The 71,188-nt window shown below is 31.8% G+C and overlaps 7 protein-coding genes across 12 annotated transcripts; 5 read left to right on the plus strand and 2 right to left on the minus strand.

Moving 5' to 3' along the window:
- Positions 1 to 1,893: 1,893 nt before the first annotated feature.
- On the plus strand, positions 1,894 to 5,468 carry LOC7494227 (protein THYLAKOID FORMATION1, chloroplastic). Of its 2 annotated transcripts, none has more exons than XM_024590810.2 (5): positions 1,894 to 2,265; positions 2,920 to 3,190; positions 3,995 to 4,208; positions 4,868 to 4,983; positions 5,088 to 5,468. In XM_024590810.2, exons 1-5 carry the CDS (start codon positions 2,103 to 2,105, stop codon positions 5,179 to 5,181), a joined length of 858 nt encoding a protein of 285 aa, XP_024446578.1. In that variant the 5' UTR covers positions 1,894 to 2,102; the 3' UTR covers positions 5,182 to 5,468. The 2 variants fall into 2 exon arrangements, with proteins under 2 accessions (XP_024446578.1, XP_002326111.1); XM_002326075.4 differs by having other exon boundaries at positions 1,897 to 2,298.
- Positions 5,469 to 12,291: 6,823 nt separating this feature from the next.
- Positions 12,292 to 17,486, plus strand: LOC7494226 (coumaroyl-CoA:anthocyanidin 3-O-glucoside-6''-O-coumaroyltransferase 1-like). Of its 3 annotated transcripts, none has more exons than XM_052449288.1 (2): positions 12,292 to 12,388; positions 16,063 to 17,486. In XM_052449288.1, exons 1-2 carry the CDS (start codon positions 12,307 to 12,309, stop codon positions 17,382 to 17,384), a joined length of 1,404 nt encoding a protein of 467 aa, XP_052305248.1. In that variant the 5' UTR covers positions 12,292 to 12,306; the 3' UTR covers positions 17,385 to 17,486. The 3 variants fall into 3 exon arrangements, with proteins under 3 accessions (XP_052305248.1, XP_052305249.1, XP_002326110.4); XM_052449289.1 differs by lacking the exon at positions 12,292 to 12,388 and adding an exon at positions 12,430 to 12,875 and having other exon boundaries at positions 16,553 to 17,486; XM_002326074.4 differs by lacking the exon at positions 12,292 to 12,388 and having other exon boundaries at positions 15,839 to 17,486.
- Positions 17,487 to 24,926: 7,440 nt separating this feature from the next.
- On the plus strand, positions 24,927 to 26,582 carry LOC18108637 (transcription factor MYB41). The gene is made up of 3 exons (XM_006371582.3): positions 24,927 to 25,184; positions 25,308 to 25,437; positions 25,601 to 26,582. Exons 1-3 carry the CDS (start codon positions 25,052 to 25,054, stop codon positions 26,430 to 26,432), a joined length of 1,095 nt encoding a protein of 364 aa, XP_006371644.1. The 5' UTR covers positions 24,927 to 25,051; the 3' UTR covers positions 26,433 to 26,582.
- Positions 26,583 to 34,605: 8,023 nt separating this feature from the next.
- On the plus strand, positions 34,606 to 37,480 carry LOC7458857 (uncharacterized GPI-anchored protein At4g28100). Its single transcript, XM_002326071.4, has 2 exons — positions 34,606 to 35,954; positions 36,922 to 37,480. The coding sequence occupies exons 1-2, from the start codon at positions 35,340 to 35,342 to the stop codon at positions 37,273 to 37,275; spliced, it is 969 nt and encodes a 322-aa protein (XP_002326107.1). The 5' UTR covers positions 34,606 to 35,339; the 3' UTR covers positions 37,276 to 37,480.
- Positions 37,481 to 40,594: 3,114 nt separating this feature from the next.
- LOC7458856 (equilibrative nucleotide transporter 3) lies at positions 40,595 to 45,035 on the minus strand. Of its 3 annotated transcripts, none has more exons than XM_006371583.3 (10): positions 44,847 to 45,035; positions 44,197 to 44,261; positions 43,988 to 44,092; positions 43,077 to 43,232; positions 42,824 to 42,967; positions 42,607 to 42,712; positions 41,704 to 41,879; positions 41,460 to 41,620; positions 41,093 to 41,351; positions 40,595 to 40,991 (listed from the first exon to the last, which is right to left on the minus strand). In XM_006371583.3, exons 2-10 carry the CDS (start codon positions 44,236 to 44,238, stop codon positions 40,884 to 40,886), a joined length of 1,257 nt encoding a protein of 418 aa, XP_006371645.2. In that variant the 5' UTR covers positions 44,239 to 44,261; positions 44,847 to 45,035; the 3' UTR covers positions 40,595 to 40,883. The 3 variants fall into 3 exon arrangements, with proteins under 3 accessions (XP_006371645.2, XP_024446656.2, XP_024446655.2); XM_024590888.2 differs by lacking the exon at positions 44,847 to 45,035 and adding an exon at positions 44,724 to 44,745; XM_024590887.2 differs by lacking the exon at positions 44,847 to 45,035 and adding an exon at positions 44,345 to 44,514.
- A 6,154-nt stretch (positions 45,036 to 51,189) lies between these two features.
- On the minus strand, positions 51,190 to 53,535 carry LOC7498162 (cytochrome b6-f complex iron-sulfur subunit, chloroplastic). Its single transcript, XM_002325648.4, has 5 exons — positions 53,367 to 53,535; positions 53,015 to 53,259; positions 52,510 to 52,627; positions 51,672 to 51,854; positions 51,190 to 51,502 (listed from the first exon to the last, which is right to left on the minus strand). Exons 1-5 carry the CDS (start codon positions 53,403 to 53,405, stop codon positions 51,401 to 51,403), a joined length of 687 nt encoding a protein of 228 aa, XP_002325684.1. The 5' UTR covers positions 53,406 to 53,535; the 3' UTR covers positions 51,190 to 51,400.
- Positions 53,536 to 63,683: 10,148 nt separating this feature from the next.
- LOC7458854 (putative cyclin-D6-1) lies at positions 63,684 to 66,211 on the plus strand. Its single transcript, XM_002326070.4, has 6 exons — positions 63,684 to 64,193; positions 64,298 to 64,378; positions 64,502 to 64,597; positions 64,736 to 64,937; positions 65,067 to 65,197; positions 65,674 to 66,211. Exons 1-6 carry the CDS (start codon positions 64,017 to 64,019, stop codon positions 65,959 to 65,961), a joined length of 975 nt encoding a protein of 324 aa, XP_002326106.3. The 5' UTR covers positions 63,684 to 64,016; the 3' UTR covers positions 65,962 to 66,211.
- The last annotated feature ends 4,977 nt before the right edge of the window (positions 66,212 to 71,188 follow it).

The raw sequence follows: 71,188 nt of genomic DNA on the forward strand, positions 1-71,188 counted from the left end.
TTGAAAATACTACTTAATCATAACACAAACCACGAATCATCTTGACTAAATCAATTTCCAATATTTTCTTTTTTTTAATTAATCGTAATTCTACCATCAAAATTACTTCTTATCTCAATTATATGGCGAAATTATTTTGCCTTTTATCTAAATTTCTAAATACGACTAAAACAATATACATCAAATCAAAACAACAAGTGAGCTCACTTAAACTGGTAGATCAGCTGATAATATTCAAATATTTTTTTTAAAAAAAAATATACTTGATTTGAATCCTACCACTTATATTTCTTAACTAAATATAAATATGAGTTTGATCATTGTCTTCCATGTAACTTAAGCAAGGCGCATTTGCTTCTGTACAAACACCCATGCAGTTCCTGCCAAGATGCATCCACTCAAAGAAAATGGCATCAATGGAAACGATGCATGTACCTCTCAGTTTTGGCATTATGAGTGAAAAGACTCACGAGAAAAAAGGCTGCTTGTCTAACTCACAGACAGCAATTCAATGTTCCATGACATCAGCTCAACAATGTCTCTCTCTCTCTCTCTCTCTCTCTCTGTCTCTCTGTAAGAACAAAATACTCTCCCCGGCATAAGGAAGCATGGTGCCCAAGTACAGAAAAGTAGCCGAACAGATGAAGCCTCGGAGACAAGAAAGGGCTAGAAGCCCAGAGATAATAGAGCGAACCCACTAGAGCTGTTCACGGACAATACTTCGGCCGATGTCCGGTCCAAATTATAGAAAATTCTTTAGGACCCAACAACATAGAAATTGGATACGTGGTAGTAGCTACTAGATATATTGCCTGTGTTTCGGCTGAATATTATTTTTATGTATAAAAGTAATAGTAAAAAAAAAATTCAAGTCTCAAGTAAAGTGACAATTTAAATAATAAAAAAAACAATAATAATAAATAAACCAATAAGAAAACAACAACAAAAATAAATCATATTTGAACTTATTTGGATTATCAAACAACCCAATACTACCCTAATTGAAGGAAAGCCATAAAAAAACAGAGTCAAAGTTCAAAAAACAAAAAATATTAGCTTAATAAAAGGGGGAAATAACCAAGCAAACCAAAACGAAACTCCTAAACATAGTCTAATCTAAAAAACTTGTTTCTTGTTAAATTATGAACTCGAGTTCAATTAAAAAACTTAAATGTCATCCAATTTAACTTTGAATGTTGAAATCGTTGAAAAAACTATTAATAAAAAAACTTGAAAAAAAAACAACAACAAAAAAAAAGAATGAGGCTAAAATTTGGCAAGAAAAAACCCAATAAAAATGAAATTTGAGAAAAAAATATTGCAAACCAAAAAAATTATAATTAAAAAAATTAGGACAAAACTTGAAAGATTAAAAAATTATAAGAATAAAATTTAAAATTATTTGTAATATGAAAAATAATTTATAGATTAAAAAATAATAGAAAATGAAATAAAATAAATAAATTATTAAGGGTTAATCTAATAGAATTAAACTAAAAAAATAAAAAATAAAAATTTTAAATTAATCAATATCTACTTTTATTGAAGGAAAAAAAAAACTTTAGCTAAATTCAGACAAATCATTAAATTGATTTATCAAATCAAATCAAGTTTAATGTACTTATAAATGAGATCTTAGTTTTAAGTTTTATCCCTATATAAACCCTTTAAAATTATATATTTACATGTTGATTTAAATAAATTAAATTGAAAAAAATATATAAAAAGAATAGAAAATCCAAATTTCCATCGACTATCTTTTCTTATTTCTACTACCCCATCAAACCACAACCACGAATTCTTAACAAAACGTACCAAAATCCCAATCACCCATAACAACTTACGTGTCAAAACCTCACCGGTTCCCTCTAAAAATCAAAATAATCCAATTTGTTCTTACAAAAAATAACGGATAATCCTCTCTTTCAATTTCCAACCTCTCACTTTCTCTACTTTCCCCTCGATCCAAACACACCAAAAAGAAAAAGAAAATAAAAATGCAAATCAATTTTCTCTCTTCCTTCCCTATGACTTAAAAAAAGAGAAGAAATATCAAAATTTTCCCGGAAAATTCACTCTCATTTTCTCTCCATCCAACCACAATGGCTGCCGTTACTCCAGTATCATTCTCTGCGATTTCCCAATCTTCGAGCGACAGAAGGGCTTTCTGTACAGTAGCGCGTAATTTAGGTTTTGAAGGCTTCCGGTTTCGATCCAGTTTTTCGTGTCATTATGTCGGCGTTAGAGCTTCGAATTCGACTTCCCGTATGGTTATCCATTGCATGTCCACTTCTACTGGTAGAAGAAAAAATCTTTGTTGATTTTTTTAGATATTCGTCTTTCTTTTTTGTGTCTGGTTGTTGAGAAAGTGAGAGAAAATAGAAATAAAAGTCTTAGAAAGTTAGTGTAATTAAGAGGTTTAGGGTTTTATTATTTAATTTTTTTATTATAGAATGATTTTTGCGATTCCTTTTTTTTTGTTGAACTTTGTTGAGGAATTAGTGTGATTTATTTATTTTATGAATAATTACAGTGAAAATTTCTATTTAGATTTTGAAAATAACTAATTTTGCTATTTGCTTAATCACAAAATTAATGATGAAGTAAGCTTTAGTATTTTTTTCTTCAAAAATTAATGCTTCATTTGGAACTATTAATAAAGTTTTTTTTTTTTTTTTTTTTATGGAAAGGAATATCATCGAGACAGTTTGTGCGTCAGTCATTCAAGACTAAAACTTTTATTATATTTTTTTAAGTAATAAAGCTGAAGTTTAGCATCTGAATTTTGCAATGCTGGCCGGTAGTACGGTAGAATTTGAGGTCATAGATTTTTTTTTTTTCGTATTCATTATTTTGTTTATGGTTTTAATCGTGTAAAGTAGTGTGTGGATTTGTTTGATGAATTGGGTTAATTTTCAGATGTGCCACCAACGGTAGCTGATACCAAGTTGAATTTCTTGAAGGCTTATAAGAGACCGATCCCGAGTATCTATAACACGGTTCTGCAGGAGTTGATAGTGCAACAACATTTGATGAAGTATAAGAAGACTTTCCGTTATGATCCTGTGTTTGGTCTTGGTTTTGTTACTGTGTATGATCAACTCATGGAAGGGTATCCGAGTGATGAGGATCGAGAGGCCATTTTTCAGGCTTACATTAAGGCATTGGAGGAGGATCCGGAGCAATACAGGTTTGTCTTTTGAGTTTTTCTGTCTTTTTGCAGGAAATCTTTTTGTTATTTCAATTTCGTGATTTATATTTAGTTTTTGTAGAGGAATTGATGGAAGTAGCGGTTGTTAATGCTTTATGACAGTTTTTCTTTACCAAGTGAATTGCATCTGAATCTGACATTTGATATTGCGTTGCATGAGGAATAAGAAAGCATCAGTTATCATTGAATATTGGTTTTTGTTCTGTATACCAAAAATCATAACAAAAAAAAATCTGTTTATTTAGACTGAGAGACTATAGTAATTGCTGGATGTTTGGAAGAATAATGTTTAGGTGGTTGTCATTGATGGTTATGAAGAAAAAAAGAAGAAGAAAAACCCTTCTATTCTATGCACAATTTACAAGTAGTTTTCCCAAGAAAAATGCGTTATCGTCATTGTTACTTTTATATATAGATCATTTGAGTTTCTTTGACTAAGTGAAATGAAAAGGAAATATTTGCAACCATAAAGATTGATAAATAGTAGAAACTGAAACATTCGAAAAGTGTATGTAGCCAGATGCTCAGAAAAATTGGAGATTCTTAGTTCTGTTAAGATTTTCATATATTAGTGGTCAACTTTTTCTCCCTTTTTCCTTCATTACCATGCATAAAAAAAAATTGAAAGAATATAATTGTTACTCCATATTTCTGCAAAATTTGAATTGCACAATTATTTTCATTGGCGCTTGATAGTTTCATTGAACAGGATCTAAAAATGCCTTTTCTATTTGACTTTAATCACCATTTGGGTTGATTAATTCTGTATGTTATGGCCTGCAGAATAGATGCAAAAAAGCTTGAAGAATGGGCTCGGGCTCAGACTCCTAGTTCATTAGTTGACTTTTCATCCAGGGAAGGAGAAATTGAGGGGACATTAAAGGACATTGCAGAAAGAGTTGCGAGTGGGAATTTCAGCTACAGCCGTTTCTTTGCTGTTGGGTTATTTCGCCTTCTTGAGCTGTCAAATGCTAGTGAACCGACAGTACTAGAAAAGGTAGGTTTTTGCATTCCTTCTCTATTGCAATCTATGTAATGTAAAGAGTGCCTTACAAAGTTTTAAAATCTTTTTTTCTAGTGATTTTCATTGTTTTGAATGTGTTTTAGTTCATCAAATCCAGAAAATTTTCTGTTCCTAATAACCTGGTCCATTTTACCCTCAAATCCAAGACCAAGGATTTTCCTCTAGAGTATCTAGTTGTGGCAAGAACTTTGGGGAAGATGGATATATATCTGAGATTGCTAACGTAAGGTTAATTTTTCCTTCCACGAGCTCAGGAACTCCATATGCTTCCTTAGTGCATAGATACAACAACCATGACATCTCACTTATGAAAGTGGAAGAATACCTATTTCTTCACAGGAGATCTTCAATCCTGTTCCAATTCTCTTGGCAGATGGACAATTGTATCCAAAATTCATATCCTTCCATCACTTGTCCATTGGTAGCTTTTTTCTTCTTATTTTTTTTAATTGAAGATTCAGTTCCTTGAACAAGATATGATGTATGCAGGATTTCTAATTCAAAGAGACCTCAATGAATTTTAAGTGTTTAAGATTTCTAATTTGGCTAACTTCAAGACCTCAATGATTACTTTATGTATCAAAGATTTTTGCTCGATAGTTTGACATTTCTCTTTAATTTTCATGCAAAAGCTTTGTTCAGCACTAAACATCAATAAAAGAAGTGTGGATCGGGACCTTGATGTATACCGGGGCCTTCTTTCTAAATTGGTTCAAGCAAGAGAGTTGCTGAAGGAGTATGTAGATAGGTAAAGATCTATCTCCCGGATAGATTTTGGCGTTCTGCTTTTGTTTTTTTTGTCTGTTCCATCACGCGTGTGATGTATTTTTCTAAAATGATTTTGAATTTCAGGGAAAAGAAGAAACAAGAGGAACGTGCAGAATCACAGAAGGCTAGTGAGACTGTAACAAAATGTTTGGGAGAGCCTCAATTTGTAGGACAGTAGTTCAATCAGCACAGCAGCTCTCACCTCACAGATCAAATTATATGAGGCTCCACTATCGTCGCTCCTCTCTCTTTTAAGGTACACTTGAAAGACTTCACTGTTTCAGCAAACCATATGACAGCTTATGGATTTGCATTCTTAAGTCTGCTGTTTTGGATTTGGTGATCAAGATACGTTTCCCCTTTGTTTCCCATGTTTATATACTTGTTTCTTCTATTTCAAACAATTTTATTTTTTATTTTTTGTACCACAAATGTTTCCTGCTATTAAATACTCCATTGCAAATATATCTGTGTGCATCACCATATTGTCTTTGGATTGCTGTTCATCTATTAAACTTCCCTTTTGCATTAAAAGGGGGAAAAATCCACCATTTCTTGGAGATTGATGCCATCATCAACTGTTTGAGTAATGTTACAAGAACAAATTATTCAAAATTTTTATTTAAACACATATAGCTTATTATTTTAGAGACTCACCAAAGATGGTATGGGATATTAATTTGTTCCACTGGTGATTAAAACACAATACAGGAACAAAACGATAACTATGCATTAGTCTGAACTGCATCTGTTAGCTGCCAGTAGGCACCCTCTTAAAATGAGAGTTATCTGGAAATAAGATGTACTGATTGTGAATCATTTTCCAAGTTTGATTTGCTAAAATGTTTTCAAGGTACTGCAATGGAAAGTAAACTCTTACTGTTATTATTTATTAATCGGTGAAAGATTTTTTGGTTGCAATTACAAATTTGCACATACAATTGGAACTCAATTCACGGGTTAATTTGAAATCGGAAAATCAGATAAACTTTGGTTTGATTCTTAACAAGCCGGCCGAGAATTGACCTAATTAGATGAGACTGAATTAAACGTGATGAGATACAAGATGAACATGGAATCATGACCCAATTTTAACTGTAATTGCCTAATTGGGATGTTGATTCAAAGTATCAGCTGCAGCAAATAGTCTCCGCTCCACTCCAATGTACAAAAACTTTCTCATTAATAACTTTGTCCTTTCTGTCAATTATGATGATTTAGAGGGTGTTTAGGATTGATAGTCCTAGATTTCAACCTGTATGGGAGCGGTTTATCATGTATTTTAGAAAAAAATAAATTTTTATAATTTTAAATTATTTTTTAAATATATTTTTATTGTATTAATATATTGATATGAAAGATAAATTTTTTAAAAATATTATTTTAAAATATTTTCAAATAATAAAAAGCAATATGTTCTTTCCTTCCAAACATTTCTTATGAGTTGAAACGCAACCTTTATGGCCACAATCTTGATCAAAATCCATAAAGGAAAAACATAAAAATTTTAAATTTTATTCAAACCACACCATTTAAAAAACAAGATGGTGGGATTTGAATTGGGATTTGTGGGTAAACCGTAAAAATTGAATCGATGCATCAGTCCTCTCATTAAAATAGTATTTTAAACAAAAAGGACATCAATCATTACTGGCGGCTAGTATGAGCAACCATTTCAGAGACAAAATAATGAGATCAAATGAATTAAAGAGTATCAAATTTGAATGCAATTCCAATTTGTCTACCAATTTAAGTTTTATATTTTATTTTAAAGTGAAAACATTGGAAGTGATGATCACTCAAATCCATGAGAATCCTACCAAACCATGATATAATACTGCTGGCCAAAAGTCACGATAGTTAGTTCACACATGAGAATGTTTATTTGCGTCAAGCATGTTGTACAATATATCTAAATTTTGTTTTTCTTACTTACATTCTTTTTTTTTTTTTGCTTCCGTCTACCTTACTATCCATCATAATATATATTTTTTTTAATCTTGTTGTATTGTTTTAAATCTGATTATAAGAGAAGAAACATATTTTATTATTTAATAATATGTATTTTCTTTATATGTTCTTTAACTTATAAATATTTTAAAAAAAAAAAACTAAAAGAGACTAGTGTTTCACGATAGAGGTAGACTCATTGCACTATAGATTGAAACAATACAATGATGATTTTTTCCTTCACAGCAAAAACCAATGAATTGGGATTTGTGGAAAAAATAGTCTTTTCACGATATTCATTTGTCATTATAAATTGATCGAAGTTAAAATGATCACTTCACATTTTTAATGCATAATAAAATGATTAACTTATCCTTAAAAACAAAATTTATTTAACTTGGATTTATGGGCTTTTTTAGATATTTATTTTTTAAAGTATTGCAAAATGACTAAATTAATAATCACCTTGACTTAGAGGCAATTTGATATTTTAATAAATATAAAATATTATTTAAAAGACAAAACACATTGACACGTGCAATGCATGCACCATTATGTAGGGGATGTCTAGTGGCAAGACCGTGGCTTCCAAGGCAGTGTTAGAATAGTCTCAACGGCGCTTCCATCCCTAGGCAGTGCGTATGGGCAACGAACCTCCAGTTTGGTGCTAGTGCTCTTTTCATTGTTTTTTGTTTTTTTGTTTTTCTTCTTGATTTCTATGCCTGACCTTTAAAATTTTCAAAATAATTTATTTATTTTCATATTTGGTTCATGTTCTTTTAATTACTATTTGTTTTATTTGAAATAATTAATAAAATTGATTATTTTTTTAATTTAATCCCCTTTTATTTTTTTTTCATTTGTCAAATTTGATCCTAATTTTGTTATTGCAATTTGATTTTATTGAGATAACTTTTAAAATTGATTTTTTTTTATGATTTCGACCCTTCTTCAGTTTCGTTTTCCTATTAGATTTGATTTTCATGCTTTTGATTACTATTTTTTTATTTTGTCAAATTTTTAAATTGTTTTTTTTTCGATTTCATTCTTCAACATTAAATTAATTGGAAATCAAGCTTCTTGGTTAAGTCTGCGTCTAAGATTTCATTGGTTACGACTTTGAGAGATTAACCCAGGTTTAGAAGTTTCGCCCATGTTTACTTGTTTTATTTTTTTCTTTTTTTAAGCTCATGTTTTTTTAGTTTTATCCTTCAACATTTATTTAATAGAGATTATACTCTATTATTTTTTTATAAATTTTCTTTCTCTAGGATTTTTAACTAATTTTAAAAATAACCCGAGTTATCTTGAGTCATTTTATTTCTTGTTTTTTTGTTAAATTTAGATTTTTCACAAGAAATTTTCATTTTAAATTAAATTAAATTTATTAATTAAATATAAGAATTAAATGTTCATTTCATGATATTTTATTTAATTTGCTTTCCTAGTTGTTGATTTGACAGTGAGTACGATGTCTTTTGGTATCATCGTGCAACCTTTCGTGGTGACATTTGAACCATTTCAGTGAACTCTTCCTAATGCTAAGATAGTGTTCACGATAATGATTCTCCAACTAGATTTTCTTTGTTCTTCTTCAAAATATGATATTGATAATTTATTTTTTATAGTTAATTATTATCTTCTTTTTGCTTTATTTATTATCGATGTTTTTATTAATTATATTATTATATTAACTGGGATTATTAACTCAATCAAGTCAATGACCATATCTTGAATTTGTCTTGCTTTTATAAAAACATTAATGATGCCTAAACATAATTTTTTATATTATAAAAAATTTAACCCAATCCATACGAGATAATGTGAATCACCTATCTATTATATATACATAGCAACACCAAATCAACCTTTTTGCAAGTCACGAGGAATTCATTTTTTCAGAGTTAACGAGGAATTCATTGTTTTCATTGGGCTTCATCCCGGGATTATAAATTTGGGATCATACCACGATGATCAACTTAGAGACAAGGTTATGGTCACATCTACGATAGGCCAAACCCACATTGAGAGGCAGAAAGATTTGGTCTTCATTCAATGCGTGAAAAATTATCCAGGGCAAGTGCATGTATCGACATTTTTGGAAGCATGTGCCTTTAATTATATGGGTTAATTTTATCGAGTCACAAGAAAGTGTGGCAAGTGATTTATTTGATAATGGCAAGATTAATAACTAAGTTTCTGTGGCAGATTGTAGACACCGTCTTGAAGTTAAAATACAGGCAAGAAATCAAACCTCGATTTATGCTATGCACCAGAAAAGAAGAGTGAGTTCCTAGGAGAAAATGGGATCATCATGGCAGCTAAAGCAATTGGTAAGAAGGTCAAGGAATTGGCAGAGAAATGGTTATCAAATTGGAAAGAATATCTGAACAAGGCAGGCTAGAAATCAAACCTCGATTGCCATTCTTGATTAATCTTAAAAATTAAATTTTGATCAAAATTCATAAAGAAAAAACAGAATAATTTTAAATTTTATGTTAAGAAAATGAATTGATGCATTAGTCCTCTCATTAAAATAATTTCTTAAACAAAAGGGAAAACAATTATTAAGATCTCATGTCTAACCATATCAAACACCAAAACAAGAGACAATATAATTTGATCAAATGAATTTAAGAGTTTCCAATTCCAGTACAAATATGATGCAAAAGGATACTAAGATTTGTTACAATTTTTAAATAAAAATAATACCATAATTATAAATAAGACTCTAGAAATATTTAATTTTATGCATTGTATCCTTGCGAAAATACTATTACATCTCTTTATATATATAAAAAAAAAAACTAGAAAGCACTAATAATATTGAATAAAAAAAGAAGTAAAACTATTCCTTTAAAGTAGAATAAAACTAGAAAAACATAATAAAAAAATAATAAATAATAAAATTAACAAAAAATTTTTTTATTTTTTTCAAAAAGCATTTGCATCTGTCTCCTCGAATCGAAAAAAACAAATCCTCAAGTTTAGATTTTAGTCAGGAACCATCCCCCACCACAAACAACTTCTTATGTGTAGACCACCACACCATAGGTTCCTAACACCTTTGCATGAGCTTTCCTATTATGGATTTCTGGCACAATACTTTTTTGTGTATCGCTTTATCCTAGATCGTTAACACACCATTTTTATGCGGGCCACCACATCAAGAATCTCATCACCATGATTTCCAATAACAACAACTACTGTTAACAAAAACAACACATTAGCTCCTAAATTTATTTTTCTTGAAGGAGATCTTCTCATTCATTTATTCATCATCACACGACAACCAACCATTAGAAATTGTTAGACTTCGATACCAAATGATGTGTATAAAAACAACATAATAAACAACACAAAATTTTGCCTAATATTAAGGTCATTGTATAAAAATTCAAATTTAAAATTTTATTACTAAATATTTCTTTTCAAGTGGTCCCTAAAATACAAGCCAAATAAAAATATTATACTAGTTCTAGTTTTACCTTAATGAGGAAAAAAAAATACTAATAAATAACTATAGAGTTATTATAGGATTCCCTAAATAGAAAAAAAAATTTATTAAGCATAATATTTAATTCTCTAAACTAATAGAAAAAAACAAAAAAAAAATTTCCTAAAATTTAAACAGTCTCCTCGTGTTGGAAAGAACTCATCATCTAGTTCAATGTATTCTTTCCTTGATCTCTTGGATGTCCAATTGAAGTTCTCCAACCCTTTTTTTTCTTTACTTTATGTGTATAACAATTTTAAATATCAACTCCAGTTTTTTATATAAAAATTGCATTATAAAAAAAATTGGCAAATTATTTCTCTTCCATTGGATTTTAAAATAATGAAATGTAAACATCAAACTTACTTCATCAACATGTATTCTATTCATATAACCCTTGAACAATTATACATTTCTGATAATCTTAAGCTTGTAGTCAAAATAATCAGCATAATCCAAATTAACTTTTTTTTATTAAGCATATTTCATATTCTCTCAGTACTCAACATTTAACTTATTAATAAGGTTACTATTAATGATATCATTATTGCTATTATTGTCATTATTTATACTATTATTATTAGAATAATTATCATCAAAATAAACATCATAAATTGGTGTAAAATATCAATCAACATCTATCTCGTCATAAATGAGATCTTCATCATGATAATGAGGTTGTCTTTTCTACTCTCGTCTTTTAAATGGATTTTCAAAGTTGGTCATGAATATGTGATCATTGTCCTGATGATTTTCCAGGGTTCTCACCTCCAGCAATTGACATATCAATTGTATAATATGTTTCCACATGTTTTCTATCACTAATTCCTAAACGTCTCTTTTCCAAGTGTAATCTCCTCATCCCTCATCACATGATCACGTTATATTATATGATCTCTTAGTCATAGTTATTCAACAACTAATCAACAATAATTATTGGATTTTGATACCAACTAATGCAAATAGAAGCGAAAAATAATGAAATTTGTTACAAGTCAAAACTCTCAAAGATAAAAAATACCATAATTATGGAGAAACTCTCAAAATACTTAGTTTTATTTATTCATATTATCTCACTTATCAATTAAAAAGTTATTTTAACCTTTTATATAGAGAAAACTAAAAACAAACCCTAGTAATATTGAATATGAAAAATAAAATAGAAAAACTATTCTCTTTTCTTCAAGTAGAAAAAAAAAACTAGAAAAAGGTAATAATAAAAAATAAAAATAAAAAAAACTTCTTAAGAAAAATATTTATTTTCTAAAGCAACTCATGCATAAAATTTCAATTTGTCTACCTTATTAAATTTTTTATTTTAGTTTTCAAGTAATTACCACATTATGAGGGATGATCATAGCTCGAATACTTGATAACCTACCAAACCATGAATCGTTGAACTGTTGGCCAGAAAACACGATAGTTGGTCCACGCATAGGAATGATTATTTGCATGAAACATCTTAGTTTATTTTATTCTAAGATAATAGATATGTGCGTTATTATAACCTCTTTAACTTATAAATATATATAACAATATACCAAATCAGCTTTGCAACTCAAACTCACCATGACGAATTCAATTATACAAATGAATTTCTCCTCATCAATACCTTATCTCTTTCCCCTCTTCACAACTATGAGGGCTACTGTTTTGCCTTAACAGTGTTACTAATGGAGGGATCATATTAAGCAAATTAGTATGTTAGAGGGACTCAATCAACTCTTAAATTATCACAGGGACTTGAACAACTAACTGGTTATATTACAAGGATGGCACTGATTATTAACCCAATTTCACTCTTATATATAGTAACTCCCTCATCGTGTTTTCTTACAAGCGTCATCTTCACAAAATATGGCTCAATCTCATTCTGTAAAAGTCATCGATCGTGTCCAAGTCTCGCCACCACCAGGCTCAGTACCCACCACCTCTCTCCCTCTCACTTTCTTCGACTTTCCATGGCATCTTTGCCCTCCCATGGAACGCCTTTTCTTCTATGAACTTCCTTACCCTACTCTTTACTTCATGCACAAAATCTTGCCTAGCCTTAAAAACTCTCTTTCCCTTGCTCTTCAACACTTTTTCCCTCTTGCCTCCAATCTTATGTGCCCACTATCACCTCATAAACCCTATATCCTCTTCAATGATGGGGACTCAATCCCATTCACAATTGTTGAGTCAACGATGGATTTTGACCAAATAATCGGAGACCAGGCTGGAGATGTGACAGGACTGCACGCTTTTGTCCCTAAGTGGCCTCCCACACGCGTGACATCAGATGGCAAACGTGTGGTGCCACTTCTTGCCTTGCAAGTAGTTGTGTTTCCAAATTCAGGTATTTGCATTGGTACCAAATTTTGCCATGTGGTAGCTGATGGGATGGCTTTTAACCATTTCATGAAATCTTGGGCGTCCATTTTTAGGTCCAGAAAAAACATGGCTTGCCTTGAAAAGTCAATGCTGCCGTCTCATGACAGGTCGGGGATCAAAGACCCATTCGAGCTTGATTCCATTTTTTCAAAGGAGTGGTGGAGTTGGGCTTCATCTCGGGATTATAATTTGGCATCAAACCACGATGATCAACTTAGAGACAAGGTTAGGGTCACGTTTACGATAGGCCAAACCCACATTGAGAGGCTGAAAGATCTGGTCTCCATTCAATGCTTGAAAAACTATCAAGGGCAAGTGCATGTATCAACGTTTGTGGTAGCATGTGCCTTTATATGGGTTAATATGATCAAGTCACAAGAGAAGGAGGCAAGTGATTTATTTGATAATGACAAGGTTTACTACTTCGTTTTTGTGGCAGATTGTAGACACCGTCTTGAAGTTAAACTACCAGCAACATATTTTGGAAACTGTCTAGCAATATGTTATGTTCCTGCAAAAAAGAGTGAGTTACTTGGAGAAAATGGGATCATCATGGCAGCTAGAGCAATTGGTAAGAAGGTCAAGGAATTGGAGAGTGGGGTTTTGGTGGGCGCAGAGAAATGGATATCAAACTGGAAAGAAGTGTCTGAACAAGGCAGGCTAGTTACTGTTGCTGGGTCACCTAAGTTGCGTGCTTACGAGACAGATTTTGGGTGGGGGAGGCCGAAAAAGACTGAGGTTCTCCATATATATGCTTCAGGTGGTTTCCATCTTTGTGAATGTAGAGATGGGGGAGGTGGGCTTGAGATTGGCTTGGCACTTCCTCAGGGTCAAATGGATGTCTTCTGTGGCATCTTTGAACAAGGTAAGCGGAATCTGGTTTGAGTGTGGCTTGTTGTCTACTTAAGAAATTCGCAATACACGGTACTTTATGTTAAGGAAATAAAGAGCAAAGCCAAGAAACGAATAAATTTATATTTGTTTACCACTTGTTCTTAATATATATATATATATATATATATATATATATATATATATATATATATATATATATATATATATATATATATTTTTTGTTAAAGTAAATCATAAGATATTATTTAACTGTTTAAATTATTAAATTAAAATAATTCTTTAACATAAAATTAAAGCCTTAAAATCAAGTGGTCACAAGACCTTGTGTATTCTATATAATTCAATACAAAGCTATGCATTATGCAAGGCAGTTTTTCAAATATTTAATTTTCTTTTCAATGCTCACCAAATAGGTAATGATCTCCTTAAATCTCTTGCATTTTATTTCTTTGGACATGTGAAGGACCGAATAGCTTAACGTTGAATAATGTTTTCTGGCTTAATTTTGGTTAAATTTTTTGCAAGACGATATATACCATAAACAGATGAAAATAAACCAAAACGATAAGAGGGACTAGACAAAGACCGTACCATGTATGATCTGAAACATAAATTTCTTCGTTTGCTCTGTACGTCCATGGTGCTTGTCTTCAGAATTCTTATTTACTTTGGTTGTATTGGGTAGAAGAGAGTTGCCCATTTAATATTGAGCAAAGGTGGCAAATAAATAGTATCTTGTATAGACAAAAGATGCTTTCCTCGGAGAGAAGAGATGTATTGTGTCCTTTTTTTTTTTTTTTAATGTGGTGTCCGATCCGGGCTAGTGCACCTTAACTAATTTCACAGGTTCTGAAGTTAACGATCATGTAAGTTTTCAGTAGTTCTGAGATTTGTGTGACTCAAAATGGTAATCTTCGGAGAACAAACTCAGAACCTGATCAATTGAGTTACGCCTTTCAAAATTATTAATGTACTGTATCTTTAAATATACGCGTGGGGTGGGTTTAGAGAGACAAAAAAAATAGTTCTTAGAGCAATAAAACCTTGCTTTCTAGGCCAATTTATAGAAGCGGATTTAATTTTATATGAATAATGAAGGTCATGAACTTATTTAAATATTTGGAGTTCAGCTTAATTTGAAAGAAATTTTAAAAAATAAAAAGCTTATAATTTCCACAACTCAATCTTTCTTGAAGTTTTCTTCTTTTCTTTTATTCAAAGCAGAAATTACAGAACGTTTTCAGCTGTGTGCACGTACAGCCAGGAAATTCAAAGCAATTCAAATCCATTCTTGCACGGAGAAATTTCCTCGATCATCTCATTCATCAAAACTTTATAATTTTTTCCGTGCTCTTTATAATTTTTTTTTTGGACGCATAGAAAATTCAGAAGATTGCTAAGCTTGTTAGGATAATTTGGACCAAAGAATGGAAAGAACGAATTGCTGCTGCGGGCTGTGGAAAGTCTGTGTTTGATATTATAATGCAGAAAACTTTTTGAAAATATTTTTTATTTAAAATGTATTAAAATAAATTTTTTAATGTTTTTACTTGAAGGCATTAAAAATATTAAAAATAAAAATCAGAAAATAATTAATAAGCCATCAAACTACTGTTAGTCATCAACAGTTGAATAAATGAACCTTGTCATGGGATGAAATAATTAACTAATGATAATGTATTGAAATGAAGCTAAAGGACATCTGTTAGGCAACTATGAGGGCTCCTGTTTTTCCTTGACGGTTTTAAGAGCATCTCCAATGGAGAAGCTAAATGGATAGCCAAAAATAAAAAATTAATATTTTAGCTTTTCTTTGCTTGTTTTTCATACTCCAAGGGAGGAGCCAAACAAGAAGCTAAAATGCCTTTTCTTTCCCACAAAAGCTATTCCTACATATCTCTCAAAAGAGCCAAAACTAACAAAGTGGGGCCAACAAAAAAATAAACCAATTAAATCTAGCCATGTGGAAAAAAAAATAACATTAAAATCATTAAAAAAAATAAAACACTTATTTATTCCACTCTAATAGAATTGGCTTTTCAAATGGCTTTTTTCCATTGGAACATGCATGGTAAAAATAGCTATATGTATACTATTTAAAATACTATTTTATTAATTTGCCTCTTTAAAATAGCATCCCCCCTTGGAGATGCTCTAACAATGGAGGGACTATATTAAGCAAATTAGTATAGTATAGGGACTCAATCAACTATGAAATTAGTAGAGCGACTAGATTGTAAGAGGCTATGTTAGAAGGATGTCACTCCATCGTCAGTATCTCATCTCTTTCCTCTTCGCAAACAATGGCTCATTCTCATCCTGTAAAACTCATTGATCATTTCCGAGTCTCTCCACCACTAGGCTCAGTACCCACCACCTCTCTACCTCTCACTTTCTTCGACTTTCCATGGCTTCTTTGCCGTCCCATGGAACGCCTTTTCTTCTATGAATTCCCTTACCCTACTCTTTACTTGACGAACAACATCCTTCCTATTCTTAAAAACTCTCTTTCCCTTACTCTTCAACACTTTTTCCCTCTTGCCTCCAATCTTATGTGCCCACCATCACCCCATAAACCCTATATCCTCTTCAAAGATGGTGACTCGATCCCGTTCACTGTTGTTGAGTCAATGCTGGATTTTGACCAAGTCATCGGAGACCATGCCAGAGTCGATCTTAGAGAACTGCAATGTTTTGTCCCCAAGTGGCCTCCCACACGTGTGACATCAGATGACACACGTGTAGTGCCACTTCTTGCCTTGCAAGTAGCTGTGTTTCCGAATTCAGGTATCTGCATCGGTGCCAAATTTTGCCACGTGGTAGCTGATGGGATGGCTTTTAGCCATTTCATGAAATCCTGGGCGTCCATTTTTAGGTCCAGAGAAGACAGCGCTTGCCTTGAAAAGTCAATACCGCCGTCTCATGACAGGTCAGGGATCAAAGACCCATTCGAGCTTGAGTCAATTTTTACAAAGGACTGGTGGAATTGGGCTTCATCTTGGGATTACGATTTGGGATCAACCCCTGATGATCAACTTAGAGACAAGGTTGGCGTCACATTTACGATAGGCCAAACCCACATTGAGAGGCTGAAAGATCTGGTGTCCATTCAATGCATGGAAAATTATCCAGGGCAAGTGCATGTATCAACATTTGTGGTAGCATGTGCCTTTACATGGGTTAATTTGATCAAGTCACAAGAGAAGGAGGCAAGTGATTTACTTGATAATGACAAGGTTTACTACTTCGTTTTTGTGGCAGATTGTAGACACCGTCCTGAAGTTAAACTACCAGCAACATATTTTGGAAACTGTCTAGCAATATGTTATGTTCCTGCAAAGAAGATTGAGTTACTTGGAGAAAATGGGATCATCATGGCAGCTAGAGAAATTGGTAAGAAGGTCAAGGAATTGGAGAGTGGGGTTTTTGTGGGGGCTGAGAAATGGATATCAAAGTGGAAAGAAGTGTCTGAACAAGGCAGGCTGGTTACTGTTGCTGGGTCACCTAAGTTGCGTGCTTACGAGACAGATTTTGGGTGGGGGAGGCCGAAAAAGACTGAGGTTCCCCATATTTATGCTTCAGGCAGTTTCCATCTTTGTGAATGTAGAGATGGGGGAGGAGGAGTTGAGATTGGCTTGGCGCTTCCTCAGGGTCAAATGGATGTCTTCTCTGGCATCTTTGAACAAGGTAAGCAGAATCTGATTTGAGAATGGCTTGCTGTCTCTCCTTGTGAAATTCGCAATGTACGGTGCTTTATGCTAAGAAACTAAAGAGCGAAAACAAGAAATGAATAAATTTATTTTTGTTGACCTCGTGTGTGTGTTCGTCTCTTTATATGGGTTATTGGTCACTGGCTTGTTGCAGTTGAGATTAATTAGCATATCTTTTAATATTATTTTTAATCATAAACTTAAAATGTGGTGTGAGTGTGTAGTCCTAATAAAATATATTGAATCATCTTGGGTTTAATCTATTAAAAAAAATTAAAAAAATTATCCGAGTTTAAGTTAAATTACTAATTTAACTTAATTTTTAATAAATTCAATATTAAAAAATAAAATAAAAAAAATTAATTAAAAAAAATAACAAAAAAATAATTTGAATAAACCTGAGTTAATTTGTTAAATCCTCAATTTAGATAATAAGATCATGATAATTTATAAAATAATAAATAAAAAATTTATAAAACATCATTTTAACAAATCTAATGTTGAACATTGAGTTTGAGAGAGAGAATTTTTTTTTATAAAACTAGTATATAAACCAGCAAAAAAAATTGATAAAAATTATATAGCATAATTTTAAAAAAAATTTATTGTTGAATGATGAAATTAAATAAAAAAAATACAAAATACTATTTCAATTAATAATATAAATATATTTATGGTGTGGCTACTATCTTTTAATATTTTTATTAAATATATGATCATGTGTGTTGTCATTGGAAACTTTTAGTTAATATTATTAAACTTAATCAAGTCCAGTGAATTATCATGGTGACTTGTCAACTTGTTCGAGCTTCTAACCAAACTTTGTGAGAGCTGATTAAGGGTCAAAAGACATGGTGAGTGAACTTTAAAAGCGATTGAGTTAGTAAAAAATTTATTTGAATTTTTTTAAAAAAATATTATTTTAAAAACAATATTAATTTAATATTTTTATTTAAAAATATTAAAACAACAATGATTTTTATTAACTTGGTCGAACCAGGCAAAACTGCCGAACCGAACTTGGCTGTGTCATTACTTGTTTCTAGGCATGACAATATGTTTTCTCTCCTCGGTGGGTTTGATTGGGCTGCACTTAGGACTAATTATTCCATTTTGTCTATTTCTTTTCTCTTCCCTTCTTCTCTCCCGGGTAATGCCTTCAGTAGGCTCATTTAAGATGAAATTCGTAATTGAATTCAAGAGTTAATGGAGAATCAGGGACCAAATTAAAAGAGAAGGGCTTGATTGGGGTGAAATTCAGGATTGAATTGAAGAGTTAGTAGAGAATTTAGGACCAAATTGAAAGAAAATGAAAAACAAATCTAGCGTGTGTACCACACGCACCAACATTTGAGGAAGCATGTCGCATTGGATAGGCACGTGCAGCTTCTTTCAAGCACCGATGAAAGCACTTTTTGATGTTGTTAGAATTATCTGAAAAAAGGTTTCCTTTAAAGGTGGTGTTGAAGACGATGTACTATTGGTGTGTCTTTCCATTACCTATTTATTTTTCTTTTCTTTTCTTGCCTTGATTTATGTGCTTGAATTCGAAAAGAAATGTATTTGTTTCCTTAATTTTAATTTAGGCCTTTTATTTTCAATGATTTGTAAAATAAAAAATCCAAATTATTTTTCACAAAATCAAGCGTAAATTCAACATCAAGATGTTCTTCCAACATTATGAGACCCATAATAAGCTAATTGAATCAAACTGTAAAGTTAACATTATGAGCTAAGTTGTGGTTTTTTTTTTCTTTTGGTTTTTTATCATTTGAATATATTTTTTAATTTTATTGGGTTTTTATTAAAGTTTTTTTTTTAATTTTTTTTTTCAATTCTATCCTTCAACATTTAGTTGATTTTTAATTAGTTTTCATTTTGTTTCAATTTATTTTCTATAAAATTATCATGGTCTCAAATAAACATCCCGACATTAGATTTGTGTCTAAGCATTTATTTTTATTATCATATAATTAAGTAAAAAAATAAAAAAAAATATTAAATTCAGTGAAATCCATGACCCATGTCGCAACTTTGTTGGGTAAAATATGATCCATGAGTCGATCTAATATATCATTATCTTGATATTTTTTTAAGAAAAAAATATTATATTGAATTTTTTTTAAAGCTAAACTATATTTTTACTGATTTATCATATATTTTTTTGGACTCGCCGAATTGAATGAATCATGTCAAAATAATTTCTATACAATTTAACTTAAAGCACGAGTTAGATAAAAAAATCATCTCAATACATATCAATATTAACATGTTAGGTCGAGTCTAATGAAATTATTAGAGAATTTCCTATAACTTGAATATTTTTATACATTAAAAAAGTTTAGTCCAACGATACAGTGTGGCTAGTTATCTAATGGCAACGAAAACAATTGTTAACAAAGTTAAGGAATTGAAAGAGTATGGTTGTTTTTTTTTTTTAGGAGGGGGGGGGGGGGGGGGTGATGTCAAATTGGAAGAGATTGGGATTAAAAAAATAATAATGAAAAAATGAACATAAAATAAAGAATAATTTCAAATATAAGGATAGATTGAGAGAAATCAAATATGTTAAGACACATTGAAAGGTTAACATAAAATATATAAAACAATTGAGCTAATTATCCTGAATGCATTTGTTATATCCCATCAAAATAAGCTGAACATAAAAAAATTAAATATTTGTTAAAGCTTGATTTTACCTTGGTTTTTTTATTTTATTTTGTTGAATAAATTTTATGGGTCTCAAATCTCAATTAGCTTTAGTTTATCCTGATTGGGTTATCATCAGATTATATGTAATTTAAAATTATTATGTTAAAGTGGGCTCCCATACATAAAAATGGCTCCACAGAACCCATTCATTAGGCTCAAACTGAAACCAACACGGGCTAACCTGGGTGCTTGAGTGTTGAAAGATCTGCTGGTAAATTGGACTTGATCTATGTAGTAATACCAGGCCCATGCTATTTTAATTGTTTCTCTCTTGCCTAAAATCATCTGCCTCACTCTGCAAAACTCATGGAACACACAAGACCTCTTTTATCCTTTAAAAAAAGAAAACTTCACCCATATTCCATGCAGAACAGACATGCCCAGAAGTTCTATTGCATCACCGTATCAACATCCATTTTGGTGGCCAGAAACACAAATGGATCGTCCATCACCCCCACCAAAAAAATCATCTACGTGTGATTTTGATATTCACGAGACAAATCTCTGCCACAAGCCTAGACCACGTGCCCTAGCTCATGTTCTTATAACTCAACAACGGACAGGATCAAAAACAAGTTTATCTTCTTAGATCATGCCATAAATTCTTTATACATTAGAGAATTTAGAGCTGAAAATTCCGTTGATGTACACAATATTTTCTATCAACTACGTACGTAGTATAAAATATGTGCATGAAGTACATAGAATAACAGTGTCTCATACTTTGCAAACCTCTATTTTTTATATGCATGCATGTGAACAGATAAAATTTAAATGATGCCTTGAGAAGATGAAACGCAAGTACAAAAACCCACCAATATTCAAAGTTTGTTGGAGCTCTTGGCTGTCTCTCCAACAAGAATTTAACAACATATGTATATCTACCATATACTTAATCTTGACATCATATATTTTTACGAAGTCAACTTTGAGATGTATAATATGAACATGGACATATAGAGCAATCCATGCACAAGCAAACCCTAGATTCTTGACAAGTAATTACATCAACCAGTATATGTTATGTAAGCATATCTATTAAAATTATAAGCAAAACATTATAAAAGAAACTATGGTGATGAACTGTTTCAGGAACTTTCCACAACAAGGTCATAGAATGATATCACCACCCACTTAAATGGTAAATGAACGAACGATCACAATATATATATATATATATATATATATATATATATATATATATATATATATATATATATATATATATATATATATATATATCTTGCAATCTTTCGAAATTAATTGAGTTAATGTCATGCAGACAGCAAACAGGGGGACAAGAGGCTAAATAAGAATTTTCTTTTAGGACTAAATAATTAAGATCATGGTTTGTATAATTAATTTCTTTCAATATATTGTATTAGCTGCTAAGCACACATGTATAACATTCCTAATACGATGTTATCTCTACTAATAATCGCTAATGACATGGCTTGGGAACTCTCTTGATTTACATTTTCTTTTTAATTGCAAGATTCATCATACCTAAATATCCTTACTATTAAACTAATTTGTTGCTAATAAGTTGTAACTCAACTTGTAATATCTAAAAATATTAATTATCTTTATAATCTAAAAATAATAATAATAAAGTAAAGAACTAACTAAACTAACTTGTTCTTCAAGATCAAATGGATTGAAGACCTTTCCAAGGAGTAAAAATACAAGGAAAGTGGGTAAAGGAAGCAAGGTTTCTGGGAACAATAATACTGACCTAGGGCAAACCAAAGCTAGATGTAATATAATAATATTTGACCATTGCCTCTGATTGTTAGCTAGAGGGTGGATGAAATTAACACCAGATTTTCAATGACTTTGATGAATTTGCTTCCAGAGATAAAGCAACCATGTAATCTTTAGACTGCCTTGAGACAATTGTCAAAGTGAGAGAGCTACAGGCTCATAGAGAAGAGAAGGTTGACTTTATTGTGGGAGTTGGAAAGGAGACCTGTAACATTATGCTACGTGGCTGGATTCTGGTGGCCAGTTTAGATTGTTTCCCGCTTGGAGAATTTTAGGCCTCTTATTCAAACACACCTGTAAAGGACAGTGGTAAAGCAGGAAACAACATGTTAAAATATTATCTCGAGGAGAAGGAGCTCATGAGGCTTTGATAAATTAGAAAGGTGGTAAAAAATAAGTCCTATATATATCTATGTAATATATTATTATTAATGGTACGTGTTGATGGATGGCAGGGGCATGGAAAATTAGTATTCAATACATAAATATATATTGTCAAAAACTTTTATATTTTAGCAAAAAATTATTTCATTTGAAAAAACTTAGATTATTAAATATAATTTATATTATTAAATGAAGAGTTAAAGTTCTATATTCGATGGGTTTATTTTTCTTTTGCCAAAAGAGGATTGTGCTGAAATGCTGATAGCAGCTAACGTAGGAAGGCCTCTGTTAATTAATGGGCAAATGATTTTCAAATAATGATAGAAACCAGCAATGCAACAGTGGAAAGTTTTCTTCAATCATGTCTATCTACTCTACCTTCCAACTATTCTCACTTTGGACTTGTACAAAAATAAAGTCAACCTCTTAGCACTATTATCATTTTTCTCTATGATCCAATTTCAATTAATTCACCTTTTTTCGTAGGCATTCACACCATCAACAATTTGATCTGTTCATAGCTAATTAAAGAGCCTGTTTTGGTAACATATATATCCTTCACGCTTTCAGAGCTTTTTTTTTTACACAAAAAAATAGCATAAAATCCAAAATTAACACAAAATCCAATGAAATCAATGAAAAATATCAAACTTGTTCAAACAACATATTCAAAATCTAATTTGAGGGTTTTTCTAGAGGAGGGATGGTGTATGCATGGCAACCTCACTATAGAATTGGACCTATCGCGGGGCGCGGGGCATTGAGTGATGGCAAATCTGTCTCCTGAGAGGTGTGGAAAGGAAAAAGGATTTTGGGATAATCATGAAATTATAATTATTAGTTCAGGAGTCGCCACCTAGTATTATGATTAGTAGGAAACCTATAGTTTGTGAGAGTCTGAGTAAGGGACTAGTTGTGCAAGAAAAAAACACATAACCCCTAGTGCATCCTACCTAAGGTAAGTTGCATTGTTATTTGATCGTTATTCTAAGTCGCAATTATATCCATTGGTCTTATTTAAGGTTTAAGGCGGATCTCCTTTCGTAAGGAAGTCTCTACCTTATCAAGCTAAATTCTAACCGTTCTTAGGTCTAAATTTTAGCATCGTATTTATTTCTTTGTATTTTTAATACCTGATGGTATGCTTTACAGTGTAGTTTTACAGTACCAGACGACGCGTCATCTGATTTGTTATTTTTTTACTTTTTGGGTAAAAAACAACATTATTTTGGTCAAAACGCACCGTTTTATTTAAATGAAATAACATCGTTTTGGCTTTTAAGGTTTTAATGTAGGGATTTGAACAAAGTTCAATTTGATCCTCTAGCTTTTAATTTCTTTACATTGCACCCCTAATTGACCATAAATTTTTAATTTTATGCAATTTTATCCCTGCCGAACTTCAATATCAGCCTCGAATTCTAGTACCTTTTTCATCTTAATCATTGGTCTTGGATTTATACAGATTAACCTTCAATTCACAATTAAACTTTTAATTTTCTTTAATTTCACCCTTGATTTCAATCAATTAGGTCCTCGGAGTTCGATGCCTTTTACAGAAAGGTCCTTGGTTGTGATTTTCTTCAATTTAACCCTAAACTTTTGATTTTCTTCCAATTTTACCATTGATTTGAATCAATTGACTTGGTAAAAATGAAATCCGGTCTCCTAAAATTCCAATCTTCTTAATTAAACCTAAATTGGGTTCCCAAACTTAATTTTTCATCAATTATGCCTATAGTAAAATTAATTTCAAAATACCAATCTTTTTGCTATTATTATTTTTTATTTAAAAAGAAAAATGGTAAAATTTTGGGGAATAACTCAAAAATAGATTATGATTGGACCCTTAGAATCATTTAAAAAACAATGAGTCCAATCTAACAGTCGAATTGAAAGTTATAGTTTTTTAATGTCAAATTATTGGTATGGTACAACTAAACCTCGTCTTTAGCTTAGCTCTGTCTATGAATGTGTTTATTAAGCTATTTATAGCCTATTTGTTTTTGTGTTTCAAAAGTGTTTTTGAAAAAATATAATTTTTTTTTAATTTTTTTCTTTACTTTAAATTAATATTGTTTTTGTGTTTTCAAATCATTTTGATGCGTTGATGTTAAAAATAATTTTTTAAAAATATATAAAAAAAATTATTTTGATGAATTTTCAAGTGAAAAACACTTTAAAAAACAACCATAATCACACTTTCAAACACCGAGTTACATGATTTGTTGATGACAGAACCCGTTGAGGATTTCTATCTAACTATTCAATACCTTCAATTTCTTTCTTCCCATCTACCTCAAAATCTCACTTTTATCATAAATCGTCTTTAAATAAGAACACATTCATGAGAAAAATCCATAATTACTCTTCCACAATGGATCATTTTTCACTTGTTGGGTTTTAATCACCATATCCATAAAGTAATACAGTCTCTCTCCTTTAACTCGAATGTTGCTTACGTTGTACAATTTTTCTGCCATGGCACGTGTCATCGTGTATAATTACAAGATTATTGTATACACATTATACACATGTATTATTGTATTATTAACATAGAGCAGAGAGATACGTGGCCTGAGGCCGGTACCAAATCTTTTTGACTTGAAATCTCTCTCCCCTTCATAGCTGTCCACTATTTGTATATATATGAAGGGTCATCTTCTCCTCATCAGCCACAGCTACACTTTCTGTTTCAAGAGCCAGCCCCCTTTCTCTCCCTTTAACAACCCTGTCCCCTTCCTTATAATTAAGCCATAAACACAAGTACTACGGCAAAGAAAAGGAACATAGTATCAGTAACAATGGGAAGAGTACCTTGCTGTGACAAAAATGGACTCAAGAAAGGTCCTTGGACCCCAGAAGAAGATCACAAGCTCATCAGTTTTATTCAACTTCACGGACCTGGCAACTGGCGGTCCCTCCCCAAAAATGCAGGTATATGTTAGAAAATATTTTGTTTTCTTGAATCAAAGAAAATAACTATTTTCCATCTTAATATGATGATGATGATGGATTTTTTTTACTTATAACATAGCTAATTTAATTCACTTTTTACAGGGCTTCAAAGATGTGGAAAGAGCTGTCGCCTTCGTTGGACAAATTACCTGAGACCTGATATCAAGAGAGGAAGATTTTCATTTGAAGAAGAAGAGACTATAATTCAACTTCACAGTGTTTTGGGAAACAAGTAATTTTATGTACCTTTTAATTATTTTGATTTTTCTTGGTTTTTTTTCTTTTTGATAGCTTGTAGGAGTAGTGTACCTATGAATAATAATATTGTTGTTGTCAAGATATTCATAATTTAATTTGAATATTACGCTAACAACTCTTGTTTTTTTCAATGTAAGGTGGTCAGCTATAGCAGCTCGTTTGCCAGGAAGAACTGACAATGAAATCAAGAATTACTGGAATACTCATATAAGAAAAAGGTTGCTTAGAAATGGAATTGATCCTGTGACTCATGCCCCACGTCTTGATCTTCTTGACCTATCCTCCATTATAAGTTCAGCTTTGTGCAACCCATCAACACTTCTCAATCTGTCAACCTTGGTGGGCAACACTCAAGCCCTACTAAATCCTAATATTTTAAGACTAGCCACCACTCTATCATCATTGAAACAAGAAAATTCGGACATGTTTTTGCAGAAACTACAAGAAAACCAGCTTTTCAACCCACTGTTACAAAACCAAGATGTCCCTTCATTATTTTCACAACCTAGGCAGTTTCATAATCTAGCTCAACAAGTTCCTGCTTGTACTACTGCTACTACATCTACTGGCGGGTTTATAGACCAAACAACACAAGTCATGCAAGCAAATGTAGAAGGGTTTTCGTCGAATCCGACGAGCACTTTCAACTGCCAAAATTCCCCAGAAAACTTCGTGCCTTCAAGTTTGAATGAGAGTTTGGTTTCACTGCCAAACTTTTATTGCAATGGTACTACTACAGATCCTACAGTTCCTGAACCTGGAGAGCACTCAGGATTCCAATCAGCAAACAATGGATATCAGAACTTCAGCATCGACTCAGTTATATCAACGCCTTTAATGAGCCCGGATCCATTGAACTCATCATCAACTTATCTCAACAGCAGCAGTACTGAGGATGAGAGGGAGTGCTACAGCAGCTTGTTGAAGTTTGAAATTCCTGAGAGTTTGAACATTGATGATTTCCTGTAAATATATATTATGGCCTAAAATATGATAGATAATGTAAGGCTAGAGTGAGGTTTTTTGCTGTTTTTCATCTTTGATTTTTGTTTTGAATTCTCAGTATTTATGTTCATATATGCACATATATGAAATTTGTTATATTTTTTTTTCTTTTAATTTCTTGAGTCATGTACATGAATTTCTCGTAATCTATAGATTTGTTTTGCCTCACTAAAGAAATATAAACCATCGTTCTTTAACCAGAAGAGCTCGTGATATTGGAGTGGTAGCTAGGCACTTGGAAATATTCCTTAATTTGCAAGACAACTTGGATTTAAGTCAACCCACTTAGCAGATAATTAATCTATAGACGAGGTACTATAAGCAACCTAGGGCCGCCTCTAGTGACGTGACCAAGATCTGATCTCTTATGTAATGTTGAAATCCGCTAATAATTTTTATTATGGATCTCATGATATTTAAGTGAGAAATAGAGAATACAAAGTCGGATATATCTATATATGATATATTTAAAAATAAAAAAAAAATATGAAATTACGATCATGTTTGTTATTTTTATTTTTTTAAAAGAAAAACATAGCAGATAATTTTATTTTATTTTTTTGTTTCAATCATTTTTAAAACATAAAGTGAAAGAGAATTGAAAATGATACCAAGCAATCTTTTGATCTAACCGGACCTGCAGTTTTCAGCATTGTGTGTAATTGAGTTACATTCCTACCGATGTAATCCTGGCCACCGGCTTTTAAGTTACGTGGTGTAATTTCTTTCTTTCATTTTGTACTTTTTATTCTTATATATATATATATATATATGGTCTAATTTCTTGATTTTTTTTTATATCTGAATTAGATTTGTATAATGTGCATCTAAGTATAAATTAGTTGGGAATGAATTTTTTAAAAAAATATTTTTCTAACGAGAACATGTAGTCTTCGAGCAACTAAAATTACTTGAAAACTAATTTAAATAATTCAAGTAAAATTTTAAACGTGTTTTAAAATAACTTTTTAAATTAATTAAGTTTACAAAATTGATTTCTATTTAATTTATTTTAAAATTCAGTTCTCTAACATAGTAAATTATGTTAAATATGAAAATCAGGTGGCTGTTTCAATTAATTTCCAAAATGAATTCGTCACTTGATACGCAATCAAGATTTGATCAATTTCTTAATGTGGTTGTTATGATAAGTATATCTACCATCACCACTCAAGTGGAAATTGATGCTGAAAATACCAAATACATGTATGGATTAAGAAGCAAGGAACTTTCCTTTGAATTTCTTCTCTTTGGATATACAATATCATACTCATTTCCTTGTCAGTCCACTTCTTCTTTTTCTCCCTTGACCGCCCACGAAAAAAATAGTTTCGTAAAGCACTCTCTCTTCCGACCAGAACTGGATCAAATTACGTGCTCCCAAAGAGTTATTACAACCTCCAAATTACAGCACAAAAAAGTGCATTCTTTTCTTCCCATGTATATATTACTCTAATTTTTATTTAAACATCAAAATAATTTGCTGAGAAACAAAAACAAAAACGCAGCAGGATTGAGAAAATTTGTGTAAATTAAGGGATTAGAATTCTTGATAGAGATGCTAATGTTTGTTTGTGTGTGTTTTATAGCTTTCAAGGGAACGTTTTGATATCAGAATCTACAGAAGAGTTTTCAATGCTGATGAATTAGTGTCATAATATTGAATCAATTTTTCTTCTTTTGCAAGGAGAAAAAGAAGATTAGGAGTTCTGCTAAACATAGGAGTTTGTGATTATGTGATCTTCAGCAATGTTTTTTTTTTCCTGCAATCTTCAAGCTTCATTGACATGGAGGAAGCTTCAAATAAAATCTGTCTTCTTTTTTCCTCGATTCTTTGTGGCGGCCATAGGAGATAAGGGCATGAGTAATCATTGCTTCAACAATATTGTGAACAGTTCAGCTATATTTATTGCTGCAATAATTTCAAACACAACGTTGGTCTTCCACTAAAAGTCTAAAAGGGGGGTAGCAGGAACCAGCAAGCCACCTGGTTCTTCCATCATGTGCTTTGAGTAAGAAGCCTTCAAGAATCACACAAAGCATGACATAATTATTGTCCTAAAATTAAAAAAAAAAAATTATCATTTTTAGCAATTTATACAAGCTATTTATATAGTGATTTGCTGCTTCTTTTTTCCTCCACTGTCGAAGTATACCTTCAATTATTTGATAGTACGCCTACATTTTCATAGCTCAGCCCGTTAATTATACAAAAAATGGTAATGATTACTAAGTCAATTATTTTTATTAAAGTGATAACATTTTATTTATTTATTTATTTTATTAGTATTAACCCGATCTAGTTTGCACATGCTTAGTATAAATTATAGTTGTAATTACTTTGTGAAGGTTTACCGTAAATTATAGTTATAATTATTTTAATAATTCCCCATAATTATAAATTTAGCAGTATAGCAGAGTCCAATATAGATGGGCCTTGGTCCATCCCAGTAAATTTACTAATAGAAAGTTAGCCCAAACTTTAATACAACCTCCCCCAAAATCTAAAGCCCCAACTCAGTTTGGGCTATTCTATACGCTTACACTATAAAACTAAGTGTTTCGGCGACGGTTTGATTTCGTCTCCATAGCACAGATTTTTTATGCCGCCGAAAGCTTTGGCGACGGAGAAACCAATCTAGTCGCCAATGTTTCTGTTGGTCCTCTTCTGCTTCTCTCTCCCCAGCTTGGTGTATTTAAAAATGTAGTAATAATTGTTTTTTAAAGTATTTTTTATTTAGAAATATATTAAAATAATATATTTTATTTTTTGAAAATTATTTTTAACACCAACACATCTAAACGATCTAAAAATACTAAAAAAATTAATTTAAAGTAAAGAAAAAAATAAAAAAATTAATTTATTTCAAAAATATTTTTGAAATACAAAAACAAATAGTAACGCTCTTTCAATTTTTAGCTAAGATTGTTAGCAATGGATACGATATGAGGCAATGGATATTGGATACGATTTGAGGGAGAGTTGATTTTGTTTTTTATTTTGACTGATTTATTTTAATGAATAGCAGAATATTTTACCAAATTGGTAACGATAAACATGGATTGGAATTCAAAGAAATATGTTAATTTCAAGGTTGAGTGGAAATGGAATTCTCACTAAACTGGTTATTAAAAACAAAGTTGTAACTATATATCTTTAGATTGTTTTATGGTGACTGGATTAATATCTTAAAATGCATCCTACGTTGATCAAATTTGTAGTAAAACTTCATGTTAGTTTAGCTATATATATGAATTTTAAGCTATACAAATATTTAACTATTGTTCATCGAAGTTGATGATGTAGTCGGATTAGAAGAGTATGAAAGCTCTAAACAGTTAGATGGAGATCTATAACCAATGAATCATACAGAAAACCTAATAAATTTATTTATAGGCTAATAAGACAGATTAGCTAATAAAAAAAAAAGGGCATGTTCGTGCTAAACCAATAGTTAATTTGCTTTGTTAGCACTTGTTTCTTTCTTGTTCAGCTAATTATGCCGTCATAAAGCAGCCAGAGTTTAGAACGAAACTCATATTTGAATTATTAAGTGATTGTGATTTGCCAACTGCTAAAGCAAACACCATCATCATGCATAATCTAATGTTATGTTGATAGTGCTGCTCCCATATACGATGATCTTTCATTCTTGATTATTTTAGTGAATAAACAATACACTATAATGCTACTTAATGGGGCAAGTAATCCTCAGATTGAAAAGCCACTTGAGATCAATTAAAAATATTGAATTAACCTAAAAGGTGCCATTGTCAACAACCTTTTCGTTCACCTTCTGGTGTGATTTTCAAGGCGCCATAGTTTTTTATACTTTCTTTCTGTCGAAAATGGGGGTGGTTGATGTTTGTGCCTCGGCAGCTGCTTTTGTGTGTGGAGAGTTGAGAGAAATGGCGAAGTCTATATTGCAATCTCTCTCACCTACCACTTTCTTTTGTATGGAACTTGAAATTCTAATTTTGCTTTTTGGATTATTGAATTAGAAACTGTGGAAGATATACAAGCATAGAACTTTAATCCTGACAGTGCTGCAGAAAAACTTGGATTCCAAGACGAGCTCAAGGAGAAAATGTGGGTCTCAAAACCGAGTCCATCAACAGGGGGGCGGAGGAGGAGGAGAAATAAAATTGAGAAGAAAACGAAGCAAGGCCAAGTAGGAGAAGGGAAAAACCGAGGAGAAAAACAAGTTGAGCTCTAAATTGATCTCATGTTCTGAACAGTTCTTCATGGCACACCAAATGATTTTAGGCATGTTTGCTCTGCCGCAACCATCTACATGAATTTCCCATTTTATAAGTAATTTAATTACTTGTTTCACAAGTTAACAGCGGGATACCTACATTAATTATTCTTTTTATAGGTTAGTTGCTGTGTAATTCATGATAAAGATAATTTTTTTTTTATTACTGATCTTAAGAGTAAGATAAACAATATACCTACCCTTTACAATGCAAATTCATGTGATTTAGCATGTATAAATATTCAAGATCACTCTCTTGCATTTCATTCTTCTTCTTCATCTTCTGTATATTGCATTTCTCTCCATATTCTTATAGCATTAACACCACAGGATTTTTTTTTTAAAAAAAAAGAATTGTTTTAAAGGAGTAGGAGTATGAGAACCATTGATCTAGCTCAATTTAAAAAAATTCCTCAAAGACCATTAGACAACCATGAAAATGCCCAAAATTATTTGAAGTTTTTCCACTGTGACTAGGTAAGCACATGATGTCGTTGTGGTAAGATCCAAAGTGCCAGCCGATGCCTGATAACCCAACAGGCAGAAAAATGTCTGCAGAAGCATGGTTCTAACTTTTCCCTGGCCTCTTTTCAAGCTCAATTACCGAAGCTCTTTTTACACGACAGGGCCATCTCTCACTTTTGAATCTCTCGACAAAGGCTAAAACAAAAGGTGAGTCCTTCCTTTTCCCTGTCACAAATACTGAAACTAAGGGGCCCAGACCCCGAAGAAGGAAATAAAATTAAAGAGAAAAACAAGCAGAGGGAAAAAAAATCATAGGGAGTAGAGATTGGAAGCTTTTCGTAAAGGAACTTTATGGTGGAATAATTCTTGCTTGATTGGCGCTTTACATTTTGTCTTTTGATTACTAGATAATCTTCTCCTTGTGTCCATTGGTAACTATTTTTTTTTTTATTATATAGTTTTCAATTATATTGAAAGTTTTGTCCTGATAAAAAAAAGAATCTTTTTATGGGGGGGATTTTGTCCTTTGTAGAGATGGAATATGAAAGGAATATAGAAATATTAGTTTGAAAATGGGGAATGTTGGCTGGCTGTCAAGCTCATATTTTGAATAGTAGTGGATTGTAATAATTTTCTCAAAACAATTGTTATAAATATGAAGACATTTCTTTCGTTTTATTAGATAAGTTTCAAAATATAATATATGTTATTCTCTAATATATTTTTTTAAATAAAAACTCTTTGACCTTAAAATTTACACAAATTCATTCTACCTTATACTTAATTTTTATCAAATAAAATAGAGATAGTAAGATTTGAACTCGTGACAGCTTAATTAACCAGAATATAATTTCATGTCAAAAAATCATCACAACTCGAAAGATTACATTTTAAAATAAAATCTTAAGATATAATTTATATTAGTCACTGAAATTTAGAGCCATTTTCACCACTAAATAAACAAAACTTTCAGCAATTTCAATATTTGGGTAATAGTGTTTACGATTGTGATAATAGTTGTTTTTTAATAATTTTTTAATTGAAAATATATCAAAATAATATATTATTATTATTATTATTTAAAATTTATTTTTTACATCAATACATTTAAACAATTCAAAACCATAAAAAATAATTAAAAAAAAAAATCAAAGGCAAAAACAAATAAAATCTCTCTCTCTCTCATCCTAAAAGCAATTTTTTTTGTTAAAGAAAACTTTGATTTTTCTGTCCTGGGCTGTCAGGCATGGCTCCTGTCCTAGAGAGGCAGCTAATCAAGTCAAGCTGAAATTGCTCCTCAGAAGAGTTCAATAGATAAATGTCAAATGCCTAGGATCCCCTCTTCTTTCTATTCAATAACATTTCTTTTTCTACGTCCACCTCCTTGAAAAGCAAAATTGCAAGTCTCTTTTTCACTAGTTTTTCCCCTTTCACTTAGTGTTTTCGACACTATTTTTGTAGTATTTCATCGAGCTATGTTAAAGTCAAGGCAACATTATTTGAGCAATTGATAACACAAAACAAAAGTAATTAGTGTGATTTTAGATATAAAATGATAATCTATATAGTTACCAAATCTTAATGATAGTAATTTTGTATGAGCATTTCATGTTTAATGAATCAATTAAAACTTAAAAGAATTCAAAACTTATTATTTATCACTTGTTACACTTGTTGGTGTGGAGTGTGAGGATCATTTTTTTTTGGTGCGTTTGAAAACGCGATGCAAATCGTGTTCTTTTAAATTTTAAAATACAAAATTTATTTAAAATAAAAATTATTTTTTATGTTTTTAAATCGTTTTGATGGGCTGATGTCAAAAATAATTTATCTATCAAATGTAATAACTCTTTTGACTTAAAAAATTATAGAAAATACAAATAAATTCAAGAAATTCTCTTAAAACCATTATTTTCCTGTGGGCAAACTTGGTAATTGAAAAGGGATCCCAAGCAGTGTGATTGGATTGAAAAATAATGAACAATTATTACTTTATTTCCAGTCTTGTTCTGTTTTCTTGTGACCTATCAGTGAGACAAACACATGTACACATGCATGCAAGAAATGACAAGGCCCTCCACATGATTTGACTTCCACACCATGTTATGTACATATGATACAAAAAATAATGGTCCCTAGTGTTTCTGTTTTCATGGAATCATCCAAAAGATTTGTTAATTTTTATCCCTGCCAAAGCAAACCGTCCCATTTTGTGCTGATTTTGATGATCAGTTCTCAAAGGTCAGGTCTTTTCTTTTTCCCGGTCTAAATTTGGCGGTTTATGGGCATCATTTGCTTTGTACTATTGTTCTTTTTGTCGAAAAAAAATGTGAGGGTAAAATTAAGTGCAATTTTGTTGGTAGAGGTTGAATTGTTGGTAGTTTTTTAATTGTTTTGATATATGGATATTAAAAATATATATTTTAAAAAATAAAAAATATATATATTATTTTAATATATTTTTAAATAAAAATATTTTAAAACAAAATTTCTACCACACTCTCCAACATAAACTAAATCTTATAGCATTATTATAAAACTCCTAACTTACAAGCAGGTTAATTTGGGGCCTAGTCTTAGATTAAGATTTATAAAAAGAGGAATAGGTAATTTAGAATTAAGTGTGTTTGTTTACACTTTATTTTAAATTATTTTTTTTGTATTTTTATATTATTTTAATGTATTAATATAAAAGGTATTGTATTGAATAACCATAAAGCTCTAGTACGGTTTGAAAGTCTAGTTCAATTTCAACTAAAAATGGATTATTCTTTTTTTTTTAAAATAGATTTAGAGTAGTTAAAATTGGTATATCGCTCATCAAATTATATACTAATTTTAAAACCGTTTTTCATATCAATTGATCTTCTGTTTATTTGGTTTTTATGTTCTTGAGTTTTTCTTAAAAAGACCTTTCTTGTTTTTTTTTTTTTTTTGTATTTTAATTTAATTGGTCTTTTTATTGAAGAAAGTTTTTAATTTGGTATACTAATTCAATTTAAGATGTGATGTAGTTATTATTTTAAGACCCGATATAATCTAATAAATTTATTTAAAAATTTGTTAATTTAAGCACTAAACTAAGTTGGGTTTTGATTTGGATTAGACATTCAATTGACTCGAGAAAACTTGATTGATCAAATGAGTTAACCAGCTAGAGTTAATTTTTTTTTTTAAAAAAAGCTACAATGATTTTTTTAATAATAATACAAAACAACGCCGTGTTGGATACAAATTAACAGAAAAACTAATTGGTTTAGTCAATTTGTGGTGCGAGCCGTGAGCAAGGCCATGTGCCGGGCCACGTCTTGTGAAATAAAAAAGAATGAAGTGGCCATATTAAAAAAAGTGAAGAATATAAGGACAAAATGTACCATATCCTTTCATTCATAGCCAGCGGAAGTTAGGGAATGAAAAAGAAAAGGACATCACTAGTTGCCAAGGTCCTCTGCCACCATTTCTCCCCTCCTTCTCTCATAAACAGATGAATCTCTTCTGTTTTCCATCGGACCCTTCAAGTTCCCCTCCTCTATAAACAAAAGAAAAGGACTTAAAAGCTTATCTATACAAAATTGCTATACAATAATGGATGATTGCTGTGAACTTGAAGCCTCTTTCAGCACTACCAAGAAAAGATCTTTGCCCTTTTTCATGTGGATGATGATGAATCCATAATGTGTCATCTCTTTGCATAAATATAAAGTGTAAAGAGAGAAACAAGAGAGAGACTACTTCTTCTTCATCTTCCACAAATTTCTCACTTTTTTTCCCCTTGTTTTTTTCCTGCTAGATTTCAAGATTTGCATCTTCTCAGCCCTTGTAAACCAGACAAGAAGATCACCAAAATCCACCAAAACCACTGATTCTTTGAACATCTCTTGAATCTATAGCATATGCACTTTCCTCTTTTGTTCAATAATTTTCAAGAGATATAAAGGAGCGCTCTCTTTTTGTAGTCTTTGATAAAGCTTCTAAAAAGCTAAAGATTCAAAGCCCCATCATTTCTTTAACCCGTCTCCTTTTCCCAATCAAAATCTCTCAACTTTCTTTCACACACAAATCTTTCCACACTCATTACCTGCTTAACACCATCATTAACAACTAGAGCCAAGAAAAAAGTTAAGCCCACTTCTTGATTTCACTAAAGATGCAAACTTTACTCACAATATTCCTCTTTACTTCTTTATTCACTCACTCTCTTTCAAGCTTCCTATCTGAGCCAGTCTCTGGCCAAAACCAGCCTCTAAAACCAGGAGACTATTCAAACCCCAACACAGTCCCCGCGTTTCCAGTCCAAACTGAGTCTCAAATTTGCCACTTGGACCTTTCAGCTGAGCTTTTTGGTGGTGTAAATGATGCATGTGGTAGAGACCTTGACCGTAGCCGGTGCTGTCCAGTTCTTGCAGCTTGGCTCTTTGCAGCTCATGCAAGGTCAGCCCTCCAAGTCCAAGCTCCAGCCCCAACATCAGCACCTGATTTGCCAATGATGCCTGATGATTCACAAAAATGTGTGAATTCATTACAAAGTGCACTTTTGAGTAAAAATGTGAAGTTGGCACAACCTAATGCTAGCTGTGATGCTATATTGTGTTTTTGTGGGATTAGGCTTCATCAGATTAGTTCACTTAGTTGTCCTGCTGCTTTTAATGTGAGTTCTGCGTTTCATAATGCAACTCCTACTGCTGCTGTAAAGAATTTGGAGAAGAATTGTAAGAATTCCACTTATTCAGGGTGTACAAAGTGCCTTGGTGCTCTCCAAAAGGTCAGTTTTTTAAGGAATTTTGCATTTATTGCTCCTTGTGATTGTTTCTTCATTGAAGAGAGGGATTTCTTCATTGATTAAGGACTCATTTTTTACATTACTTCATTTATCAATGCTGTGCTTTTGTGGGTTTTTTTTAATTAATTCTCTCTCTCTTTTTTTTGGGTTTCTTGTTGATTGTTAATTCATCCAACAATTTAGGATTTTTTTTTTATTTTTTTTGCCTGGATTTGTTTGACTTTGCAAATGAGGGGTGTATCTAAAACAATTTGAAGGGCTGATACAACTAATTTGTTGTAGATACACCACTCGTTTCTTTATTCTGTGTTAAATTTTTTGTAGATACCTATTTAATGCAAGAATTTTTGTGGGAAACTGTTGATGTTGTATGAGTAACAATTTATTTTGTTCATGTGCAAATAAGTGGCAAAAGGACTAATAAGACTTTGAGGGAATTTCAATGGGCTAGTTTTCTATTTCTTTTGATGGTTCAATGAACTTTATACTCTAAGCAAAACAGGAGTTCAAGCTGCTCGCAATAATTAGGCTTTTAGGTAAGTATTGACTAATGCACATTGCCTGGTAAAAATAGCATCCAAAAAAAGCAGAAATAGAAGCATGAAAGTGAAGTGGGGCAGTGTAGGTTTTTTCCAGGGTCTTCCTTTTGATGTTTTGTGAAACTCACAATAGCTTTATATGCTAGATAGAACCTTTGATTTTCAAATTACTTTTTAAATTGTTTTTTTTATAAAAAAAAATATTTTTTATTTTTTCAAAACTCGAAATCAAACATGCTCATATCCTACCGAATTCCATGTGCTCTCTTTACGTAACCATTTTACATTGCAAACAATTGGGTTCTTCACTGGGATTCCTTTGCACATCCATCACCTTTCCTCCTTGGTATTCCACCTTGAACACTGTTTTCTTATGACTAAAACAACCTTGAATGTGATTGTTATTACAGTTGAAGGCCAAGAATGAAACACAAGACAAGAGCACAAGGGATGAGAGGGCAAGCAAAATGTTCGAAAGGGATTGCCAACTAATGGGTCTAACATGGCTACTTGCAAGAAACAAAACTCAGTACATCCCCACAGTTTCTGCTGTTTTAAGAGCCATAATGTATAGCACACACCCACCAGTCCATGAATCCAAGTGTAGCCCTGATCAAGAAAACATGCCATTGGCTGTTGATTCGCTACAGTTCGGGAAGGCCCAGTCATCATCTTCTTCAAGACTAACATCATCGTCATCATTATGGTCTGGTCTTCGTTTCCATGTTTTGCCCCTCATGATTTTAGTTTCTTTGTTTGGATAATGGCTGGTTGGATGCTAGTGTACCTTTTGCCTTGCCCCTGTAATTTTTTTCATGGTACATTTTGTTTTAGGGCGATCACGTGAAGCTAGTAGTCAAACTAGGAGGCCAACTAGGGTTTATTTATTTTTGTCTTATTTTTTATCTTATTTCACTCTGTAAATTTCAGCTCTTGCCCGAGGAGGAAACTATTCAGAGATTGCTGTCACTTTGGTAGAAAAACAATATAAGAAAAATTAGATATGGTTGGTGTAAGTAAATCCATAGCAAGTTAAAAGATAGACAAACGGATTGGATTCCAAAAATTTAATCTTGTTTAGCACAAGACAAAAGGTATATCTAGGGACTATTAACAAGAAAAATGAAATATTCAAGTTTGATTAATTAAATCCTAATCAAACGAATCGGCTTCGATGACAGCAATTAACAACAATGTGATCGAGGAACCAGTTCCCTAGAACTGAGTATGTTGGTCGTATATTAATGTCAATAACAAGCAAGAGTAGGAGATTGTTTTGAATAGAAAGTTTGATAACTTTATGTTTTTTTGATGGATTCGAGACATGGATTCACATGTTTTAGTGTGGTTGAGTGCCTGTCCTTTTGTGCTAGTCTTTCTATCAATGGAAGGTGCTTTCATAGTATCAACAATATTTTTTTTAGCCTGGGATTTTGTGAGTATTGCATGAAGAGAAAATTGTTGGGAATTTGTTGGCAGAAAGGAAAAGGAGAAGTTGAAAATTGGACAATCTTTTCTCACTTGTTTGATGGGAGAGCTTGAGCTCTTTCTATTTGTTGGGTCACCATTGCTAAAAGCTTCAAACTCAACCCAAGGATTAAGCTGCCACAGATGCTTAGTGGATTACTAATATTTGATTTTTCCATTACATCATGAATCTCCTTCACATAAATTCGTAGTCTTTTCCTCCTAATTATAGACAATAAGCGACAATTAACCCCGGCAAAAATACAAGCTAGAGGAAACAATACAAGCCAATTTCTCAATGCATTTTGCTCTGGTCCCTGTGAATGAACAAAATGAGATTTATTTAAATAAATTTTTAAAGGGATACTAAAATTTTCAATGTTATTAAACCTGACCTGGAGTTAACTTAATAATTCAATAATTGAGATTTAAACAAAACCTTCAAAGTTTCATGTCAAATTATGTGGGAGTTGATAAAGTCAAACTCAATTGACCCTACTAATTAATCGTTGTTCTAATCAACCTTGTTAAAATTCATTTAATATTCGGTTTGAATTTTTTATCAAAACAATATCTTTCCAAATTTTTTTTTAATATTTTTAAAATAACTTTGTTTTAGATTAATTCTCCTAGCCTATAATTTTTGTCCAATTTTAGCCTTGTAAATGTCATGGCCCGTATAACTCTGGAAATTATTGTAAAGAAACTGATAGTTCAATCATGAAGTGAACAAACCTTGTAACCTTTTGGTGCAGGACACAAATACTGAGATAACCATTGGTTAACTCAGGAAAGATGCTATCATTATCATCCAGCCCTGTCTCCATACCTGGCTGTGAAATAGAATGCCGGGACGAATAAGAAGCTAGAGAGAATGAAAACGGTAAAGAAGCAAAAATATCCGCCTTCATTAGCCAAAATGGAACATTGAAAACCGCAGCATATGGAAATATTGCAGCGCTAACTGTACACATACTGATCTGGATAAATTCAGGTTCCATGAAGGAGAGGTCACCGGTCATTCCACCCTGCACATCAGCGTCTGCAACTCCAAATGCACCAGTAATAGCACAAATACCGATGAAAGTTCCAAGGCCTCTGATGTAGCTAAATCCAACTCTGGCAGCAGCAGCAACAAAAAAAAGGACCAAAAACAATTATTTGTGGACATAGAATTGAAGAAATATGTCAATGAGTTGCAAGGGAAATTCAACACCAGAAGACTCACAAGTCACAACTAAAAGTTAAAGAGTGCTAATGAAGAAAAGGATATATCAAAACACGTTCCGCATTCGAGTTTTGATCTTTGATTCAATGTGTGCAAGTACTGCAGGAGTTCCCCGTGCAAATGACTAATATACAAGAGTAAGGACCCTTGTGGTGTGGTATCGCTGCGTAAGGAAACAAAAATACTGTCAAGTAGCAGCAGCAGTGGCAGCAGCAACTAGAAGATGGATAGAGTAATTAAGATTCTCGTAGATTTGTAGGGGGAAAAATTACATCCATGGAGTAATTGCAGATTATTGAGCACAACCTAGGTTCATAGATCAGATTTTTCCTTATTAATGGAGAAATGACGTGCATTTTGCGTGCCTTCCATCAACTCTGGAGCATGCGTGGCGGTTGACAGAGGGTTGATATTGATAACGTGTGATAATGATTGTTTTTAAAAATATTTTTTAATTTACAAATATATTAAAATAATATTGTTTTGCAAAAATCTCTTCCAAAGCTTCCTATTTAACTCAATCAAAGGATAGAAATTACAAACCTCTAGCTTCGCTGTAACTACACTGTCATCAAAGTTGCATTTCGTTAAAATCCTAAGACAAAAGGATATATACATAAAGAACAAAAACATGTTTAGTTACATAGATGGAAAATGAGACATAAAAGTAAAAGCATGTCCTCTCTGTTAAAACCGTCATTGTCTCTTTTATTTCAAGACAGTAACTAAACGATATCCAAGTGCTGTAACATTTGCTTTCAAGTAGCTCCTGCAAGTATATACAGCTGCAACTGATGCAGATTGAATTTTATCCATCATTATCAAGTATATGACCCTTATCATTAAAACAAAAGCAAGAAACCACCAAATAGGTCAATTTCCATTGTCGGAGTGTAAAGATCCTCATAGAATAGCTAAAGTCAAATACCACATCAATTATAATGATGATCACAATAAAACTCCGACAAGATATCTGAATTGAATCTTCAAATTTATTATACAAACAAAATTGGAGGTTTATCATCCAAGGGAATCCAAATCCTAGAGGGAGTCACGAGAAAGAAGTTTCTTATGAACACGCCAATCCGGATATGAATCACCTTCTCAATATATGATAGAGAGAGGGACTTGGTCTCAATGTGTGAAAATTCTCGAGGAAACCTGACTATTGAGACCAAAAGATTGTATACAAATTGGAGCAATCAAACACTCTCTACCTTCTTATGAATATATTATACAGCAAAACAAGCGACTTCGTACAAACTTCAATCATCATTTATCTCTACTTGCAAGAAAAGGCAAACAGAAGCTTCCAAGAGCAGGAATAATAGCAGGAAATATTGTTCAAAAGAAGCATCAATCCTCATCCTTTTGAGGGACACAGAGAATTAAAAAAAGAACAAAATAAAAGACTAATTTGTATTTGATTAGCACTGATCATCAGCTAGTTTCCGGGGCATAAATGTTATAAGAGAAACAATCGATTCTTCTATTTGTCTAGGAGAACTGTACAAAAGAGAGTTGGAACTGTAATAAAGATTGGTTCAGTACATCCACCAAATTCAAACGGATGACTAACATTACACTTTGCAATCTCGTCATAAATCACCATGCCGTAAATCTGAAACTGGCTTAGTATAAAAAGACACTCCCTACTTCAACATCTAAGTTCCATGTTCACCATCCCTTGCCTATAAGCCACAACCAGTCAAGAGTAACCCCAGCAAAGATTCCACCAAGAAGAAACAATACAAGCAGATTTCCCAACGCATTTTGCTCCGGTCCCTAAGAATGAAAAAATGATATTTATTTTAGTAATTTTATTCAGCACTACACAAAATCATTACAGGAAACAGATGCTCATGAGAATCATGTTGCGAACAAACCTTGTAACCTTTCGGTGCAGAAGTAAGGACACACACAGTGAGGTAACCATTAGTCAACCCCAAGAAAGATGTTAGCATTATCATCCAGCCCTGGTCTCCATACTTCGCAGTGAAATAGAAAGCCGGGACGAGCAAGAAGCGAGAGAGAATGGCTATCATTAGACTTTTCCGGGACTCCAACTTCAAGAATTTCAGGAGTGGAATATATCTCCCAATTAAATCACACACATTATACATTGCTATCAATACAAGCGCATACCTGACATAGCACAAGATTCAGAGATTCTGAACATATAGAACACACTCATTTGGAAGAATGTTTGCTATTGAAATTACCTCCAAGATACCAAATTAAACTGAGACTTACCATCCGCCCAAACTGTGTGTTCCAGTGTCTTCAGATAAGAATCCAGGGAAAATAGACAGTGTCAGGACATATATCAGAAACATATCAATTGCATAATCAATATTCTGCAATAGCAACTCCTTGTTGCTCAGCCGCTCCAGTTGTTTTGGATCTTCTTGGGCCTGTTATAATTACAAGGTCTTCAGGATAAAGGAAATACCATAAACATATTGTTTCATATATACACCAAGGGAAGGAGGTATACTTCCGGTTTGAGCAATGTTTGGATGCCACCAGCAGCAAGATCAGCTGAAACAGTTTTTGATCCTTCTGAGGCTGCCTTGGAGCGGTAGTGCTTCACTATGTCCAGTTTGGGGAAAATGTAAGCATAGAGAAGAACACAGAGAAGCTCAAAAAAGGTACAGATGGCAAAAAATAGAACTGCAATAAATGGTGGAAAACTGTTAGCCATAGAAACGGAATCGGCAGAAATTGAAGAGTATAATATTTCTTAAAATCACGATTTGTCAAGAATTATTTTCCGTAAGTATACATATATGGCAGTACAATAGTTACTTGCTAGCACTATTTAAGAAAGTTCAAGAGAATGAATTTGTGTTCAACCCCAACCAATAATTTACAAAGGGCATAGATAATATACTATTCATGTCATCGAATCAAATTCTAAAAGCTGCTGCTCCATCTACTAAGCAAGAGAATTAATGTCATTGTCTCTCCATGTATATATGGTAACATTCCCCTGAATTCCAAAAGAACTGAAAATGGAAATTTGAGTGAAATGAGATGAAACTATATAGTCATAAATCACCCAGATTGTATCAGTGAGCATGCTTAAACATTTCCATGGTAACTTGGATCAGCCAGCAGTGACTTGAAATGAATTGGAGAACTCTCAAATACAACACAAGTACGAAACTCAATTGAGATAGAAACTTAAGCGCGAGAGAGGAGCATATACTTTTTTAGCCCACATGAAGGACAGACATATCAAACAAAAGACAGAGCATTAATACTGGTTTTTGGGGGTACAACTATTGAAATGTCATCAGAAAACAGTTTTCCAAGAAAAAAATGCAGTTTCATTTTTCATTACTACTTTTTGAAATGAAAATTACATGAAGCAAAATCAAAAGGGGATTGAACATACTGGCTCCCTTGCGAAGACCATCCTGAGAATTGTCAAATGCTGCTTTTGTAATTAGCCTCAATGCAGAGGTTAGAGCCCCGGATGCTGCTAAACCAGCAAGGAAAGACTGCAAAAATTTAAACAAGAAAAAAGATTAACTCAATCAAATCAGAATCAAACATTTGTGGAACCATCGATGCCCATGAAACATTTCACAAGGCTGACAGTACAAACTGACCTGAATAAATTCAGGCTGCATGAAAGACAGGTCGCCAACCATCCCACCCTGCACATGCGCATCTGCGACTCCAAAAGCACCACTAATTGCACAAACTCCAATGAAAGTTCCAATACCTCCTTTTCCCGATGTAGCTAAATCCAACTATGGCAGCAAAACAAAGAAAAAAAGGATTGAAACATAGTTTACGTGCATATAATTAATGAAGTAGACAATGAGATATGTGGAAATCTAAAGATGAAAGAATACTCACTACTAAAACCAAAAGAGTGCTGAGGAAGAAAAGAGCATATCCAAATAAGTTCCTCAATCTGGTATTGATCTTCGCCTCATTGTATGTCAGCACTGCAATTGTACCAAGGGCAAAGGGTTGATATACAAGAGTAAGGACCCTTGACGGGTGGTAGTGCTGCATAACGAAACAAAAACTACTGTCAAATCAACCATCTACACAATCCAATATGCAGCCATTATAAGATGCCCACAGCATTTAATATGCCATTAAACTTTAAAGGAAAGAAAACTTTAAGCGTGAAGAGTTGGGAAATAAAAACGAGTTGGCAGAGCAGTGCACACTTTCAAATAATACATCGACTTTCAGTTCAAATAAATGCTGAATAAATCAACAAATAATGAAGAAGGTATAGATGCTTGTACCAGACATCCATAATTTCTTAAACCATGCATCTAAAATTGGCATTGCATTGTGAAAAGGACCTTTCTCATTACTTATCATTATTAGAGCCCAATCAGCACCATTCCGAAAACAGGAGAATAGTTCACAAGAACTATATATGTTCTCTGCAGTGGAAAATAAATTCTGAAGAACACTGCAGGCAATCACCATTCACATAAAAACTTCACAAGTTTCAGTAGCTTCATCAGCGAAAAAGTCGAATTCATGGTCATATATAGGAATCAGTGTGGGTTTTATATATACATGTGTGTGTGTGTGTGGTGACAAAATTCTGTTTAAGGCAGCTCTATATTTGTTCTAACAAACATCCAACAGATTATTTAGGCACCAATAGTTCGTCATCTCCAGTTTTTTAAGAGCTGGCTTGTCAAACATCCAAATTAAAGCATCAACAAAACAGCGATATGGAAAGATCCAAAACAAGCTGAAACCAACAAAAAATCGCAGCAAATAGAGAAGGGAAATACCGGGAAAATGTAAACATAATAATCTTCAATTGTGAGCATACTATTCCATGAAAAGAGGCAACCAATTCCAAGCAGCCAACATACTATCATAGCAGCATACTTTCCCTGCATTGAAGGCGCAAGCATATCAGAAATTCCTTCAAGAAAATAGACTTTACCTTGTTGCCAAGTTTCCTACTTCAATCAAGCAAAGGATTGAAATAACAAACCTTAAGCTTAGCAGGAGCTTCACTGCCATCAAGTGCTGCCATAGTTGATTGCTTTCAAATATCTCCTGCAAATATACACTACAACTTAGCACTACAAGAGATTGAACAACAAGGTATATGCTAAATCTGTGAAAGTCAGAAACCTTGCCTAAATAAACCAGATGGAAATCAAACATCATCAAGAAGTTCTAGCTAAAAATAAATTTGAAAACCAATTGGGGATCACATAATATTTCCATGACCATGACCCCTATACTTTCTTCCTCTCTCATCTTTAAAAATATGCTATCTCCCTAATAAAGTAAACAAAAAGAAAGCAACACACAGGTCCTTTCAATTATTGGAGTGTGAAAAGCCCATTTGATAACCTTAGTCAAATACACCTTCAATTCTTATCATCATCACAACAAGAATTGGAAAAAGATATCTGAACTGTTCGGTCAAGAATTTATTATACAAAAAACTGAAGCTACCAAATTCCATCTACCATCATATCAATAAATCACACAACAAAAAGAAAACAAAACCTTCCAAGATCCAGTATTTCTTGAAGAAAATAATCAAGCATCAATTCCCTTCCTCTCAATATACATTCATAATAGACATACGTACATACATATATATATGTATGCATGAAAAATTAGACTTACCCTTTTAAAAGGGAGCACGTATCACATGAGAAGCTTTAACTTTTAATAGAATTTGGAATCTGTTGTTTAGTATAAAAAGAAGAGAATATATAAGAAACGTTTTCAAAGAGGGCTTTGAAGATTGAAGATTCCGATGTTAGATAGAAGATCTTTTAAACCCCAAAAGCCTGACCAAACTGGCAGTTCTCTTATGTTAAAAATAACGAAAAAAGACAGGTAAGATTACTTATCCACTCACTGACTCACAAGTCTACGTTCTCCTTTTCTCTTTTTTTTTTTCTCTGTTTTGCTTTTGACTTGTGCGGCAGCAACTTCATCTGTTTTTATACATGTGTGTTCTAACTTTTTTGGCGGCATGGATTGAGACTTGGACTCAGAACAAGTATAATAATCAGCTGAGTAACATGATCAAGGTCAAGGCCGGTTTTGTAAAAACGAACAAAAAATTATATTATGCCCATTTTTTTTACGACTCATTTTTTTAATGACCATTCTCCTTAGGTTGTGTTAGTATTTCAAAAGATAAGTGATAGGTAAAAAAAAATACAAAAATATATTTATTTGTGGAGATGAAAATATAGATATAAAATAAATTTATTTTTGAAATAATTATAAAGTAAATTTTTGTATTTTTAAAATAAAAAGAGCATGAGATATGTCTCTTTTATTTTAATTACTTTATTTTTTATTTATTTTGAGATAGTAATTAAACACTATCAAAATAACTATGAATAAATTTAGATGTACAATGTGTCTTTAATTTTTTTCCCCCCTAAACATTGAGTTTTATTTATGTCGAGATAGGAACTATATTTATATGCATCGCTTATAGAATCTAATCACGGTTTAGAATCGGTATTATTTTGCTGTTTCCCTATCAATCTCTCAATTAAGTTGCTTAGAAAAATTATTTTAAAAACAAAAGAAATTGTTTTGGAAAGGCAATATAAGACCAATATTTCTTCCCTTTTTTTTTCCTTCCAAAAGCATTGTAGAATGCCTCAAGATTATGTCATAGAGTAGCAAGTCTGAAGTGGGTTTTTTCGAGTGCTTTTTTTAAGCTTTTTCCAGGTTGAGGGTATTGAGCTACTTGGTCATAGAACAAAAAATCAATTTGGTCGGTGGATTGGATCCATTATATATATAATAGTCTATGCATGTAATTTTAATGTTTATTTGTTTGAGTTGGATCCATTATTTAATAGTCTATGCATAAGGTAGCTGTTTTCTAGGAGCTTTCATGGGAATAAGGCTATTCTTAAGGATGATAATTAATACCGTCTGAATCGAAAGAAAAATCCTTGTGGATCACGCAAGTGAAATTTTAAAATTAGGAAGCCTTGTCCTTGTATTGACATGATGATTAAAAAATATATTTATATATCCTTGTTTTGATTTCATGATCAAAAAAATATTTTATTTATTTATTAGATTTAAATTTAAGGATTATAGTATCTAAAAAGGATTATTAATTTTTTTAAATATACCATATCAATATAGAATCATTACCAGCGTGGATATGACTTGGAGTGCTACATAGAAAAGAAGAGAAAGTCTATGTGTTCACATTTTAGGAGCAGGTGGCGTTGCCGTCAAGGAACCAAATACTTCATTTTCTTGAGTGTCAAGATTTTGCACGTCAAATTAACCAGCAAAAGCAAAACTATTAATGTGATTTGATGTATGAAGAATATTATTATTTTTTATTAAAAAAATATAGATTATATTTCGATATTTTATTTAATAATTTAAATTTTTGAATTAAAATTATTTTTTAATATGATATTAAAATTTTATTAATTAAAAGGTCATGAATTCTAATTTTACAGTCTCAATATATTTAATAAAATTAAACAAAAAACACACTACCAGATTTAACAGTTTTGCTGATAGAAATTTATGTGGGTGTTTATACCAACATTTTGTCTGTGATTATTTTACCGATGAAATCACGGACGGAAAATGTTTGTAAAAAAAAACTCTTTGGTAATTTCAGGTATGTCGGTAAGTCTGTCATTAATAAATTTACCAATGTTTTTACAAACGGATCATGCATGCCAAAAAGCAATTACCCGCTTCAATCCGTCAGTAATTCCCTTGATGAGTTGCAGTGACATTTGCATTAATTCTTTTTCAACTCTCTAAAACATACCGATGAAATTATTTCGTTGGTCATTTAACAATTGCAGGGATGTTTTCTGTAATTTTTTTTTTCAACTCTCTTGAATATACCAACAGAATTATTCCGTCGGTGATTTAACAATTGCAGAGGTGTTCGTCGTAATTCCTTTTTAACTCTGTGGAATATACCGACAGAATTATTTCATCGGTAACCCCGGTAGTAATTATTTAAAAATATTTTTTTAAAAAATATTAAACATAAATAGAAAATAATTAAAAAAATAAATTTATATAAAATTCAAATATTTAAAAATTAATTATCTTAATATAAAAACCAAATATTTATTACAAATTTTCTTGTAGTAATAGTGGTACATCTGTATAAGTTTCAAGCCCAAAAAACTTTTATTTAACAGATTATATTGAAGACCAATATAAATTATATTTTTGAGTCTCATCTAATAACTATATTTTTTTAATTGAGATGATTATTTGACATTATAGTATCATTAAGAGTTTAATTATGATTTATATTTTTTTTTATTTATACTCTCTTATGTTTAATTATAAAGCATCTTCAAATTAGCTTGTTACGACATAACAAGACTAATGTTTTTGTTAGTGAAGTCGTAAGCAGGTCATTTATTTCTTATGATCCCACGTAAGACTCCAGCATTGAGTGATATATAAGAGATAAGTTTACTAACCACTGAAGTTAAGCCTCTAAAGACACGTGCAATTATATTAAAATCAGGAGATAGTTGAACTTTACTTTTAAAAGCATTTTTCTTTTACCCGCTATTAATTATACGTTCGGTTAGTGTTCCAGTACATATAACCAAAAAAAAAAAAAAAGCACAAATATATTAAGTTAAAAAGATAAAAATATAAATAAATCAAATCGGTATATCAATATCGATTTGATCTGAGATCTCTTATTAAATTGGAATAAGTTCGGCCGCAGATCACGAAATCTTGGTGATCTTCTCTATCTAATGAATAATGAATGGAGAGCCTGCTTTGAAATCGTCCGCCCTGGAACCACCCCTGAGTCTATGTCTTCAACAGGAATTACACAAGGGTAGACTGACACAATAGAAACCTCTAGAAAATACCCGCCTGTAACCCAACAAATAAAGTACAGTACATAGTTCGTTTTAGGAATTGGCGACTTACCCATTCAGTGACTTTGACACTTGATGTTATGTTCCCAAAATAAAATGGATACTATCGGGTCGAGTGAATTCAATAATAGACGTCTATTGGCATTCCAGCTTTCATTCTCTTTTTTCTTTCAGAGCCTATCCAAAAGAGAATCTAATACTTCTTGGTCGTGAATATCTGAATCAATTTTAAAATTAATTACTTTTAGGAAGATAAAGAAAGTGTTTTTTTTATTTCAACTATCTTCGTTTTTTTTTCCTTCTTGGATTTAAAGAACTTTCATTTGCATTTTCAGTAGAAAATGTAAGGTGAACACTTTTGGTTTTCACATGTGAAAATTTTAATTCATTCATCCAAAAGGAGAAAGAAAAAAAGGATTTTATCACAAGTGGGATAAGTTTTCCGGCCTGCAAACTCATTAAGAAGTGTGAACACCGTTATTGGATAATCCGGGAGTCAAGCTGACATTTCTTAAGGTTGACTATTTTTCGTCGGATTTGGGCCAATAAAAAAAAATCTAATTCATTTTCTCTTTGTCTTTCAATCGTTATTTTAAATATGATACAAAATATTACAAAAATAGCTTAATATTATTATTTTGTTTCTGGTTGAGCAAAAATATCTTTTTTTTAATCAGTATGGGTGTTTAAGCTAATTTGTATATATTTTGATTAAATTTATAGACTCTAAAATTAATAACCATATAAACCTTCCATGATTTTAAGATTTATAAAACTCAAACTGATAATCTTTAAAAAAATAAATTTAAAATCTAATTAATTAAACTATCCCTTAAAAAAATTAAAATTATCCTTAATTTACATGCAAGAGGAAATCTCTTGTTAAAACTTGAAGAATACAAAAAAAAAATATATATATATTAGCTCATTCTTAAGTAAGGATGACATGCGATGGCATGAGTACAAGTTTCTTTTTCATATTCACAAATATTGGGCAATAGTGGATCCCTTCAATACACCACAATGGTAAAAATTAAAGATTAGCTTCTAGGTGGTGGTTCAGTGGTAAGAGCTTGTGATCAAGAAGTTTGCTTCTTCTGTGATCTCAGGTTCGAACCCTGTGGTTGCTCATATGATGGCCACTGGAAGCTTACATGGTCGTTAACTTCAGGGCCTGTGGGATTAGTCGAGGTGCGCGCAAACTGACCCGGACACCCATGTTAAACTAAAAAAAAAAAATTAGGTTTGGCTTCATTTAGCGTCATAGCGGTATGTGTTTTGCCCAACTATATATTATAAAGTATTTAGTTAATTAATATATGTTATAATTTTAGGAGTCTTACTAAGAATTTTTTCTTGAAATCTTGGTGGAAAACAAAAGCTATGATTTATTGGTTTTTTAAAACCTTCTTTTTCAAATATCAATAACAAGTTATTATAATATTAAATATACATTCAAAACCGGTTTAAGATGAATGAAAATTTCGAGCATAACTATAAATGAGATTTCAAGACCGGTTTAAAAAATATTAATTTTTTTTATGTATGTATAACAAGTGGAGCCTGAACAATTTTCATTTCATATTTAGAACTTTTTATTAAATGAATATAATTTTTATTCATAAATTATAATTAATAAATATATTTTACTTATTCTTCAAAAAAAATTGTTAAGTAGAGGTATTGGACTCTTCTTCAAGTAGAATTTAACTTAAACAGGCTTTCCACACACTCGTTACTATTTGAGAATGGGTCAGGTTACTCTATTCTTTGATCAACTTCCAAGTCAATTTAGCCCCTAGATCTTGAAGAACTAGATGAGAAATATTTGATAAATCTCTAAGAGTAGCAGAGCACGATGCAGAATTTGGATACATCCTGTGCCCTCACGTACTATGTGCCAAACAGAACCTTATGCAATCCCATCAACAAATAGGAGGTTCCCCTTTTCTTTATTATAGTATTGGGCCCTAATTAATAAAAATATTTAATAACAGGATAGCATGGATTTCTTAATAGTTGAAGCCTGGAAGTCTGGAACATAAAATTTGATTGGTCTGAATAAAGACATTATGTTAATCTTGTTTAGCTATCTAATATACATATGGCCCATAGAACCCATCATTAAACTAATCTAGAAATTACCTAGGGGGCTTAATCCGAATAATATCACCTACCGCTGAAAAACAAAGGTTGGGATTATTATTCTTGGCCTAATTATTTTTAATATATTACTCTTTTAATAGTTATAATTTTCTAGGTTTTGAGAAATTTTGAACAATTCAACACAAAATATAGTTCTACCTGAAATTTTATCATATCTTTTTAAAGTTCTAATTATATTAGGAGCATGTAGTTTGCTAGATTTTTTAGACCCAAATCGAGCCCCGAAAGATACTGTATTAGAATTTTCTTTACTTTCTTGTTATTTTTCCTATTTAGATAGAACTTTCAATTCAATTAAAATTCTACTGTTTAGGATGTTTTTCTTGTATTTTAACATCCTTTTAGGCTATTTTTTCAAAGAGAATTTATGAAATAAATCTTTTAGAATATATTAGAGTAATTTTCTTTATAATGAAGGGTTATAACCTTAAGTTTGAGAACCCAAGTATTTAGAAGCAGAAGATTTTGTTTTAATTTTTTTTATTTAGATTTAGATTTTATTTTGAAGAACTCTGTCAACCCTATACGCTGTGTCAAATAACCCCTTTCTCATAGACAGTCATTAGAGGAAGAGAGCTCGGGTCGCTCAACATATCATTTGTGCAACCACCATGGCTCATTCTTCATGAGTCACATCCTGTTTTTTATTATTATTATTAATTTTGATAAGGGATTTGTTTTGAGATATTGCAGAATGGCATGAGAGAGGTGGTAAATGTATCGTGCAACTGATGAGAACCAAGCTTTCAAAGTTACAGTAGAAGTTCTAAACAAGAGCTAACAGGATTAGAATTCCTGACTTAAGAATGTTATTGCGGGATAGATTTGATCTCCTAGATTTGAAAATAGTCAGGATACTATTGATCATTTGGCATGTATGGCAGCTACAAATAACATGTATGGTTGCCATTGCTCTATTGGCTACGGACATATATGATAATGCAATAGAATTTAGGTATAAAGAATATATTGTCAAGCATCACAAGATTAGCCATGCTTAAATCATATGGTTATCCTTACATCTTATGAGCTCCAATTCACATAGCATGCCTCTATGACAAAGGATGTTTTGGCATTGTTGCAAAACAAACCGATTCACGTCTTGAATATATGAAACATTTGATGATTGCTTGAACAAGAGGCTTAAGACCACCATGGAGCATCTCCGGTTCTGAAATCTGTTTCAACCCATGGAACAAAGACCACCTTGCCGTCGTCTACGTCGCAGTGAGCCAGTGCCAATGACTGCACAGAGAAGTGATATTGAAGGCGGTTATTGCCAGGGTGAACTCAAAAATCGTTATAGCAAGCAAACTGTTGCTGGTTGTTGATTTTAATTAAGTGCTGTTGTTCTTTTATCATCTAAAATAGAGTAATCCACCAATAAATAAAAGGGAAATTGTGTTTGACTTACCAGAGGAGCAGGTCCTCGGACAACTCTTCCTTGGTCATTGTACTGTGATCCATGGCAGGGGCAGATGAACTTCTTCTCAGCTTGATTCCAGGGCACGACACACCCAAGGTGTGTGCAGACTGCATTAATTCCATAAGTTGCAAGAACTCTATCTTTCTCCACAACAAGGTAGGTTGGATCTCCCTGAAATCCATAAAAAACAATCCAAATGATTTTCACTTTTCAGTATTACAAATTATTTCAGAGTATCCGAAGTTGATAGAAATCAATGTTTGAGCGCCGCATGATTGTGTTTTTGCAAGTAACATCAGTTTTGTTAAAATAGATCCTCAAAAAACATTTGAAGATATGTTATTGAAAATCCTGAATATGAAACAACACTAATTTTCTCATCATTTTAGACAATCTCCACAGATTCTTTTCACAAGGAACAAAAATTGATTTAGTTTGCAACATTTTATAAGTCTGCTTACAACGATACTACCCCGTGTAGAAGTGTGACAGCAATTTCACAAATATCTCACTGGCTCAAGTGCAAACATATAACGAGCTCTGTTTTACGCTAGAGCAAGACAGCATCACAGCAATGATTGGATCCATGCCAACATCTCTTACAATGCATGACCAACTTCTAATAAGAACTTGAAAGAAAATTAGAACCAAAGGTGTAATATTTTCTGACAAGTCAATAAACAGAAAATATGATTATCTTGCATCAAAACAGCGATAAATGTACTCCTTCTAATGACCAATCAGTGTACAACGAATTTATACAATAAGAAAGGGAAATGCAATGAAAAACATGTGCTTTAAGAAAGGAAAGGAAAGCTGCCAGTACCTTCAATCCTTGAGAAAGGGTTCGGTCACCAGGGCCATGAGTGTTAAGCCATTGCTCTGCAACGATATCATTTCCAAGGGCATCCTTGGCAACGGTACCACCACCACCTCCTCCGAGCCTGATAAATTTTTCCAATTACAGCAAGGAAAAGGAACAACGAAATGCAGGCATGTTATGGTTGCTAATGGCCAGAAATTTAATCCCTAAACAAATAAACTATAGCAATTGTATATATGAGGCAATTTAGAACTTAGCAAGCAAGGTTAATCTCAAAGAAATAATTTATAAACTTAAACACAGCATCGGAATTTTTGTATTCTTTACTTCTCAAGTTGATTTTAGCTATGACATATCATTAGTGGAATTTTAGAAAGAATGCCCTTTAGAGAATCAAAATTTCCATTGAAGAACCTATTAACTAAGCAAGGGGAAATTAACAAAAAAAAAATCTAAAATAAAGGAAAAAACCAAACTAAATTTGAAGAAGAAGAAGAAGATTTCTTACCCAGTAGGGACAAAGAAATAGGTGTAAGGAACCAACATGCCAGCAGTGGGGAGTGAAAGAGCACCCAAAAGAAGCAGATTCATAAGCTCCCTCTTACCCATGTCAGGCACTCTATCATCAGCAGGAACACTTGTAGCCTGGCATGAAATTCTCATTCCTCTCTCCTTTAACACCATATTTGTCCTTGTTGGTTTCACAAACACCGCATGTGTAGGAGAGAACATGCCACTCTTGCTAGAGCATAGCTAATACACAAAACAAAAAAAACACATAATTCAATCCAAAACATCAAAGAGAAAGAAATTAAGTTCAAGAATAATCAATGTTTGATGGGATTTTTTCTTTTCTTTACCTGTGAGGGAGTGGCAGGGGAGAGCGTAGAGGAAGCCATGGATTGATGATTCTTGGACAGGAAACTGAGTATACTTTGATGGTATTATGAATGGTATGGTAATGCGAGGGAACTGTTAAAACTATAACGACCACAACTGTTCTAGATAAGGCACATTAGCTACTTTGGTGCCACACGACCACATGTTTAGAGATTTCGCTTCTCTTTCTGACACAAGTTGCTGGCTTCCCCAAATTTGGGCTTTCTTCTAAGAGCTTATGTTCTTAGGCTAATTCGTGGCCCAAAGGGCCTTAGAAAGTGCTTTAGAGTTCTGTCTAATGCAGGGGGGAATTACCCTCCTCTACTAATTGAAAAACTTGAAAAACTTGGGAAACTTGACCCTCTCTACTTTTCAACTCATCCCCTTTTCTTTCTTTTTTTCAATTCCCCTTTTTTTTAATTCCATCCTTTTTTTCTTGATTTCATCTTCATAATTTTTTTTAATAATCATTCGATTTGTCTTTAAAACAACCAAGTTGATTGGATTATGTTCAAATAATTTTTACATAATTTAATTTTAAATTTGAGCTAGGCAAAGAGATAGATCAAGAGATTTTTTCTGTCAATTTCATTCTCATATTGTTTTTACCAGTTGACCGAGTTGCATTTAGATTAACCAAGTCAGTTGGGTCATGACGGAGAAACTCTCACACGATATAATTTTAAATTTAGGCTAGGTAAGAAGTTGGGTAGAGAATATTTTTTATGTCATTAAACCGGAAGCATCCTATCTAAAAAAAACCTTGAAACTCAATCCTCAATCAATCAAATATTGAAGGATGAAATTGAAAAAAAAAATCAATTAGGCAAAAGGATTCAAAATAAAAAATAGCATTTAAAAGAATAAGGATCAAAATTGAAATATAAGATAAATTTTATGTTTAATTAAAGGGTGAAAATGAAAAGAAAAATCAATTTAATAAAATGATCCAAAAAAAATCTAAAACAATCAACAAAGATTGAAAATCAAAATTGAAATAAAAAATAAAAAATAAAATTGATTAAAGAGTGTGATTGAAAAGAAAAATCAATTCAATAAAAGGAACAAAAATAATAATCAAAAGAATGAAAACCAAATTGGAAAAACTAACATATCCCAAATTGGAATTGAATGAAGAAATTAAAAATAAATCAAAATTTTATAAAAAAATCAAGAATATAAATTAAAAATTAAAAGAATAAGAATCTAAATAGCAATATCTATAAATCAGAGAACAACTATGAAATCTTGCATGGATAACACGAATTTTAAAAAGATAAAAGAAAAAGAAAAGGGAAAGAAAAGAAAGTGTTGTCGACAATAAATTAAGCCATCAATAATCACATGCGTCGCTCTAAAATAAAAAGGACACTATAGTGCTTCTAACTACACAACAAAAGAAAGATTTTGATCATAGAAAGTCTTTGAAAGTGCTGCATGACGAGCACGGACACCTCTCACACGAACGCACATGCAAGTGCTAACCAATGCATGCTCAGGAGGAGACTTACTAGAGTTTATATATTTACTGCCATTGACACTTCCATGAATGCTTGCTCCACAACCGATTTTTGATTTGAGGCCAATACATACATGTAGTATAAGCTTTAATTAACTGGGTTGCTTACCTCACGTATAGCAACCACATTATTCCTGTTAGAGGAAATTATAACCCAATCCCTGTATTTCAAAGAAATAAATAATTTACTCCCTCTGGTTTATCAAATCCTACATTTAATACGCGCAATTTTATCCATTTAGAGCTTAAAGTTTAGAATCTTGATTTAGAGTCTCCGTTGATTTGCAGCTAGTTCATTGCTGGGTTGTCACCAATTTCCTGTAATCTTCAACTTTTTTTTGTTGCTGACTTGACGGTCAAAGATGATCTAACGATTAATTAATTATTTTTGAAATTAGAGGTATTAAGTTATTTAGTATTTAAAAATATTTCGGGGACTGAAATTATATTTTGTATACTCTTTCTAGTTGGTATATACGAGAATTGGGAGAACAAACAGAAGCCATGAGATGGCAACCCAAGCCGAGAGCCTCAAATCCAACCCATACCATACCATAGCTAAGACCAAACCACCCTGAGCCTCCGGGATGAATAACCCCAAAGTCAAATTAGGCATGGCTTGTTTATTTGTATTTTTTGAAAGTGTTTTTTAAAAATTTAAATTTTTTTATTTTAAATTAATATATTTTGATATTTTTCGATTATTTTGATGCGCTAATATTTAAAAAATAATTTTTTAAAAATAAAAAATATATTATTTTGATATATTTTCGAGTAAAAAATACTTTAAAATACAATTATAACACACTCTCAAGCACGCTAGGAAATAATGTTGACTACTTGACATTTTTTTTTTCCTCCCATTTTTTTATGCCACCTTGATTATAACCTACAGGCTGCAATCATTGACCTTCAAAATACAACCATCAATTATGGACAATTATTTTCGAAATTATTATATATTGTATCCATAATTTTTTTCCCCAAGGGTATTGCAATGGAAACTAAATTTCTTCGACTGAATTTGTACGTAGTGGTAAGCAAAGAAACTAAATTCTCGTAGATGAAGTGAAGAATTTGAGCTGAAATTAATTTCTTCGACTTGAACACTAAAAACATTCCTTCAATTTCTCCATGTTAATGAGAGCCTTCTGGGAGCTATTTGATTGGACATAGCAACTTAAGAATACAAATTGTTGTGTACAAATATAAATCTAAGAAATTAATAGGTCAAGGATGACATTATTTATTTCAAAGCTTGCTGTTTAATTAGTTGAATTCCAATTTTAATGAAACTAAAACTTTTGGTATCATAAAATTCCATCCCAACCTAATTTATCAATTAATGTTTATTAGTTTTTGTGTTTGTTTCTTGAACTTATGTAATAAGGTAGCTTTTGACATGGCTTGGGATTCTGGACTTCTCTATACATGTCTGGACTCAAAACTTGTGTCCTTTTTATGTAAAAATCTTTAAACAGTACGGCCCCCAAAGCCCTCTGCTGGACGGGCTTGAAATTCAGAAAGAGTCGCAACATACCATGAATATATGAGCCCGTCATTTGATTTTAGTCTAATGTGTAATTTTTTTGTTTTATTATAATGGTAATTTGGGTTAGTTTTATACATTGAAGTTAAATATTTCTCAATTAGATTTTAAGCATAATCTCTATACATTAAATTGATATAATTTAGTATGGAATCCTTAATGTTTGAACTTTGAATAATAATAAATTGAAATTAAACATGGCTGGACCAGCTATTTTGGGCATTTAGCATAGAAAACTATTTTTTTTTGTGAAATAATATAACTGTAAAATATATTATTAAAATAGCATAGTTTGAGTTTGTTACAGTTTTGAAAGGTGATATTTAATTGATATTATATTTCTCAAACGCGACTTCTTTATATGTTTTTTTAACTGTGAGATTAATTAAATATCGTATTTAAAAACTGTGATTTTTTGATATATCATGTTTTGAAATCATGATAGCCAACAAAATAACTAAAAGTTCTAATAGCCAAATCTCATTTCATCCTACATCCTACATATTGAAGGGTTCTTATAAAATTTATGGTGAATTATTTCACATCGTATGAATTTAGATTAAATTGCATAACAACTCCAATTCCAACTAGGGTGGGGTTATGTGCTTGTGTTTTGTGATACTAGGAAGAATATAAATTTTATGACATGTCATGATTCAGAATTATGATATGTAAAGTTATTATTATTCTAAAGTGCAATATGAAAATTGTTACGCTAGATAAAAGCAAGCAATGTTTAATAAATATGGCAATCCTAAATCGCAACAATTTTAAATTGTGTTATTTCTACAAAAGTTTTTTAAACTGTATTGGTTTAAATTTTTCTCACTGTACTAATTTTTTTATTATAAAAAAGTCTTTATGATTTTATTATTTATTAGTAGAAAGAATATGATTGAATTTTTTTGCAACCATCTTAACTCATCAACACAGGACTAGTGTGGAGTTTTGCCCATCCATAACAAAGCCTTGTTCAGCACTTGTTAGTTGACTTGGCTCTCTACTCTACACTTTTTAAATGCAAAATGCAATGATTGTGCTTATCTGCATGGGGGCATGGCGTGGAACACGCACTCATCAAGCAATTGCATGTGTGTCCTTCACTCTCTCCCTCGAAAAACCTCTCTATCTCTCTCTCTCACACCTCGCCCTGCCTCTCAAGTTGTAATACTATAACAATGTTTGTGTGCATATTCAACATATATCAACAATTTGATATGTAAAGAGAGTGAAGAAAAAGCAAAAACGTGTGGGAGCTAATGAGTCTATGTTTTGAGTTTCTCAGACTTTCTCTTGCATCAATACAGAGAAAAAACAAGAAAGAACCCATTGTTTTCGTCAAAGAAGAAGAATCCCAACAAGTAAAAGTAAAGAAAAAGGAAAAGGAAAAAGATGGTGTAAATAAATAAACAAATGGAAAGGAGAGGTGTACGAGATAGAGCAACCTTGAAGCACCCAGAAAAAATAATAATGGAACGTTCTTCAAAGACATTTCGAAAGTTATGAAACGCTCAAAGCTATTTGTCTTCTTCTGATATCACGAGCCTTTTGTCTCCAGCTTCGGTCTAATACCTACATAATTAATTAATTAATTAATCAACATAAGTTTTTTTTCCAGCAGAAAGTCATGCACACTTAATTAGAGAATATAATTAATTAATTTATTCCATGCGAAATGAGATTGATACATTTTGAAGATGCATGGTATCCTAAGTAGAATCCAATTGGGCAATTAATTAATAGCCAGATTTCAAAATATGAATCGATTAATTTTCATGTACATAGATTAATTAATCTCTTGAACATAAAATCCTTAATCCACTAATTCTATGACTATTTATTACCAAACTACATCGTTATCATTATTTTTATGTAGTATGAGTTAATTAAAATTATTAAAAAACAAAATAAATCTTATCAAACAATTTAAGTTTTTATATTGAAATGTTTTTTTTTTTTTATAAATATTGGGATTCACTATATACCAAGTAATAAATAAATAAAAAATTCTAAATTTCCCTTGTTCCTTAATTTGATCTTCTGAGACATCCTTCATGTGTGACTAGAGTGAGAGGTTTGCGAGCAGTAGATGACAACGATGTTGAAACCATATATAAAAGCTTTGTAATTAGAAGAGGCTAAGAGCATTTTTGGAGAAAGATGACTGAGTCTTTGGGAAAGTGAATCTCCATTTTCGATTGTCAGCAGGTCGTGAAAACACATGTATGCTTGAGATCATCATATTTTGGGCAGTGCTTTGCAAAGTTATAGGTAGAGTTATTGAATTCGATTAATTAAAGTCAAACATTATATGTTTTGTACTTGTAGCACGTTTAAAATATTGTATGTGTACTTCATTTAGCTAGCATATTATATTTTGCATCAAACCATATAATTAATTCGCATGTATATAATTTATTTTCTTTCCAAACTTTGAATTTCATAATTTACAGAAATATTTTAAATAATAAGCTAAACCCATATAAATAATAAAACTTAAATGAAATAAAAATATCTCAAATCTAATTAGATTACAAAAATAATCTTAACCCATTACAATAATTGAATTATAAATTATGCCCTCTCAAATTAGTAGCATACTTGTATGGAGAGACAACGTGTCCCCCAAGAAAAAAAAAAACTTATTGTTTATAAGTTGGCTGGCAGTAAGTGATTTAATTTCGTAAAAATCGTACGGACGACAGCAATTAGTGAATAGAAATAATAAATTCCTTGCAAATAATGTTGGGGAAAGTAATTATACAGTAGACAATAGTTGTCCCACTACATTGAATTATGGCCGAACCAATTTAAGTTTCCCAAGGAATATGAAAATCTTCCCATTGATGATTAGATTGATATCCAATTATTGTGTCCTAAAAGTTAATTATCAGCGGAAAGTATACAGGGCCTAGCTTTCATATTTAATTAACGAAAACTTCAGAATTTTCCACAGCTAGACTCCCTTGATCACCACTCAAGACTACCTTGAAGCCACAGTCTTTATAATCATCAAATCCATCAGAAATTTTCTGGGAATGATCATGACCATCATCATAACTATGATCATCCAGCAATGTCATGTCACCATGTTCTTTCTTTCTTTCCCTTTCTTCTTTTAAAGAACGGTCATTTCTACATAGCTGTCTCGATTGCAAAGAAGACAAAGGAACTAGCTCCAAGTGGGTTTCATGGACTAAATGGATTGGTGAATAATTTCGAGAGCAGGTGAATTTGAGAATGGATGGTCAGATGGGGCCTAACACTATCGACCACACATGATTGCCTGCTTTTCTGATGAGACTTTTGTAGCTTGTGTTCCCATCAAACTTAGACTGGTGTGAAATAGTGTTTGAAAAGAGGACCATGGGACAAAACAAAGATAAATTGGAGCACTTTGATTCAGAAAGTTCAAAGCGATCATTTGTTTCTTTTGTCTAATTGTCTTGATCCTAACAAAAGTATTTCTCTTGCTCACTATTATACAACCAACACCACACAATTAGGATAGTAGTTAGAACTTTGGTTAAATTTATGAATTAAGCGTTTGTTTTTGGATTGGGTTATATTAGCATTCTTTAAATTAAACCTTTTAAAAGATACGAAGATACTCGGATAAGAATTAAAAACAAAATACTCATAAAAAAATAAACAAATAAATATAAATTAACCCCAGTCTAAAAAGTCTAAAAAGTGAGGAGAACAAAAATCTTGGTTAATTATTTTTATGCGAAGAAACTTTGTTTTTTTTCTTTTTCAATATAAAATTAAAAAAATGTAATCATATGTTGAGAAGAAAGATGAATTGTATTCATAAAAAAAAAATACATCAATACATAACTATTTTTCAAAAAAAAAATCAAAACCATAATTTATAATAGTTATTTTAATATTCGTGATAATTTAATATTAAAATATTAATTTTATTTTTTAGACCAAAAATTATCATGAAACGTTATGTCATTTCCTAAAAAAGGGAGAAAGTCTTTATGTTAGATTTAAAATGAAAATTAAATTAATGACAAAAGAATGAAGGTGTGAAAAATTATTTTAATCTATTACACCGAGTGTTTGTATCATGAAAAACAAAAGGTCAAAGACAACACAAAATAAAATATAATATTCAATGTAATTACACTTACTCCCTTGCCATAATGGACCGGCAATTTAAGCAGCTTCATTAAATAACACATCTTCAAATGATTAAAATATTTTAGCTGTTACTTTTTTTTGTCCTATTGATAGTCTCTTCTACTTAAAAAATTGAGAAGACATTAATTAATTCATTCAATGCAGTTTAACCTGTTTTTAAAATTATTTTTCACTTAAAAAAAACATTAAATTAATTTTTTTGATATTTTTAATGTACTAATATAAAAAAAATATTATTTTAATTTATTTTTAATTAAAAAATACTTTTACAAATACATATGATAGCACATCACCAAACACATATTTAGGCCAAGAAAACAATCTGTCAAACTGCCACTGCCAAATATCTCGAGGCCCTTTAAATTCCTTAGTACATATATAAGATTAAATTGGTTAAAATTTATTTTTAATATTAAAATAATTCAAAAATACATACAAAACAAAATAATTTGAAGTTAAAAATACAATTTTTTTCAAAAGTACAATCCAACTATAATTCAAAACACTCCATGGTATATTTTTCAAAACAATCCAACTATAAATCAATTTAATATTTTTTAAGATAAAAATACTTTTGGAAAGCACTGAAAAAGAAGCAAAGCTCTCCCGAACATAAAAAAAAAAGCTATGATATTTGTTTATTTTCTCAAAAACAAATAAATTTTATTCCCCATCCTTGCTTTTTGTTACCTCAAAAGTAGAAATGGTCGTCTGGGCAGACTGTATTGTTTGAGCTGGATGCATTCATCACAGGCTTGGAATTAACCCAGCAAGAGTGGGAAACTCCTTTTTGCATGTGAAGGTGAAGCACCTTTCAACACAGTTAATTCTTAAAATGAAAGAAAGCGAGGAGTAATAAAGCAAGGCTGTTCAAGAAATAGTAATTAAGGATAAAAAAATTAAGTAGATGCATGTAAAGTCATGTCACAATGTTACCTAAATATATCATTTATAAAAAAATTATAAATGATATATTTTTTTTAATAAAGGTTTCAAGAGAGACTTTTATTAAAAAGAAATACCAAACTTTATAGCTTTTTTTTCAATGAAAACTATGCAAAACTATAATATGTATTGATTAACTAAATATTTTTAAAATCATGATCATAGCAAAATGTAGTTTTTAACTATACTACCAAACAGACTTTAAATACAATATCAATGGAAAATAAAACATCAAACATTGAATCTTCCACCTAAACACCACGAATCATACTTGAAATCTGAATTTAATCTCAGAACACTAATATTAAAATAAAGACTAGACTTATGAACCATGCTATGGCACGGGCCTATTAATTTTTTTTAACGTACAACATTGATGTTTAGGCAATGGTATTATTTATAAAGAAGCAAGAAAAACTTGATGCTTGAGTTATTAAGTTGATTAGATCCAATAAAATTGAGTGATATAATAGTTTGATTTAAACCATAGGCAACAATAACAGATAAATTGTACAAAAAATATTTGGTAACAATTAACTAAAACAAATAAGTCGCTAATATCATATTCAAAAGAAAAAGAAAAAAAAATTCACTGGAGACTCACCTTATTCCACTATGGACAATGCCCACTACCAGAAGACCTTGCCGAGACGGTCCAAACCCTATTGCTAAAGAGTGCATAACACATTAAAAGAAGTCGCATGGGTTGCTAGAGCAATGCCACGAAAAAAACAAAAAATGAAGTGCTCATTCGTCTATATTCAACCAATCAATTCTATTTAACTCAATTATAAATTTTATCTATAAAAATAAACTTAATAAATAAAAAACAATAAATAAAAAGGCATGAGAGAACCCAATCAAATAAAAAAACAAAGGATAAAATAAAAGGTACATAAAGTTGGAAAAAATGGAGCCCAATCTCCAATTTAATAAATATCAAAGGATAAAACTGAAAAATCATTAGCTTTAAAAAATATAAAATAAAATAGATAAATCCCGAACGAATCCCCTAAAACTAAGTTAATTTTCAAAACTTGCAACCTGTGAAATCCTAGACATGAGCTAAACCAGGAAACTAAAATCCAAATAAATTAAAAGTTGAAGGATGAAATCGAGTAAAAAAAACCAATTTAAAGAATTTTGCAAAAAAAAAAAAAACAATCAAAAGAATGAGGATAAAATCTAATAGAAAAAATAACAATGGAGGGTGAAATTAGAAAAAAAAAATTATCTCAGATTTTATAAATAGAAATTAAAAGAATAATGATCAAATTTGATAAAGCAAAAACTTGAATGAGAATGAAATTGAATTTCATAAATTATTTAAAATAAAGCAAATAATAACAAAAAAAACATGAAATGGATAAAAAAGAAAGAGAAGTTTGCAGGAATTGCAAGGCAAACACAAAAATTGAAGAAGAGAGGAAAAAAAATGAATGGTGTCCGTGACAAACTAGCGAACTTCTACATGCATACATATTTTTTTTATGAAGAACACACCGAGATGTATAAAAAGCAACCCCAGGACAACAATTTTGATCTCCTGAACCAGCAACACGTGTCAACATATTTTATTTATTTATTAAAATACTTAAATGACATAAACACCCTTTAATCTACGAGTTAAATTATTTGATATTAAGAACGCCAAGATCTTTTTACTGTGCAACAAAAATTAAAATTACAGAAAAGCCCCCCTGTCAGATAGTTTTTTTTTTCAAGTGTAAAAAGCTTATTTTACTGTGTATTTTTTCTATGAAAATACAAAAGAAACTCTAGTAGAAGTTAAAAAATTATTTATTTTAAAGATAGGGATATAATTTTATTGTACAGTTAAAATGTAAAATTTTCATTTTATCCCAATCAATTTTTGAATACAGAGATTATTTTACCCTTAAATATTTAGCTAAGATTTTTTTTCTTTGAAGGTCAAAGAAAATGCTATTCCTGTTCACATTGAAGTGTGGTAGGTGAAAAGTGTTTTATTTTCTTTTATTATAATGTTACATAATATGAGAAAAATGTTAATTTAGTTGGATCACAAGTGCCCTATTTCAAATTAGTGATTTGTTTTCTCTCATAAAAACTAATGGATTCTAACAATGTTGCAAAAATCTCATTGACTCACAAGAGCACCAAGTCAAAACAGTTAAAAAATAGATAAACCAGTTGCCTGTCTTCTTTCTTTACATTTCCAACCAATCCTTTTTCTGACATACCTTCTTCCTCACAGAAGGTCCTGACCCCATCTTTTATCACCACTTCACCAAAAATTTTCCTTCTCAATGAAGAGAGAGAGCATTGTAGTTCTGGTATTAATAGCCATCTTTGTTGAGAAATAAAGGCTCACCTCTCTTTTTCTCACTGTATCTCTGGTTAACTTCTCTCCAAGTAATGTATTCTACATCTTCCTTGCTCTATCTGTCTTTAAAGCTGAACTGAGAGCTGCAAACTGAGCAATCAATGGATTTTAATCTTGAAAACCCATTAACAAATTCTCATGAGCTTCACTTTGACACAACCCCTTCTCTCTTCCTCATTGAATCTGACCACATGCCTTCAAAGAACTACTTAAAGACCCTCAAAGAGATAGACTTTGATGTCTCTTTTAGAAGAGAAGCCATCTCTTCTGTCTTAAGGGTAAGTGGAAAAAAATGTAAAACATAATAGTCTTCTTTGCATCAACTCTTTATACATACATTTCTTGATCAGTTCTAACATATTATTTCTTGTGATCTTTTCAGGTTTCTTGCAACTTCGATCCGTCCTTGTCCTATCTTGCTGTTAATTACCTCGATAGGTTCTTATCGAGCCAAGGAATTCCTGTAAAGAATCAAAATCCTGTTTTATTTATACACAAAAAAAATATATTTTCATGGGTTGTGTTTGTCTATTTATATTTTGCTTGAGATCCAACTGAATTTGTTATTAACGTTTAATCATCACAGCAACCAAAGCCATGGGTCTTTAAGCTTCTCGCAGTTGCTTGTGTCTCTCTAGCAGCCAAAATGAAGGAAGCAGAATTCTATGTCACTGATATTCAGGTAAATATTCATCCAATACAATGTCTATATCATAGACCCACTTGTGAAAGATCAATACTTTCCTTCATCTTGACTGTCAAACAAAAAAAAAAAACCATCTTGATTATGAAAAAAGAAATATTTTTTTCATCTGTGTAGGGTGATGGTGGTTTTGTATTTGACCCTCAAACAATACAAAAGATGGAGGTGCTTATACTTGGGGCTTTAAATTGGAGGATGAGATCAATCACGCCATTCTCCTTCATTTCTTTTTTCATTTCTTTGTTCAAACCTAAAGATCCACCATTGAGGCAGGCTCTTAAAGCTAGAGCTTGTGAAATCATCTTCAAAGCTCAAAATGGTATGTATATTTATACAAAAATCATATCCAGGCAAATGGAAAATGGCTAAAATTGGAGCTATATTTTTTTGGTTTTTGCCCCTTTTCATTGGATTTTCATGGCTGAGTGCTGATTTATCTTGTCTGCAGATATCAATCTTTTGGAGTTCAGGCCATCATTAACTGCTGCTTCAGCACTTCTCTATGCTTGTCATGAACTTTTTCCTATGCAGTTTTTATGCTTTAGAAAAGCCATATCCATCTGCTCATATGTAAATAAGGTAATTTTTTAATTGAATTCTGATTTTTAACCTTTTATTTTTTATCAAATTAATTGCACACTTTAAACATAAAAAGGGAAAAGAATTGTTGCCTCGAGATAGTGCAAATTAATGGGTGAGTGTGAGATTTAAAAATTGAAATCTCACATAATTTTTTAAAATTGAAAAATCTAAAAAGCTCTATTTTTTAAAATGCTATCTTCATAATTTTAATTTAGAGTGCACAATAATGTTGTAATGGCATGGTAATTAAACTTTCCAACTGTAAGAAAAAGGGCTTTGGTTGATCTCCCTCTTTGTATTTTAAACCTTTCTAAAACAAAAAGATGTATTTAATTAGGTCTTTATTTCATCTCTTTAACCAAATGCTTTTATATATATATATTGTGTATCTTTCGATTCAATTATAAAATACTAACTAAACACAACTAATACATTACCCTTACACAATGACGTAATGGTAATCTTTGTTACAGGAAAACTTGTTGCAATGCTATAATGCAATGCAAGAAACAGCAATGGATGGTTACAAGTCACAATTTGACATGGTGTCAAGTTCTGATACGCCAGTCAACGTGCTTGACCGGCACTTTTCAAGCTCAGAAAGTGAAAACACCAATGGGACTGTTGTGATGATATCTAGCAATGGCAGCAACAAAACCTGGCCAGAGAAAGGCATCAAGAGAAGAAAGATCAGTGCTCTCTGTAATAATCAAACGGTTCAGTTTTCAGCTTTCTCAGATGCAACAACTATGCTGATGTGAGGATCGAGTTTTTTTTTTGGTGAAATAGTTATCACTGGTTCATTTGAGTGTGACTCTAGCTGCTACAAATAACAAGGGTGAAAATGAAAGAAAAGACATTGAGAAGAAAAACGGGATTATTAGAGAGTTTGCTGGAGGGAGGTTGATGTATTGAAGAAATTTCAATCCTATCGTGCATGCCGCATGAACTCACTCAATGCAACCTATTATCTTTAACTAGTTATAAAATTAAAAGGGGAATTTTGATTTATTACTGCCAAAAAGGACAGAACTTCACTTTGAATTGCTGGGATGGATTTCTGTGGTTCTTTTTGTTTTTATGTGGGTTATGTCCTCGTGCCTGGCTGAGTCACTGGATCATAGTACTAACAATAATGGGGCTGCTGGGGAATACAGCACAAATGTTATTTTATAAAAAATATTTTTATATATATTTTGGATAATTTTAATGTAATAATATTAAAAATAACATAAAAAAAATGAAGAATATAGACTTGAACTAATTTAGTAATTTTTCATATGAGGATGGTTTTTTATTTTTATTATTCTATACATAAGCAGATGTCAAAATAATGGATTAAAAATCACCTAAATTTAGTATCAGTAAAAGTGTTTTAAAATAAAGAGTTTGGCATGCCTTCTTTTATTTTATTTTAGGGTTAGCTGAAGGCTTCTGAGGGAGCACTTTATCCATGTCTCAGGGATTTGCTGTGGATATGTTGGGCTCAAACAGCTAAACAAATTGCACAGCCACAAAAAGGCTCGTCATGCTTTGCTTCTATATATTATCAAAAGTTTTTGGGGTTTGGAGACCATACATGGAAATGAGACAAAAAAATTTTTTTAAAAAATAAAGTTTATGATTCTTTATCATGGGACAAATCCATGGTCCCCTACAAATTGAGATTTCCCTATCAAAGATTATTTGGATCCATCGCTGAGATCTCTGTTCTTTGAGGTAGCAGATGATAGGGATTGTACACAAGAGAGCATTAAGATTTAGTGCATGCGCGTGTTTCAGTGTTCGAGATTGTAATAAAAATTATTTTTTTTTTAAATGTTTTTAAATAAAAAATACTTTTAAAATTAGGTAACCATGAGCTAACAAAGAAAGGGTTATGAAATTGAAAAAACAAAATTGATGCAATGGGTGGAAAAAGGGTATAAATTCTTTCAATTTTCTCTATACTTTCTTTTGGAAATATGTAACAAAACATTATCTCTTAGTTTTGTCTCTAATTAAAAAACTTTGTCAGATTGGTATCATGCAATGCAAAAACACCTTCGACAGGAAATCCTGTTTGACATAAAAGCAAGAAAGTGGGTAGCTGGGAAGGACACTGTAGTGATGATCAATGTGTCTCTGCTTTGATCCATGGCATCAACTGAGGATGGTCAATGCCTCTCTTTTTAACTAACCAGATCAACATCTAGCTATAATTGAGACACAACAATAATTCATTTTACTTTTTCTGTAATTGTATACTAGTAGGACAGGAAGTAGATGAACGTACGAAATTTATGCAACTTTTCTTTCTCATAATTTGCCAATCAATTACATGTTCATCTTATTGTATTAATTAAAATATTGTAAGGGTATTTTCAAGAATAAAAGTTTGATTCTTTAAAAATTAAAATTAATTTTCAATATAATAAAAGAATATGTTAATATTATGGATACTTTAACCAAGAACAAATAAATTATATTTTTATAAATACATCATGTAAATAAGAATTAATTATATAAAATATGAAAGGAAAAAAATAAAGATAAATTACAATAATCTCTTTGAAATATAATCAAATTAAAAAATAACTACTAATTAAAAAATGTGTCTTAAGAAATTTAAAAAAATAAAAATAAAAGAGAGGGTGATATTTAAAATTATCATTATAAACAATGTTTCCACCCCTTCTTTTTTTAATTGTATTGTTATGCTTCTTCATTAGCATATAGAAATGTCCAAGTAATGGATTAAATTAGTCTTTCATCTTTAACGTGATAATCAGATTAATTTAATTATAATCGTAATGAAATCATAATGGATATGAAGTTTGATTCTCTCTTCCTCCTAACATTTTTTATGTTTATTGAAATAAAATTAGATTTAAAAATTAGGGTATTGCACATTTACATCTAGTGATATGATGGCAAATTTATCAAATTTTTTATTTACATAATCAGGTATGAATTGAAGCTCCGTCGAGAAAGAGGATACCGTCCCTCGTTCCATACCCAACCCAATAGGGATTTTTCTTTTGCTCTACCTCCATCTCCATCGAGAAACTGCTTGGAAACAGGGAAGGACAGTTTGTCTAAATATTTTGTCTAAATACAATTTTAGGCCAGCATGCTTCATACAGGGAAGGACAGTTTTTCGTTTTTTTGACACCACTTCGCATGCGAAAACAAAACTAGCTAGGTTAAAAGCTTGGCTAGAAACAAATGTAAACTCGCTTAGTGGGGCCAATAACTTACACCAATCTCCCTTCCCAATCCTCATAGCCAACAAAAGCTTGCATGAAATAAATAAAAAGCTAGAAGAAGAAATGGCAGAGAAAGGTATGGACTTCAGAGAGTGAGGAAGTCCCTTTGATTTCATTTGTCATTCTCCTGCGCTGGCTGGACTCTGCTGCGTGCTAGTAATTAGTAATGCAATTAAAGTTAGTGGATACCCTACTCAAAGTCACATGGAACCCGAGAAAGAGATAAAAGTTGATAAAGTTCTTACTCTCCTTTGTAAATCCACCACTATATGTGCCATAATAACAAAGAACAAACGTTGCTTACAGGCTTGAGTATTACTTGGATAATTTACTTTGGAAGATATCAAGGGAATCTTTCTCTACGATTGTTCGATCTAAACCATTGGTATCCATAGCGAGCTTGTAAATCCCTCTTATTATGGTTTCCATTAACGTTTTTTATATGAAAGCGGCCGGGATGCATTTGACGTCCTTGGCAATCCTTTTACATCAGTATCGAACTGACAACAGGCGTTGCATATTATAGAAGAAGCTTCCACCAGCCCGCCCTGGTTCGCGGGGTTGGGTGGATGGATTAAATCAGATGAATCAAAACGATATCGTTAGGATTTAATGACATTATTTTAGATTAAAATGTGACAACGTTTAATATAAAACCTGATCTAAATTAAGTACCAGATCAATAGATTGATCTATAAAAACGGTACCATGTTTAACATGGTTTGATAATGGCATTCTATGCTTATATTAACCCAAACAAAACATGTCATACTTACACACGGGGCTTGTAGCTCAGTGGCCTTGGCAGGCTTTGCCCTGCCTGAGTGCCCTGGTTCGAGCTCTGCTGTGTACCCAGCACTTGAGGGTCTAGTTGCTGTGGTCCATCGTGGACTTGTTCCGCCCCCCCTCCCGGGTTCGACCCTCTATGTGCACGCCTGTCACCCCCACGGTGCCTTACCTGCTCCTGGGCTTGCAGGATGTCCAGTGGGCCGTGGGGAATAGTCGTGGTGCGCGTAAGCTGGCCCGGACACCCCACGTGAATCAAAAAAAAAAAAAAACATGTCATACTTTTTAATTAATCAAGGCACACAGCCTTGTTTATTCTATGGTTTTGCTCTCTACATTTGTCAACTTGTCGGATTCCTTCATACATAAAAAACTACAATCCATATTTTTGGTTTAAGGAAAATTCTGTTAGCCAGTTTAGGCTAAATAATTTTAAGCATGACAATCTCAGTGGAAATAACAGAGATTTTTGTTTTGTGGAAGTCCAAGATTGGGTATTTTATTTTCTTGGTTCTGAACATTAAAATTCTTTTGTCACTAATCCAGATAAATCACGGGCCTTATGGTCTTGAAGCCATGGCCTGTCTTTGATGTTGACACTTGTTTTTGGTCCTGACAGATAACACTTTATCCCAGGCCTGGTTTTATCTAGCCATTTTAAAACTTCAGCTGCTTAGACAATTCCTCCATGTTGGACCTGTTTTAAAGGTCCAATCAAGCCTATAGCAAGTCACTTAGCCCCGTTTGAGCAAGCCATTCATATTTCTTCGAGTTCCAAAATGTTCATTAATTACCCTAAAAAATAATAATAAAATGTTCATTTTGAATAAGTACAGTGTTGTTGGAAAACACACACACACTTCCTCCATATTGGACCTGCTTCAAAGGTCCAATAAAGCCTATAGCAAATCTATTTCCACTTAGCCCTGTTTGAGGAAGCCATTCATATTTCATGAAGTTCCAAAATGTTCATTAATTACCCAAAAAAAAAAATTGTTCATTTTGAATAATTACAGTGTTGTTGGAAAACAAGCGCGCGTATGTGTATGTGTGTGTGTGTGTATATATATATATATATTATGAAAAAGGATTTTCATAGAAACAAGGATATATTTCCTTTTGATTGAAAAAATATGTTTTTTTTTTTAAAAATATTAATTCCAAAATAAGCATACGATATAAGTTTGAGTGAGTATTATATAAACAATTCTCAACACATCTTATAATCGTGTAAATACTTTTTGATTGAATGGTTTTTTCCCATAAAAAGACATCAATCACACAAGATATTCTAGATATACGGATGGTAAGCGCATATTTATGTTAAGGGCCTAGAAAATTAAATGCTTGAGTGAAATTGAATCTCGTTTCACACTAAAAATAAATGATTTGACTGAAAAAGCAAAGCAAATAATTGTCAAAATCAATTTGAACGGAGGAAGAAAAAAAGCTGACATCAAATCTTGTCCGATTCAAGACTCGTGATTCTTGGCGAATTGGGTTTACTTCACTGTATGTGTCCTCTCTGCATGCATGTAACACGACTACCAAGCCAGCACCCACAGCCATAAAAGGTGTATTGTTTGATAAAAAGAAGGAAAAATAGAAGTAGTTTTTTCCATCCACTAAAAATGCTTGATATCTTAGTCAAAAGATCAAAAAAAGAAAATCCTTAAAGTCATAAAATTTGTGACTAGCATGCCATGATGTCTTACAAAGATACATTTTTTTAAGGTATAAAATTGTTTAATGTAAATCTCAAAAGATTGATTCAAATAACAATAATGTTTTAGGTTTTATCTTAACAAATTCAGTTGATATATCAAGGAAGGAGCTCGAAAATGAAATTAAAAGGGTCAAATTAAAAAAATTATCATGGGAGAGCTGGAATTTCATCAGGGAAGCTAGAAAAAAAGTTTTTCTTGCATTGGATATATCAATATTTGATTAATTT

This window comes from Populus trichocarpa, chromosome 19 (assembly GCF_000002775.5).
Source record: "Populus trichocarpa isolate Nisqually-1 chromosome 19, P.trichocarpa_v4.1, whole genome shotgun sequence".
NCBI classification, from domain to species: domain Eukaryota; kingdom Viridiplantae; phylum Streptophyta; class Magnoliopsida; order Malpighiales; family Salicaceae; genus Populus; species Populus trichocarpa.

Coding starts and splice junctions, on each gene's coding strand:
- LOC7494227 (XM_002326075.4), top strand. CDS start 2,103: ATGGCTGCCGTTACTCCAGTATCATTCTCTGCGATTTCCCAATCTTCG. Junction 3,191..3,994: donor GAGGATCCGGAGCAATACAG/GTTTGTCTTTTG, acceptor TATGGCCTGCAG/AATAGATGCAAAAAAGCTTG. Junction 4,209..4,867: donor AACCGACAGTACTAGAAAAG/GTAGGTTTTTGC, acceptor TTCATGCAAAAG/CTTTGTTCAGCACTAAACAT.
- LOC7494226 (XM_002326074.4), top strand. CDS start 15,924: ATGTTAGAAGGATGTCACTCCATCGTCAGTATCTCATCTCTTTCCTCT.
- LOC18108637 (XM_006371582.3), top strand. CDS start 25,052: ATGGGAAGAGTACCTTGCTGTGACAAAAATGGACTCAAGAAAGGTCCT. Junction 25,185..25,307: donor GTCCCTCCCCAAAAATGCAG/GTATATGTTAGA, acceptor CACTTTTTACAG/GGCTTCAAAGATGTGGAAAG. Junction 25,438..25,600: donor CACAGTGTTTTGGGAAACAA/GTAATTTTATGT, acceptor TTTCAATGTAAG/GTGGTCAGCTATAGCAGCTC.
- LOC7458857 (XM_002326071.4), top strand. CDS start 35,340: ATGCAAACTTTACTCACAATATTCCTCTTTACTTCTTTATTCACTCAC. Junction 35,955..36,921: donor GCCTTGGTGCTCTCCAAAAG/GTCAGTTTTTTA, acceptor TTGTTATTACAG/TTGAAGGCCAAGAATGAAAC.
- LOC7458856 (XM_006371583.3), bottom strand. CDS start 44,238: ATGGCAGCACTTGATGGCAGTGAAGCTCCTGCTAAGCTTAAG. Junction 44,093..44,196: donor AAGCTCCTGCTAAGCTTAAG/GTTTGTTATTTC, acceptor CCTTCAATGCAG/GGAAAGTATGCTGCTATGAT. Junction 41,352..41,459: donor ACACACAGTTTGGGCGGATG/GTAAGTCTCAGT, acceptor GTGCTATGTCAG/GTATGCGCTTGTATTGATAG.
- LOC7498162 (XM_002325648.4), bottom strand. CDS start 53,405: ATGGCTTCCTCTACGCTCTCCCCTGCCACTCCCTCACAG. Junction 52,628..53,014: donor TATTTCTTTGTCCCTACTGG/GTAAGAAATCTT, acceptor AAAATTTATCAG/GCTCGGAGGAGGTGGTGGTG. Junction 51,503..51,671: donor TCCGAGGACCTGCTCCTCTG/GTAAGTCAAACA, acceptor TTCTCTGTGCAG/TCATTGGCACTGGCTCACTG.
- LOC7458854 (XM_002326070.4), top strand. CDS start 64,017: ATGGATTTTAATCTTGAAAACCCATTAACAAATTCTCATGAGCTTCAC. Junction 64,598..64,735: donor TCTATGTCACTGATATTCAG/GTAAATATTCAT, acceptor TCATCTGTGTAG/GGTGATGGTGGTTTTGTATT. Junction 64,938..65,066: donor CATCTTCAAAGCTCAAAATG/GTATGTATATTT, acceptor TCTTGTCTGCAG/ATATCAATCTTTTGGAGTTC.